This window comes from Saccostrea cucullata, unplaced genomic scaffold, assembly GCF_032062105.1.
Source record: "Saccostrea cucullata isolate Sc308-1 unplaced genomic scaffold, CSIRO_AGI_Scuc_v1 ctg574, whole genome shotgun sequence".
NCBI lineage: Eukaryota > Metazoa > Mollusca > Bivalvia > Ostreida > Ostreidae > Saccostrea > Saccostrea cuccullata.
Genome location: NW_026919739.1, coordinates 67,911 through 139,999, shown reverse-complemented (window position 1 = coordinate 139,999; position 72,089 = coordinate 67,911). Strand labels below are relative to the sequence as shown.

At 33.7% G+C, this 72,089-nt stretch overlaps 5 protein-coding genes, 1 long non-coding RNA gene, 1 other non-coding gene and 1 pseudogene across 10 annotated transcripts in view; 4 read left to right on the top strand and 4 right to left on the bottom strand.

The window, feature by feature from the left end:
* Positions 1–1,616, top strand: part of LOC134237258 (transmembrane 9 superfamily member 4-like) — a 22,904-nt gene extending 21,288 nt beyond the window's left edge. For both annotated transcript variants that reach the window (XM_062719370.1, XM_062719362.1), the window contains exon 21: positions 172–1,616. In XM_062719370.1, the coding sequence (XP_062575354.1) occupies positions 172–321 (150 nt within the window). In that variant the 3' untranslated portion in view covers positions 322–1,616. The remainder of the gene's footprint in view (positions 1–171) is intronic.
* An 802-nt stretch (positions 1,617–2,418) lies between these two features.
* On the top strand, positions 2,419–10,550 carry LOC134237247 (small ribosomal subunit protein uS10). Its single transcript, XM_062719354.1, has 4 exons — positions 2,419–2,571; positions 3,800–3,896; positions 9,644–9,843; positions 10,454–10,550. Exons 1-4 carry the CDS (start codon positions 2,569–2,571, stop codon positions 10,508–10,510), a joined length of 357 nt encoding a protein of 118 aa, XP_062575338.1. The 5' UTR covers positions 2,419–2,568; the 3' UTR covers positions 10,511–10,550.
* Positions 9,138–9,330, top strand: LOC134237278 (small nucleolar RNA SNORA53). The gene has a single exon (XR_009985798.1). It is a non-coding gene; the product is annotated as a small nucleolar RNA SNORA53 (small nucleolar RNA).
* A 2,456-nt stretch (positions 10,551–13,006) lies between the features above and the next one.
* LOC134237228 (serine/threonine-protein kinase PLK1-like) lies at positions 13,007–30,925 on the top strand. 3 transcript variants are annotated; one of them, XM_062719340.1, is made up of 14 exons: positions 13,007–13,150; positions 15,400–15,828; positions 20,758–20,865; positions 23,942–24,058; positions 25,282–25,499; positions 25,634–25,729; positions 25,825–26,100; positions 27,304–27,415; positions 27,541–27,691; positions 27,797–27,871; positions 27,979–28,141; positions 28,735–28,864; positions 29,027–29,146; positions 29,253–30,925. In XM_062719340.1, the coding sequence occupies exons 2-14, from the start codon at positions 15,598–15,600 to the stop codon at positions 29,460–29,462; spliced, it is 2,007 nt and encodes a 668-aa protein (XP_062575324.1). In that variant the 5' UTR covers positions 13,007–13,150; positions 15,400–15,597; the 3' UTR covers positions 29,463–30,925. The 3 variants fall into 3 exon arrangements, with proteins under 3 accessions (XP_062575324.1, XP_062575329.1, XP_062575316.1); XM_062719345.1 differs by lacking the exon at positions 13,007–13,150 and adding an exon at positions 14,763–14,780; XM_062719332.1 differs by lacking the exon at positions 13,007–13,150 and adding an exon at positions 14,849–15,071.
* A 1,963-nt stretch (positions 30,926–32,888) lies between these two features.
* LOC134237179 (cell division cycle-associated protein 7-like) lies at positions 32,889–42,441 on the bottom strand. The gene is made up of 10 exons (XM_062719282.1): positions 42,369–42,441; positions 40,633–40,715; positions 40,475–40,549; positions 37,275–37,421; positions 36,812–36,916; positions 36,036–36,167; positions 35,588–35,674; positions 35,414–35,476; positions 35,144–35,280; positions 32,889–33,261 (listed from the first exon to the last, which is right to left on the bottom strand). The coding sequence occupies exons 2-10, from the start codon at positions 40,684–40,686 to the stop codon at positions 33,243–33,245; spliced, it is 819 nt and encodes a 272-aa protein (XP_062575266.1). The 5' UTR covers positions 40,687–40,715; positions 42,369–42,441; the 3' UTR covers positions 32,889–33,242.
* Positions 42,442–43,547: 1,106 nt separating this feature from the next.
* On the bottom strand, positions 43,548–50,164 carry LOC134237168 (vacuolar protein sorting-associated protein 72 homolog). The gene is made up of 7 exons (XM_062719272.1): positions 50,103–50,164; positions 48,820–48,937; positions 47,474–47,623; positions 46,897–46,984; positions 46,598–46,792; positions 46,025–46,172; positions 43,548–43,838 (listed from the first exon to the last, which is right to left on the bottom strand). Exons 2-7 carry the CDS (start codon positions 48,928–48,930, stop codon positions 43,574–43,576), a joined length of 957 nt encoding a protein of 318 aa, XP_062575256.1. The 5' UTR covers positions 48,931–48,937; positions 50,103–50,164; the 3' UTR covers positions 43,548–43,573.
* A 9,169-nt stretch (positions 50,165–59,333) lies between these two features.
* On the bottom strand, positions 59,334–62,019 carry LOC134237165 (uncharacterized). The gene is made up of 3 exons (XR_009985774.1): positions 61,708–62,019; positions 60,392–60,479; positions 59,334–59,391 (listed from the first exon to the last, which is right to left on the bottom strand). It is a non-coding gene; the product is annotated as an uncharacterized LOC134237165 (long non-coding RNA).
* A 686-nt stretch (positions 62,020–62,705) lies between these two features.
* On the bottom strand, positions 62,706–63,848 carry LOC134237186 (uncharacterized; annotated as a pseudogene).
* Positions 63,849–72,089: the final 8,241 nt, after the last annotated feature.

The following is a 72,089-nucleotide window of genomic DNA, read 5'->3' as shown; positions in this document are numbered from 1 at the left end:
GGATAAATATTTGAAGGAATGGAAAAATCATGGAAATCTCAGAATCAAGGTTGACGTGATTTTCTTGCATGCTAAACTGTTCAAGAAAATTGTATTTTTTTGACGGGCGTATCATGCTGTGGCGCGGCACTTTATTGGGTATTTTTACAAGAAATTTTTTCTGTTTTTCAGTTGGAGATCACAGAATTCATTCCCACCCTATTGTATTTTGGCTACACTCTGTTGATGGTCTTCACCTTCTGGATACTAACGGGGACCATTGGATTCTACGCCGCCTATTTCTTCATCCGAAAAATTTACGGGGCTATCAAAATAGACTGATTTTTACTTGTGCTTAGTTTAAATTATTTTAAATTGTGGTATAAGTTGAATTGCTCTCACTTGGTATAGAAAATAAACACATACATGACAAGCTCCACAACTGTCTTGAACAAGAATTATGTAAGGACAGTAAGTAAAGACAGGAAATACTGCACAACACTATATAACAGAAACAACGGAAATGTGACATGTTTCATCATTAAAGATAAATAGAGAGTGTGATATCATATTACATATATGCCTATAAGCATGTTATTCTATTTGTTTATTTGTACACAAATAATTATTTTTGTTTATAAGTTTCTGGAACTTAGTTCAATTTTCATTGAGTTCGTGTGTGTATATAAATTCCAAACACATTATATGGGTTTGGATAAGAGGGAAAATATTTATCATTGTTGCATCTTAATACAATTTTTAAAGGTAACACATGATTCATTCAATCAGATGAAAGTTATTTTCATTTTATTGAGTGTTCATTTATTTGGGGAGATCAGCATTATTGCGAAGTATGAATGTGTTTCAAGTTTTCATATGTTGGAGAATGTGTGAGAAGTATTTGTTTCCATTGCAGAAATGACTTGAATAGTAAGACATGATATTTATTGTAAATCATTGTGATGATAGTGAGAATGGTATTTATATCAATGAACTCTTTCTTGTATGCAGTGATGTGATCTGTACATTATACTTTTTTAAAAAAATGTTAATCATAACCTCTTGAGTACAATCTGTAAAAAATAAATAAATAAATAAAAAAAATTTTTTTTTCTTTTCCCATAAATAAAATGAATTCATGTTCTTTCAATCCTTTGTTGATATTTCTTTTTAACTAGTTAATTTTTTTTTTTATTTTCCTTCAAATGCATGACATTGTAGTCACAATAAACAATATTTAAAATAAACCTTTAGGTTACAACTTATTTGTACATTCCATAATTTTAATTTAATCTCACATTAATCACATTAATTAATACAGTAATGGAGAAAGTCCTTTGCTCTATAACAGAATATTCACCATTGTGATTTTGAATAGGCACAGCTATTGAACTCTGTGAGAATTTATGGATTTTTGATATTCATGTATGAAAGAAAGATAAATTCTGTGAATGCTCTTTGTTGAAGTGCTGTACATAAAGTTTGACTGTATTACATGTAATGAGACCAGAATCTGACAAGTCAGTCTAACATAAATATATATATAATAGTAATTGTATTATTTACTTACCATGTTTAGTGAATGAGTGTTAATGCTTTCATTTATCATATGAAATAAATGATTGTAAATAAAAGATGGTATTTGTTTTGGGTTTTTTATAACAAGGTAGGCTATTGACTAAAAGGTTGATGATAGAAGGGTATCAACAATCTCATTTTTTTATCATATTGTAGTTGATGCAATGCCCTTGTATTTTAAACAAAGCAGGCTGGTGACAAAAATGTTGATACAAGTGTAAAAAAAATGAATCTTGTATAAAGTCTAGTTTAGGATATTGTCAGTCGATATAATGACCTTGTTGACAATTTTCAAACGGAGTGGTATGCGTTTATTTCACTAAATTTTCAAATCGACACATTCCACTGTTTTCCACATTATGATTAGTATGACTGGTATTCTTCTACCTTCATCAGAAGATGCAGAATGAATGACCTAAAATTTGTATTATAATAGAAAATTAAGGTGAGGCAAGGTTTTTCTGTCAGATTGTCAGATTAGCAATATTTGCGAAGTTTGTGATTTTGGTAGCATTGAGAGATTACCCCCCCCCCCCTTCTTTCAAAATGAGACAGATGCAACTGAATTAACCCCCCCCCCCCAAAAAAAATAAAATAATTTGGATTCCTATATTTTATTGCAGAACTTTTACTCTTTAAAAATCACATTGATATCCGGAATTATCCGAACAAAACTAATTCATTAATATTAGACTAGGACTGTTCCATTCAGAGGAGTTTGGTGAAAATACACTTGCATAAATGATCCATGGAACGCTTATTTCATAAAACATTGTTTATATCAGAGAATGTTAAGACCTATGAAGATAACTTCCATGTTAATAAGGCTGCCCAGATTTCCATAAAACCGTAATAAGGAGGATGCCTAACCTGTTCGCCCCGCACTTCTTCATGTGTTTTCCACTTCCGGATCCTTTTGCATCGACCACGCGTGTTGAAAAAAAGTGACTGGCTCACCTCTGTTCAGAGAACTTATTTTTTCTTTGATTAAGTCGGCCAGAATTGACAAAAATGGTATTTAATTATGTTTTCTTAAATTAATTTTCGAAATAATCAATTTTTAATTCTTCTGAAGTGAAGTAAAAAGACAACTATGCTATGACAAATGGGGGGGGGGGGGGGGGGGTAGATAGAATGTTCCATCGTTAAAATGATATTGTCCTACGGACCCGGTTTTTTAGCTCACCTGAGCCAAAGGCTCAAGTGAGCTTTTCTGATCAAAATTTGTCCGTTGTCTGTTGTTGTTGTTATCGTGGTCGTTGTTGTTGTCGTCGTTGTAAACTTTTCACATTTTCATCTTCTCAAGAACCACTGGGCCAATTTCAACCAAACTTGCTACAAAGTATCCATGGGTAAAGGGGATTCAAGTTTGTTCAAATGAAGGGCCACGCCCTTTTCCAAGGGGAGATAATTATGAATTAGAGAAAAATTAATGGCATTTTTAAAAAATCTTCTTCTCAAGAACCACTGGGCCAGGAAAGATGAAACTCATGTGGAATCATCCTCAGGTAGTGTAGATCTTCAAGTTTGTTCAAATCATGACCCCGAGGGTAGGGCGGGGCCAAAATGGCCGATCAAAGTTTTACATAGGAATATATAGGGAAACCTTTTAAAATCCTCTTTTCAAGTACTTCAAATTCATGCTCAGTGATATTTATATGGAATCATCCTCAGGTAGTGTAGATTCTAGTTTGTTCAAACCATGACCCCCTGGGGGGTTAAAATTCAAGCCCCCCCCCCCTCCCCCCCAAACTCAGTAAACTTTCAGTTCCGATCTGATATGTGCTTTCTTTTAGCAAATTGCTCAGGTGAGCGATGTGGCCCCTGGGCCTCTTGTTTTTTTTACCGAGACACAGTTAGATCATAGGCGCTCCCCATGTAATTCTGTAAATGACGTATGATAAGTATATATAGGTCTACCCCTCTATACTATAAAATATCTTATAGTATAGAGGGGTAGACCTATATATACTTATCATACTTCATTTACAGAATTACATGGGGAGCGCCTATGAGTTAGATCATTCTAACTGGGGGGGGGGGGGGTGAAGACGGGTCCATTTGATTACAATATTGGGTATCGTCTGCACCTTGCTCTTTCACACACTAGCTGATACACTGCTAAATTACAATGACGTGATTTAGTAAAAGTTTCACATCGTTGTATTTCTAGATAGGATGATGAAATTAAAAAACTTAACTTTTAAACAGAAAAAAACACTGATAAATTCTTTTTTTACAGTCCCACTTTAAAGACTCCAAAGCTCCACAGGAGGAGGCTCCCATCCACAGAATCCGTATCACACTGACAAGCAGGAATGTCAAAAGCTTGGAAAAGGGTAGGATACTAAAGGAATTTATTAAATAGCAACCCAAGTTATACTGGATAGCCTGGGTTGGGGCTTAAGCTTTACAAAATATGAAGGTCCAACCCAGGTTATACCAGAGTCAGTATTTACTGACCATTTGGAAGAGAATATGGCATGTGATCTGATGAAGCATAATTTTTATCTTGTTGAATAAAACAGAGATATTTATTGGTGCTCTGTGAAAAAATTCAAAAATCAATGGGGAATTTTTGTGCAGTGTCTTCCAGCAGATTGAATAGTTAAAAAGATTGTAAGAAAGTTACAGTAACTGCCATGCAACTAGAGTTGCAAAATTAGACCAGATTTACTATGTTGATTGATTATTGGTTTGAATTGGCAGCTTAAAATGAATGGTTTGATCGATAATATGAATTTTATTTTAAAGGTTAAATTAAACAAGTTAACTATGAAAATTTCTGATATTCTCAGAAATGAAAAGAACATTTGAATACACATTTGTGAGACCAATTTCGCAGTAGGAAAATATATCTTCCTTTTGCAAGAGAAATGAAGGAACATCATTGATAATGTTTTAAAATTGTTAAACGATACAAGTTTTAGTTTTGTTTTGACTATCAATTTTAAAATTGTTACTGTTGACATGCTGCCTTCAGTGTCAATGTTTCAATAGTTGGTAACTAATGTAACAACACTACATTTATCTAGTATCATTGTTATTAAACAGTATAACAACTTTACAGGGATCAATCAGCTGATGCAATTTACATCAAAACTTTTTACCGGTACTTCACGGTTATAAAAAGGTGGCAAAAGTATCATTAAATTATGTCAACTGGAGAACAGTATTAGATTATTTTTTCTTCAACATTTACCATATAATACTCTCTTAATAAAATTTTGACATTTTGATTGTTTAGTGATCCTGATAGACAATTTTCTCCTCTTTCTAATGATATATAACATGTTGTTGTTCAACTAATTATTAGTGAAAAATTTTTTTTCGTCAGTGCTTAAAAAGCCTTTTTTTTTATATTTTTTCATGGCTGTGTAGCCTGTGTTGTAAAATCTGCATAAGAAAAATCACCTCTGACAACAAATAACATTAAATAAGTGATTTTTATTTAATTACATTGTTATTATAACTTTTTATGATCGATACTTTTAGCATTTTAGAAGAAAAATCAGGTTTTTATTACCCCTCCCCCCTTTAAAAGAGACAGGAGATGTTTTGTTTCTTTATTTACAATCATTTTTGTCAGATTTTTTTCTTTTTAGGGGAGTTTATCGAAGGTGCTTGTAAAATCTCAGTTCAACTAATACCAGAGACTTTTATGTGTGACATTAATATACACAGTTCAGATCAGATTGATAGTTTGAATGCACTTTTGCTTTTTTTTTTTTCATTGAACACCTGATCATGGTATGCACATTTCCTAAATGTTATGAATTAATAATACATGTACGTTGTCGGTATCTATAGTACGAAAGCCTATTAGGATCAATCTGTAGGAAAAAAAATTAAAAGGCGTTATAACGCCTTTCTGCTCGTCACATGAAATTTTTCTTTCCATTCCAAAAGGCGTTATTACGCCTTTATTATTTTCCAAAAGGCGTTATTACGTATATGCTGAATTACGCCTTTCCAAAAACAATTTCCAAAAGGCGTTATAGCATTATAAAAGGCGTTATTAGCGGGGCTAAACATATTTAACCCAAAAAAGGCACATGAATTTCACAATTAGATTAGAAATTTAATAAAGGAATAATTTAAACATTTGTGTCATATTTTTAACTGATATATTTTCAGAGTTATCTCTCTTATACAAGGCACACCTTTCAATGTACCTTAATTATGATGCAAATAGCATGTTTTTTCCAACAGAGAAAAACATCTTCAAATGACATGGCAATTTTAAAACAGAAATTTGGAAAAATTCAATTGGATCTTCAAAATGTTTTTCTTTTCTTGTCAGTGTGTGCAGGAATTAGAGATTTGCAAAAAAAGATGGTTTTAATTAAATCTTTCATATATTTAAACATAAAATAACAACTTTCCATTTTCTTTTTCCAGAAGGTGAAGGGACCTGTCCGTATAAACACTTTTGGGGGAAGGTTCTTTCATAATTAACTACCAACATTTTGTTGCAGTATGTAAAACTGTGGCAAATTATTGTGGATAAAGTTCCAAGACCTGGGGCCATAGGTTCCATTAAAAGATGCCTGTTAAATGCAAAATAAAAGTTAATCAAAAAGCGTAATAACCCTTTTAGAAAGGCATAGTAACGCCTGCAAAGTCCAACGCCTTTTAGATCGTAATAACGCCAAATAATGTTTTATCCTTTTTTTTATAATGCAAATTATTTTTGAATTTTTGTTAGTTTAAAAAGCCTTAATTTTTTTTCATTTATTTGATGCAATCTTTCGTATAAAAAACATTTCTTTAAAATGAAAAAAATAAATTCAAGACAGCATTTTGTCTGCAACATTGATCCTGGCCCTGCAAAGAGAAAGAGATAAAGTCACTTCCATTTCACACAGGATTAACTCCACGCTTTCCAAACACACTTATATGATTGCATTACTATATCCCCTCTGCAAATCATTGCAAGGGGATCATAAGAGAGAGAGAGAGTACATTTCACACATCCCCAAGGCGTTCCCTTTCTAGTAAACGAATTTTTTCAAGTGTTTCTTTCATTGCATCTTACATGTCACACAAATGTATGCTTTATTAAAGTAATTTCCTCTCTGACCCTGCATTAAAGATGCATATAACTTATGCTGCAAAATAATTTATACCCATAAACTTTAAATATACGGTCTTCATAACCTGCAAATGTGCATTTGTCCATCGTGGTAACAAGCAAAATCGATTGTTCTCTCAGTCTGTATATTTTACTTAAATGGATTCCATCCACCACATTTTTTCAATGTACTAATAAATAAAGGTTAATTTCAAAATAATTGCTTGTTTTTCCTGCTTGATTGTAGATTTTCAGTGCTTTGTTAAATCCTTATACATGCGTTTTTGTTTCAACTTTGCATATAAAAATGCATTTCCAGGAGTGAATTCATAGTTTGCAGTGTGACTAGGGTCCATATTTTTTTAATAAAAAAATATTTATCATGATCAGGATGAAAATTTCCGCACGGGATATGATTTTAATACGTAAATTTAGAGGGAGAAATGGCTGCTTTCTCTTTTAAACACGCGTTACGTGCACCTGGCGTGACATTCCCTTTGATATTAAAAAGAAATGATATATGAAGGATTGTCATATGTACACTTTAAAATAACACCTGATTTCGCCTATAGAATCTAAGAAGTTTCCCTGAAATACACTTTCGGAAACAATGATCAAAATATATGATCCTCGCACATAAATTCTGGACATAATAAATGCGGTGAAGTTACATGAACAATTGTTATTGAAATAATTCCGAGAGAGAGAGAGGGAACATTATACTAATAGTATGTACATGTACTAAGTATACAATGCATGGCCAAATATTATATACTCCGAAAATACTGTCAGCTTGTCAACAAACATGCACGGCGGAATTGCTCATAAAAAAGTCAAATTGCACCTGTCGTACATATGTAATTCTGTTGAGAGGGGTGCAGCGGGTCGTAAAAACAGCCTTGAATATGGGTTAATCCCACTGCATGTCTTTTTCCTGCTGTTTTACCCCCCCCCCCCCCAAGAAATAGGATTTTCGAGTTTGGGCATTTTGTTTTGCTTGGCAACTTTTTTTTCAGGTAAGTTAATTATTTTCTCCGACTGCCCCCCCCCCCCTTCAAAAACGATGCTAGGTCACTGTGTAATTGTGGTTTTGATTGGTTGATTAAATGACACATTAGAATTAATAGCTTAATTGGAGTAATTAGCCACATGCTAAATATTTCATCAGCTTCAAGTTTTATTTGAATCAATTTAATTAATTTAATTTCTATAACCTAATCAAAATATAAGTTGCTTATACCCACTCCAAACCAGTAGACTGTAGTATTGGGATACAGCACAGAGATTAAATAATTTCATTTTCATGATAATTTCTCATCTTTTCATAAAACATGTAGGGTTCATTCGTCTTTGATTAACTGATCGAATGATTCATAATGTTGCATTATTATTCCAACAGATTAAAAAAAAAAAATATCAGTTTGTTTCTTAACTCTTTTTTTTAGCAAATATTTTAAAAAATGAACAATTGACAGTTCCTACTTTCCCCTCTAAATAGTAAAAAAAAACATGCAAATAAGATATACACAGATACATGTACCCAAATATCTTTGGAGGAAGTGGTGAATACTGAACGCTTCCTGTTGCCAGGTAACAATAAATAATTATAATGCAGGTTACTTCCCTTCTTTAGCGGTATTTATACATGTTGACATGTTAACAAACAAATGTATATTATTTCATACACATAGGAAGCGATTCATTTTTTATTTCTCTTTTTTTTTGGGGGGGGGGGGGGGGGGGGGGATTCTTGATACCGTAATCAATATAGCAATTGAAGCAAAACAAAACGAACTTTTTCAAAGTTTCAGTATTTTTTTTCATTGTAGAAATATATAAATTATATTTCTGTGACCCGCCTCCCCTGTTGGTTTCTTCAAGCTTGTTTTCGATTTTTGGTACATAACGCTGTTTAGTTCGCAATAAACTTACACACCTTTGTATGAAATCCAATGCCTCGACTGTACACTTAAATAAGGTTTTCTATGATTTTTATCATAAATATAGAAAAATATCAATAAATAGTGACACAAATAATGTTGAATAAGAGTAGATCGATGTCCATTTTGTTGCTGCCCTCAAAGATAATATGCGATTTCTCCCCCAAAGTTGTTATATAAAAAGAAATTGTTCCTCGATATAAGGCAAAGATCTGATATTCGCTACTTCAAAGGATTTTCACCTTCAGTTTGCTGTAAATCATGATTTTTTTCATTCTAGACAGTGGGCTGTGATAATTACACTTATGACTACTCATTATGTTGTTTAGTATAAGCATTTACTGTATGAAGAAATATTATAATTAATAATGATGCGTTTTCACACTGCATTTATTTGCGAAATGCGGCAAACATTTATGACGTCAACTTTAGCGCTCGTTTTCTCGATAACGTCATAATGCACATAAGGGTGGTTTTCGCTTGACGGTCATCATATAATGCTCTCTTAATATATGTAGTCTAAGAATTTGTGATAAATTTAAAGTGCTTAAAAAGCCTTTATTCTTGACACGCTCCTTAGATCCACCTTTGGGACTTCTGGCTCTGACAGATTTCCAGCAACTTTATCGGTTGTTTATCGAAGGTGCTTGAGTCATAAGCGTGTGACATTAATATACCTCAGTTTTACTTCAACTTTCAAACACCTAGGATGCACATTTCCTAATGCGTGGTTTGAAAAATCAAGTAATCTGGGACACCTTAAGGTTCATAAACCCTCTGCTCACTCACATGAAATTTTTCTTTAACTTTTATGATTTTCCAAAGGAAATGTATATGCTGAATGAAATACAAACAATTATAGCATGGCTAGCGGGGCAAAATTTGACAAAAAAGGCACCTCAACTTTACAAATTTATAAAGGAATAATAGACATTTGTGTCATTAACTGATTAAGAGTTATCTCTCTTATCAGAGTTTCAATGTACCTTAATTATTATGAAGCATGTTTATGGCATTGAAAAAGAAATTTGGAAAAATTCAAGTTGAGTCTAAAATGTTTTCTTTTCTGTAGTGTGTGCGGATTTAATCAAGGGAGCTAAAGAGAAAGCCCTGAAGGTGAAGGGACCTGTGCGTATGCCCACCAAGGTTCTGCGTATCACCACCAGGAAGACCCCCTGTGGAGAAGGTTCCAAGACCTGGGATAGGTTCCAGATGCGTATCCACAAGCGTCTCATCGATCTGCACAGTCCATCTGAGATCGTCAAGCAAATTGTATCCTTTTTAATGCAAATTATTTCTGAATTTTTTTTAGTTTAAAAAGTTAATTTGTTTTCATTTATTTGATGCAATCTGTATAAAAAACATTTCTTTAAAAAAAAAAAAACAAGACAGCATTCGACATTGATCCTGATGCAAATTAAAGTCACTTCCATTTCACACAGGATTAACTCACAAACACACTTAAATGATTGCATTACTATATCCCCTCCAAATCATTGCAAGGGGTCATAAAAACACAATCCCCAAGCCCCTGACTAGTAAAACTTTTTCAAGTGTTTCTTTCATACTTACATGTACATGTATGCTTTATTCTTTTCTTTTTGCATAACTTATGCTGTCTTATGATATCATACTTTAAATATGCGGTCTGCAATGACTTCCATATTAACAAGCAAAGTTGTTTGTATAAAAGGATCCATCTTAGCTAATAAATAAAGGTTAATTTCATTTGCTGTCTTAATTTTCAGTGTATGTTACATACTTTTTTCTATCTCTAAAGATTTCATAATCGGTAAATTGCACCAGAATGCACAATATAATTATTATATGATGAAGAGTTATTCCCCATTTATTGCTCACTGTTTTCCTTAATTACCTGTAGACATCCATCAGTATTGAACCTGGAGTTGAGGTCGAGGTCACAATTGCTGACGCTTAATTGTGTATGACCAAGAAAAAGCAAATAAAAATAGAATAATTTTTTGTTGTATTTTATTTTTATGGAAACTTCGTATTCTAAGGTAGTCATGAAAGTAGGACTGGTTTCATTGTACTCCCTAGTACTGCTTACTTAAATAGACACAATAATTAGAATCCAGCTTCCTTATTATACAGAAGGAAATAGGGTTTTTCGGCTAAGTAAATAATAATATGGACAAATTGTGTATTTTGTGGGAGAGAAGGGGGATGGAAATAAGTGGAAGCTTAGTTGTGTCCCTGATCTAAAGTTGCTCATGTAACGAGAAATATTCTGACAGGTGTTTTAATTACCAAGTGGTTTACTTTTCATTATCAACTTTATCCCGAGAAAGCATTAAACCAATTGTTGGCAGAGTCAACACTGTATGAGGGATCTGGATCCCTGTTGAAGGAGTTAAAAGCATTGAACAATGCGTGTGAACTTTCCAACAGTGTCCGACTATATGACACCATTGTAACACAGAAGTAATATTTACCGGGCAAGTGTGAATTGTCACAATTTACATTTTTGCGTCTGACCTTTTAATTGAAATGACTTAATCTGCTTCATAATCTTTTTTGTCAACCTGTCCGCAGGCGGTGTTGTCATTGGGTTATGGGATAATAGCAATTTGCTATGTTTGTTGTCTTTGTAATTAAGAGGGGTTTTCATACCGTTATTATGTTCCCGAAAATGGACCTAAATTAATTTACAACATATGAGGAAGTTGGATCAAATTGGGGATGATCAGATCATGTCCATGCAGGATGGACATGAAGGATTTTCAGTATTTAGGGATTCGGAATGAAGAGAGCACGAAATGAAATAGGTCGGCCAAATTTTTATATTGGTCTGGATGTCCCTTTGTCATGATAATGGGTGTCGGCAATGGACAATACACGTGGTTTCATTCTCACGAAAGAACCGTTACAGAATTCCCACTGGGATTCATGACATTCCCGCGGGTCATCCGCGATTATCGTTTCTTCACCCATTGCCTCCGAACACCAACATTGTATGAACGCATGGGGGATGTCCATGTCTTCATAAAAAACGAAGCTAATTGAGTATTTGTGTTAAGTCAGCAGGAAAACATGTTTCGTCTACCATTTTTAGATTTTTTCCCACATTGGGGATAATCTTGTGTGTCCCATTAAACTCCGAAATCTACAGCCAATTTTCTCGAAAGAGCAAAAGGTCTCGGGTGACATGCTTTAATCTAAAGTAGGTTCTAATGAAAAGGTAAATTATCATAATCACCTTTCAAATTGACTCTCGTTCTACTGGTGAATGACTTCTACAAACAGGGGTTAAAAATCATAAGATGATGAATATGATAGTTTTCGTCTAAGGACCCAAGTCATAAAAGCGAACATGAAATCGGATCCTATAATCTCAGTGCGTTTGACGTTGGATTATGGCCTCAAAACAGAAATAAATTGAAGGCAATTTCAATAAAATAAATCGACATCAGGTTTTGGTGTATGAATTATAAATACGATTGATTGATAAATGGAAGTGATATAGAAGAAGGTCCTTAGTATGGTCTTTTTTAATCGTCTTCCGGTCTGATCAAATGTCAGGAGAAAAGGGGATAAATATTTCTTCGAACTTTTTGTATTAAAAAAAAATAATGATTAATTTTCTTTTTAAAAATCATTAAATTTGGGGTTTTAAATGCGTGGTATATACATATTTGACATGTATTGAATGTCACAAAATATCAACATGAAATTTTGTAAAGGGAAAATGTAGTTGCCACTGAGGACATTACATAAGTAAACATCACGAAAAATGTGTTTGTTGATATACCAATTAATACATGTAATGTACTTTTCAGTGTATTGCTGTCCCGTTTTTGATGCACTTTTACTGAAACCGTACTCACGTATAAGAGTCACGAGACCACAAAATGTCGGAAATAACTGCCAAATCGAACACTTGCAATACAACCAATTCCGGAGAAACTAGTAAACATCAAATTAATCATTGTTGCCAAACTATTTTCCATTTTAGCAGAGTTTTAAACTTTCTTTGATTTAAAATGAAATAAAACAATTCTTTGTAATAGAGACATTGCATAATTTGATGACGATATGTTTAATAAGATTTATGAAATCTTTCTGAAAGAAGGGTATTTAGCATATATTTTTTTAGCCTTTCTGTGCGAAAATATTGCCAAGTCTTTGCACGGTCAGTTCAATTATGACTAACGTGAGAATAAAAATAATTGGCACATAGATCAAATGAGGCATTAGTACTTAGTAATTATCAATGGTGACTTTCTGATTTTAACTTGCGTATATATGCATAATAAAAGGGAAAAAAGTGCTTATTTCATACAAAGGCCTACACAGCTTTAAACTTGAAGTAATTCGACTTTAAGAGTTGATCCCTATTAATTTTCTTTGTGTGTCGTTTAGTGACTTTTCCTTGCAGGGATAGGAATAAGGATGTGAGATTTCTATGATTCAGAGGGGACCTAGGACTAGGACACGTGCTAAATCACGCGCGATCTACCGGACCTGCATGTTCTTATGCACTATTATTAACTTATTTTCCCCTGTCTTCTGGCCATGTCTGGTGGTAGTAATTTACAACGCTGAATTACATATAGCTGTAAGTATACACCACATATGTAAATTGGACAATGTTAGCTAGGCTCTACTTCCAAATACATGTATATAATTAACAGATTAAGATGTCTTTATGTATATAAATGTCAAGTTACTATAGTATCTTTTAAGTCATGTGATTGTCTTCATCAGCCCTTTTCTTTTCCCCGAAAATGTCTTCACAGATTTTATACTTTACAGCTTTTACTTAATTTTGCAATTCGTTTACCTGCATCTGCATTTTCAAAAAAAAAAAAAAAAAAATGTCGGTGTTAATAGTGGGAAATATTGAGGGTATAATATACTGTACGTGCAAACTATGGTAAAACACATACAAGTTTTTGGTCGATGCAAAAATTTATTATTTTTTAAATGACTTTTTTTTATTTGATAGTACATATCTCCTTTCGATGCACTTTTGACGGCTCAATTTTTTTTTTTTTTAGATTGTTTAGCATGTCTTTTCTTAAAAATACAGGCGCAAGTAAAATCTCTTCAAAGTATAAGGGTTGCAAATCAAAATCGATCGATGAAACTTGATTTCATGCAATGTTTATATCGGTAAGAGAGGTGAGGAATTTAATAAGAGACATCAATCAATCATAAAGAGGAGGTCGTATTGACAGGCACCAGGTGATCAAAGGGCTCAGACATAAAAATGTCGGCTCCTCACAAACGGGCCAACTCTAAGCAGGGCTACAACAGCTGTTCTCTCATAGATCAGTTATTCTTCCCATAAGAAAGCTCGAATATATGTAAAAATATCTTCAAGGAAATGAAATATTCCCAGAAGAAAATTATAGTAAAAGTTTTCGCTTTTGGGGGATGACATTGCATGTATAACGGGAAGTATAAGATAAAAAGAGAAATCCCCTGATTTCCTTCATGGAAATGGTTTTTGGGGAGTATTACTTTTTATTATAAAATATTTTGTTAATTAATTGATGACACAAGAGGAAAATGAAAGAAAGGGAAGAGTAAGTTTAAATTGAGGTAGATTGAATCTGTAAATTTAAAAAATAATAATTTTGTATGTCATTGTTTTATAGGATACATTGTATAATTAGATTTGACATTCCTTTAAATTATTTTGAATTTTCACACATATGAAGAAGAAAAGTAAGAAACGTGTCCAGAAAATGAAGTAATTATTGCTTGACCAGGGGCTATGTATCAATTATGTCGTTAACAAGATAAGCGACACGTAAATTTATGTCTGACATCTAAAATTATACTTGTAAACACAGAAAACATTTCTAAGATAGATTCTTACACAATAGATATGATATTTAGGGGGAAAACAAAGAAAGAAAGTTTCTATAAATGTTGTCAGCTTACAAAAATACTGGTCTAAATTTACACCTGTGTAATTTCCTGTATCTATAGATGCATAAACATGTAAATAAGGCGTGTATATTTTAACGTTCGGTGACGGAAACTTCCATATAAGGAACTATGTCTGGATACGGAAAGTTACGAACCTTTGTTGTTGTTAATACCAATGAATACAATGACAATATGCCGCTGCTAAATCAATATTTTATGCCGATCTTAAACATGATTGAAAATAGATACCGAAGGAAACATACTTTTACCAGGTGCAAATGTTGCAACAGGTAAAATGCAAAAGCTAGGTATGTGTACCTGAAAGGGGGCGTTTCCAGACAGGTAAGGCACTAATTTTAGACATCATTGCATTTGCTCGCATGACGGCGCACAAGTGGACTATAGTAATGTGAAACACAAAACCCAGATGACCTGTTTCGCAAATCCGATTGTTATTTAGGAAACGAAAGTCAAAGAAGACAGTCGTGTGTGGTGTATGTAGTCCTGGGTTGTGTGATATGAAAGTATACTGTTTAATTATTAAAGCGGGATTACTATAAAGACTAATAGTGATTATCTGGCGAGTTGTGACGATACAGGTAAGACAAGAATACACCCTATTCCTGATAAAGAGCGGCCTATTACACCTCTACAAGGTAAATGATTCATGCCATAAAGGTTTTGCTCTTTGTAGGGCACGTTTCTCTCGTGGGTTTCCCACAGAGTTACAAATACACAGTTATATTACCCTCAAGAACCGTTCTATATGTTGTATGTATTACTTGTTTCTAATCACAGTTGAACTAGGGAAGATTTAAGATAACTCCATCAAAGTTCAAATCTCACCGAGGAGCTGCAATTGAAGAGCCGTGTGGCTAGAAAGAAACATATGTGGGTACTGATATTAGGTTTTAATTTTTTTTTCAGTTGCTTGGTGTGAATTGTCACAGCTAGTTCGAAAACAAAGTTGGAATTCTAGAATGAGAAATTGGATTGAACTTTGAAAGTGTGAACATAGTGACAATTCGGTCGATACTGAGCAATTCTTCTTCACGTTGTGTTTAGACGTTTTGTGTTGATGTCCAGATAATGAACTTCTGGTGGTCATAGGATAGAGCAGAGCCAATGTCGGTGGACATTTTACCTCCAAAGTTTTCACAAATTCACACGGCGTTCAGCTACCCTCATCTACAGCAGATGAAGGAGGCACGACCCCCGTCCCCTTTTGTGGTCCAGGGGAGGATTCAGGTTGACGATGCCAACACCAAAGTCAACATCAACAACTTCGATCCCAACTACATTGTGTACGACCCCACATCTGATACTACCTACATCCGAGGCCGTCTGCTAGGAAAGGTGAGACTTCTGAACATATTGATTGAGATACAGTGTGCTTACATTTAATGAGAACTGTACACTTAGCAATTGATCAACTTGTTTCGACAAAATCTAAATAACATATTGAAGAGAGCTAGAGAGAGAAAGAGAGAATGAGCATTATTGACAGTTTCAAAACTGACTTTATTTTAAATTTAGCTAGGAGTTCCGTAAAAAGTCATAATTTTTAATATTTAAATAAAGATTTTTATAACCTCACAAATTATCAATTAAGGAATAGTATATACTACTGCCAAAATAAACCATGCTAAAGTAGAAAAATATCCATCCCCAAAATTTGAAAAATCAATTGACAATTGTTACTGTAAAATTAATTTTTAAAACATTATATATAATATTCCTTTTGATTTGTAAGGAGAACAAAAGAAGCAGAATTAGCCATGTTAATGCTCTAGAAATAAGGGATCTGCAAGGTTGTATAATATCTTGTTCAAGACAAAGATTACGTCTTATCTGGACTACAGGAGTAAGTTGTGCCGAACTTTCGCCCTCTGTATAACAGACACTTCACGGTTTTTGCTATCGTTGTGATCAGAATGCCATACACCGACATGCATATCTGTTAAATTACTTTCCTACTCAAAAAACCTTATGTGAATGGAAGATTAGAAATCTGGGAAGAAATGATATATTTTTTCTCTACAGTTTATCAATAGCACGAGACTTTTTTTGACAAATATCGATAAAACGCTGCAAACTGCAGGCGAAGTTTTATTTAAATTCATTTTTCACTTCTCAGGGTGCCCTTATAGTGTTTGTTTTAAACCGGATATGAGGCTTTAAAAGTTTTTGAAAATTTTGCTCTGCCTGTTGATAAGGATCTTACAGAATATGATTGATTTTGACACAAGGTCTAGAGCAAAATGTGTTTTTTCACCATTGTCAGCAAAAGTTTACATGAACCCAGGGCGCGCTAATATGATTATAAGTGTATTTAAAAATAATGAAAAAATACTTTGAACAGGCCAAGAATTCAATAAAGTTGGCCAGTGGCAGCATAGATATTAAAGTCTTCAAAGGATAAAGAAAGCCAAAGAATATTTCAAGGGGGACAAAGGAGAAGGCTGAAATTCTTCCAAACAAAGAAGAAAATATGCAAAAGTAAAGAAGTAATATAAGTAAATGCCATTGTTAAGACGACTTAAATGCTATATTGAGCAGATATTTTGTCCATTCTTCACCCCAGGCAGGGATCAACTTTATAAGAAGTGATCGGGTCATTTCATTACACGCGACTTTTTTCTTTGTTTAGTGGCACCTCCAAAATTTATTATTTATGTATGGGTTCAGGTTAAGGTGTATTTTTATTCTCTTTTGTGACATAAGATTCCGATTTCTATCCATACCAAATCTGAAGATTTTGCCACCTTTGCTTGTGTTTGTTCGCGTAAGAAGTCATTAGTCCTCATCATGGCCCGAAGACACCTTAAAAAAAACTGACTATGTCCGCAAGATATACACTGAAGCCTAGGGTGATATTCACAAAATACATCTAACTAAAAAGCTGTTAGCATATATACTCAGAAGATTAATTTGACAATTTATTTTATTCGCTGTAAGATTTGTTGAGTTCATTCAGAAGTCGCGAATCTCTTTGATACTGCTATTAGACACAGAAATCTGTCGAGAAGACATTTATGAAAAACCCCTCATAGCCGTGCCATAAAACACACACAATCTCTGCCTCCCTCTCTCACATCTTTGGTCCGCGAAGTGTTTCAAGCTATTTAGCCCGCTGATGAGAAATAATTTTTTTTTTTAAATTAACTGATGGCGTTGCTCATAGTTTCCATAAGAAACTTATGGGGGAAGTATTAGCTGTTCTGGGTTATCGATTAAACAGGTGCATGAAAGAAAGTCTGTCCATCCGTATAAAAACCAAGTTATTAACTAAAAAGCTTACACCCATTAAAGTGAAATGAAACAACAAGTATACGTCTCGAATTATGAATTTGATATTAATGCTACTTTATATGACACGCAAGTATAGGAAACGTTGAGTCAGAGAAATTTTTATTGAGCTGGTGGTTGACCCCGAAACCTAAATCACGTCATTGGACCCCTCATTCATAAAGTCATCAAAGAGAGTATCAAAATTATAGTTATAATTGGCCAAGCTCCACTTCCGAGTTTTTTCGGGGTTAGTGTCATCTAAAAGCCTATGTCATTCAATTTAATGCAACTTAAAAATGAAGGTAAACGCTCACTTGTGAAAAAAAAACTGCAATAGAAATGTCAAAAAATTGAATTAAAGGAATTGTCAGAAAAGACGGGTCGCTATCGACATTGATGTTACACTGTGCACAAGACCTTCAGACATACGTGATTTTCTTTTTTACAACGAATATCGTGTTTTATGTCTAACACAGGCAGGGGTCGTGAGAATGTTTTTTAATATAATTCTAAATGAATCTCAGCTGTTCATAATTTATTTCACTCACGAAATCAAAGGAGGGTTCCTCAAGGACACTCGAAAGAAACAGAGCTAGCTGTGCTGAGTAACTCGAATTCATAATAAAATTCAAACTGAAGGTCATAATTTTTTTAGAATATTTGAATAAAATATCTAAACTTTTTAAAAAATATCTAAGTTTACAAGCACCGCATTTCTTGAAACTCATCAAGGATAGAACTACGATGTCATTTATTATGGAAAGTAAACAATTCGTACCATGTTTGTAATATACACAGACAAGACAAGCGTGAACAAGAGGTTCATTCATGAAACGACTGTATATCCACTCCTTGTTATTACTGAGTCGTAACGTGTAGGCCTTTTTGCATAAAAAAGACATAAATGCATATGGCCATCTTTAGCATCAAAGATCTATTTCTTTTTTTCAAAAAAATGCTATAGATCAATCGCAGTTTAATATATATTGCCTCTTTGAGTCATTTTTAGTATATTTTGTATTAGATCCTTGGATTTTGACGAAGTAGATTTTAACACCCACGGAAAAGACCCCGTGAGATTAAAATCTCGGTGGTAGACGGTTTTGTTTGAAATTTGAGTCACACATTCTTGGCATATCTTCATAATGGACTACAGTTAATAAATACAAAGATCTACATGTATAATATAGACATTAATCCAAAGTATAAGTCCGTACCTGGTCATGGGAAACTGATCAGAAAAGTACACGTGTTTAAAAAAATAAACCTCTTAACCATTCGAAAGTTTCATTTACATTTGAGGCTTGTTTATCAAGGGAAATCGAAACCTTTTCAGATTATATACCCATATTAATGCATTTGCGTGCTGTTGCTTTCTGCTTCATTTGTTTGATGTATCAATTTTTTGTTGCTGGAAGGTGCGAATTTCATCAGTACTATAAATAGTATCAAACAGCTCGATACCTGTGGAGAAAGCCTTGACTGAAATGTCACCTCAACATTCCTGCATAAATAATTGACAAATACAGTATTTTATCTTTCTTTGACCCACCTTGTTCTTTGTGAATAAAAAATGCGAATATCAGAGTTAGAGTTTGCATAGAGTTCTACTTATTTTAAAATAAGCAACTTTTTGAGATGCTATCTCGAAATGGGCACTCCATCTACTCTGCCACTGCCTTATCTAGTGCTGTATATCAAATATATAGTGTATGTTTGATCTTTCTCTTAAAATATTTTTGTTTATAATTTGTTTGATAACCCTCTTCAAATTTCACCATATTTTACGAGTCACACGCTTGCAACAGCATGTACGCATGCAGTCCTGGGGAAGCAAAATTTGCCGATCTAAGCAGATGACTTATCAAATAATTATAATCACAGGTCCCCGAGTTTTAATTATAGTGCTGACAAAATCAGCTGATTCTTGCAGTCCTCTCTTAATCACTAGTATGTTACTTCAATGCATTGTTGTGGGGTTATCCCAGGGGTTTGTTTATTGCTAATGGGTGGCCCATCCGATTTGATACCCCTATTGTATTTTCGAATATCGTTAGAGAACGTCACGCGAACATAATCAAGTGGAAAAACAAAGAAAAACGAAGATTACAAACATTTTACATGGCCATTAAGTTTATTAGGTTTAAAATACTCCATACCCGAGGAGATCGGTTTCCGATACAGTACATTCCATGCATCTGAGGTATTTTTCACCATTTCTGGTGAATAAGCAACAAAGTTATTCCCTTCTCCGGAAAACAATAGCGTTCGTCTGAGCGTTCAGTGCGATTCATAGGACGATATAAGTAAAAATCGCCGGTGTGTATCGCGATTCAGATCGTATCCTGTTCCCCTCACTTAATCATTTTACCTACGACTGCACAAGGAGCCGTCGATCACGCAGCTAAGACAACCAATACGCGTTCTTTGTCTTTGTGTTGGACTGTATATGATATACGTATTTTATACAGAATGCAAAACTGTGTTCATTTGAGTAGGGACACCTGCAATTTATGACGAAGACTGACTCGCCATTGTATGGAGAAAGAATGTCCTGAATGTTACATCTGTTGTATATGATTGATTTTGTTTAGAGATGAGATTTGTTAGGTTTTGAGCGATCAATAATAAAAATGGTCTGAAATTAGATTAATGCTTACACATGACAAAAAAAATCTCCTGTCGTTGGTTAATTATAAGCAAAACGAAAAAAATGTCATAAATTAAATGAAAACTATCTGGATAATTATTTTATCACCTGTTTAAAAATATCCTGACTAAACAGTTTTAGTTTATCACTTACATTTTCATAAATCCATAAAAAAACGTCAGAGATATCTCAAAAATATTTTTTATATCTAAAATCTTATCTTTTATGTCTTTATCTTTTTTTGTGGGTGATGTGCGCATGAGAGAGAGAGAGAGAGAGATTCCGAGTTTCCGGCAAGTTTCTTTTATCCCAATTTCAAGTATATTTTCTTTTTATCTCTACAGGGTGGTTTTGCAAGATGTTACGAGCTTCTGGATTTAAATACAAATAAAGTGTATGCTGGAAAGATAATATCAAAGCAACGGCTCACAAAACCACATCAGAAACAAAAGGTAGGGGCTTGTCATACATACACTAAAATGTTAGAAAAATTAAAAAAAAAATTAGAAAGGAAGGGGGAAATCGGTTAAATATTAAATGCATGAAGACAAAACAGCCATAAAAGAAGTTTTGCTAATAATAATAAATGAATCTAAATGCAAAACACCCAGTTGAATGTATTTGTAGCCAAGAGCAAGAGATCAAGTTATAAGAAAAAAAAATTAAAAAAATATTTTGAAAAATGATACAGATACAGATGAAATACAATGATACAAAGTGATCTGATGGAAGATTTCAGTAGGCACAATTAGTTACATTGGCCAGTTCCTTCACATAGTGACGCGTTTGATTGGCAGAGTTTTCTATGTATCTCAATTGACTTATCCGAAGACCAACTTTTCATTTTCTCCATCTGCCGTCCTAATCAGTATAGTTCATTTCCTGGAGGATTTTACGAGAGAGTAAGACACAAGATACGTAACAACTTAATCAGAGAGATCTCGAGAAGTGGGATAGCGAAAGACAGCTGTCCGAGTTGCACTATACTTTTTGATAAGACTTCGTTAAAGAAGAAAAAAATGCTTCCTCTGCAAAACCAAATGTTCCAGATTTTTTTTTCAGAAAAAAAAATTATTCAGTAATTAACAAACGAATTGACATTTTTTAGTAAAAAGGTTTTATGCTTTATCCTCTTGCAACCAGACCATTTTGTAATTGGATAAAAAGGAATAAAATGCAGGCTTTATTAAAAATGTCAAAGGGATTGCATTTGTGTGCATGTTTTGTGCAGCATAAAATGGAGAGGAGAAATGCCTGAAATGAATGCGTGCTTAAGATCTTCAGAGAATCCCAAAACTTTAGTGAAGTAACGAATTTAATCAAATAAACTGAATGAAACAGAAAGGGTCCTTGAGAACGTCGCGAAATGTAGGACGAGGATTTCATTGAAATCCGAAAATCAACCTGAATGAAATGGACAAATAAAGGACGACTCTTTTGAAAATATTGATTGAAAGTTTTAGAATGAGTCACCCTCTTTAGCCCGGAAGTCCAACCCACCCCTAAGTGATTAGGTTCGTATTGTGCTGTGTACCCCTATTCTTATTTTATCCCGTCTGCTGTTGGGAAGAATCTTTTCTTTTTACACTCATGCTGTATGATATTTGTACAGTAGAAATCCATTATCAATCTTCCTTGGAGCTCGAGGTGGCCGTTGTAAAGCAAACAGCGGGGTGTCGACCACCTCGGGTCACCCCGATAATTCATCAGTTTAAAAGTAACAGACGACAAGTTGATTTCTAGGCTACCTGGTCGATGTCAACAAAGAAATGACAGACGTAAACACTCTAGAGAGAAAAGTTAGAAGAGATTTTTATTTTGCTTTAAAGAAAAATAAGTAAAGCCGTCGCATTTCACAGAAAGCTCGGTAAAGCAACATAACACTTGAAAGAGATGGATTTAATGGAAAATCACTATGAAGCAAATGGGGTTTCCAGTCACGAGTAGCAAGGAATTGTCAAAAAACACAGTTATCTATATTTTATGCTACATGCTATTTTCAATTCCGAATTCGATGTTTTGTCGGCCATGGCCATTTACCTTTTTCGCATATGGCATCAAACGTAAATATGTTAGATCTGAATTTGAATAACTGATAACTTTCGGATGTAGTGTAGTTGCCCATTTTCCTTTGATGCTACTCAAATGCAGACTTACTGGAATGCGGTTTTATGTTCCCGAAGACTTTTGTTCTGTTGACGAACGTAACTTTTGACCAATTTTCAAATTAAAAAAAAATTACATATATAGGATTAGTATAACAATCTCGAGAACAAAAGATAGGCATGTGGAAGCTTTCACTTGTGTAATCTTATAATCTTTATAAAAGTATTATATTTTCACCGCCCATTTGATATCAGAAATGGACTTATTTCCCTACATATTGATGAATAGCTAGAATGAAGTTCGAAATGTGTATGAAAGCAAAGCCTATTTGGAATGTCTGAGAAGGCCTGCGCGGCTTTTATTTGTACGTTGTCCCTGCTTAATTGTTTGACATAAGAATATTATTTGGTCTGGTGTAAGCCATCCATTATTATTCAATAATAACTACATATAAAACTGTAACAACGATTTGTATATGCAATGAACATTGTAACACTAATGCCATTACCATAAAATTTTGTCCCATTTCTTTGACGTTATATACGAAAGCTCTGTGAAGAAAAACACAGTGGGATTATGGCAAATTAATTCCCAACTGTAAAGCTTGTTTATTAGCTAGTTTAAGTTGTATTTTATGGACAAATGTCTTCATTTACTTAAAAAGTCCCATGTATTAGCCATTAGTACAGAGAATTGGAGAAAGGAAGGAGAATTTGATAGCCTCGTATTTCAAATAATTCCCGTGTATTGGCTTCCTCTTTTAACACATGCTCTCAAATTTCTTTATTGTGGTCCTATCACTTTTTGATCTTTGTACTTAACATGTTGGTAGTAATGGATGTCATACGATACCAATAAGGGTACTTTGACAATCTCTCTGTATGAGACTTTAAAACAATTTTTTTAGGAAAAAAAAAACTATGAGGGTTTGATTTATACGCCAGTCTTTTTTTCTGTTGTATTTAACTTCAGTATTATGTCGTCTGCAATGGTGTATTACAATGGTGTAGCGAAAAGACAAATAAATGACTACCTCCCCGAAGAATCGACATTATTTACAATGGCGAAAAAAAAACTCTTTGTAGGCAATAGAGTTTTTGACAAATGAACAACAAGATATATGATTCATTTCTGTTTCCAGACAAAAAAAATGATGGATGAAAAAAAGTATTTATGCAAAAAATTAATGTATTTCTCCAAGATTAATTTGTTCACTGAAAAAATTGATTTTCTCATCATATTGCTCAAAAGCAGCAGATTCATAATATCTCACATATTTGACTAATATGTTTGTATACATATTATTTTCTTTGACAACGTAAACAAATTCATATTGTTATGGAAGAGGTCACAAAAATTGTATTTTTTAAATTCATTTGTGACATTATATTTCATGAAAACCTTTAATCTTTGTTTTTGCAGATTGCCAGAGAAGTGGACTTACAGAGGGATCTATCACACGAGCATGTAGTGGGCTTCCATAGTTACTTCGAGGACGAAGACAATGTCTACATTGTTCTTGAAAACTGCAGCAGAAAGGTAAAGACTACAAACTCCACACCGAACTCTGCCTTCAGAATCGAGTCTTTTATTTCCTGAACTAATAACATACCCACGTAGCTAACAGCTAATTATGCAACTGGATTTTGTTTAATTAAGGAAGGGCATTTTGATAAAACCTAATATTTCACCCACAAAATACAAGCTTGGGTCGAAGTAAGGAGTAATAATTTAACAAGGATGAATTATAAAGAAGACACGGGATCATTTATCTCTATACGACAAAGACGTTCTTTATCCTTTATAATTATATGCCCTTCATTTTACTCAAGACCTTCAAAATATATATCACTCTCTATTTCTAAGCCCCCGGTTGTATAAGCCCATATAAAGATCATATCTTTATTGTAATGATAGGTAAACGACGCATTAACTTTTCCGAGTTATAAAAGTTTGGTGTTTTATATAAGGAGACATATCAAGTTAAGAGAAAAATGTTTTCAATAAGACCTTAAAGACAAGATGGGTGTATGAATTAGAGGACTGAAAAACCCAAGTTTTGATCAGTTAAGGGGCAAACATCTTACGCAGTCTCTAAAACTTCAATTCAATCAAAGTACTGAGAAAACAATGACACAGGCAACAATGCAATATGGCTGTATGTTTTTGTTCTTTTTTTATGGAGCCATGAGATAAGGTTTTAAATATCATCCGAATAAAATACCAGCATTGTCATCGTTTGTGTTCCATTCTAAATGCGGTAGAACACTTGTGACCAAGGATTTAAGATTACATAGCTTGTTGAAACAAATACTCAACACTATATTGCTGATATCAGTGCATAGTTTAGATATTGAATATTTCAAATACTGAGGAGGTTAACCAATAGGTTAAATTGATATTGAACAAATTTAAAAAAATCAGATTCCTGTTTCTGGTTTTGCGTTGGATTGTTCTTTGTAAGACATCGCAGACTTAGTCACGTATTCGTGTGAACACAATTTTGAAACCTACTTTAATTTTCATTACATTTAAAGAGATTTATTTATGATATATAATGAAGTAGGAAGTAGTAACATTAACTTTGTAAATTCACTAAGTTATATCATTACTTCAGAGGTTCAAAACTCTTAAAAAATCAAATAATAGATATTGCAGGACCTCATTAAAACTAACCAACATTTGTAAAATGCATAATTTTATGCATATCCCAGTTTATTCCTATTGTGTATAGCATTCCTAAATGGTGCATTTTATTTCAGTCTTTGGTTCACATGTTGAAACAGAGGAAAACGCTGACAGAACCGGAAGTGCGGTACTACCTCCGTCAGTTGGTGGAAGGCGTCAAATATGTCCACAACAACAATATCATACATCGTGATCTCAAACTGGGCAACATGCTCTTGAACGAGAAAATGCAACTCAAAATCGCAGACTTTGGCCTGGCCACGAAAATGACCTACGAAGGCGAAAAGAAGATGTAGGTTAATTTGCAAATAGTTTTGATGCCCGTCTGATAACTTATCTGTTTCCTGTGTGTAGAGACTGATAACTAATAGTATAAACGTGTTTCATTCAAATGTATAAACAAATATCATCATTTTTTTTCTCCAGGACCGTTTGTGGAACTCCAAATTACATAGCACCAGAAGTTCTGCAAAAAAGAGGTCATAGCTATGAAGCAGACGTTTGGGCAATTGGATGTGTAACGTAAGAATACCCTATGCTTGACTTTTGATAAAATAAAATGTGGCTTTATGTTAAAAATGAATTTGTAGTATAATGATTTCCAATTATCTTTTCAGTTATGCCTTGTTGGTTGGACGGCCCCCATTTGAAACTTCAACTCTCAAAGAGACATATGTCAGAATTGCAAACAATAACTATGTTCTTCCACAAACCATGTCATTGCCTGCGCAGAACTTTATTCGACAGTGCCTGAATCACGAACCCGAACTCAGACCGAGTTTGAATGAGCTATATAACCACGAATTCTTCAGCTCAGGTTTTCTGCCCAAGTCCCTTTCCTCCTCTTGCTGTACCAACGTGCCAAAATTCCCCGTGTACACCAAGTTCAACAGGTTGTTATGCTTATTTAAAAATTCATGAACATTCATCAATACCAATGTACATTTATTGCAAGGAGGGGCTTTAATATTAAACATTAAGCTTTTTTATATTGAACATATTTGACTGCAAGCATGACATTAAAAAAATTACAAGTAGGTGAAATTTAAATGACTCTCTTTGCTAGCAATTGATGTTTTTTTTTCTTTCTTCCTCTTACTTAAAAAATTAATGGTGGGCAATTGATCAAGAACGTTAATAAGATAAATGTTTTTGCACAGACAGAGTGCAAAAATACCTTGTTGAAAAAAAAGAAGAAATAATTAAAGCATTTAAAAGTATGCAGACAATTTTAACAAGCGCTGATACTGCATTTATTTCAAAGCATGTTTATACACATGCTAGAATCCGATTAGGAAGATCTGAGATAGATAGGTGAAATTTATCCACAAGTTGTCCTTAAACCACAGAAAATTTTTCCCAGGACCATCGTTTCTTTTATTTCAATATAATGAAAGCCGAGCAAAAATCTCTTGTCAACCGTATGACTTTCAACTGTCAGTTATTTAGCGTGATAAATAGAGAAAGGTATCCTGTATCACTATAGCCCTGACTCAATGGTTCTACCCGAGTGATTCTGGTCGTAGATTGTGGCAATGATATCCTTAAGAAAGTTTTGTACGTAAAAAAAGCATTTTGACAGTCTATTGTTTCTTGATTTCGCGAGACCTACATCTTAAATCAAATGTGAAGTTAACAAGTTCACGGCAGATTAGACCCTCATTGTTTCACAAAGTACATGAATGAGATTGTCAATATTTACCAGGTGAAGATAAAACCATCATTTGGTCGTCAGTGATGAACCTTGAACATAAAAATATCTGATAATTTCTGGAGCTGCAATTGTACGCTCGCAGCTGTTGTTTGATCGTAAAACAGCTTTAGCAAACTACTCATTTTTATAGGCGAGCGGTATTATCTTGTATTCTTCTACCCAAAGTAAACTTGACCGTTTTGGTGACCCTAGAATAAATACACATCTGTTTAAAGTGCAGACTTTTCATACGACTTTTGAAATGACAAATTATTTGATTGAATATTCTTGAGTTAATAAATTGATGTGTCTTTTACTGAAAAAAAAAATCCATATCAAATTAAAACAAGTCATTAAATTACTAACTTATGAAATTAAGACTCACTGGTAACTTAATTTATAGACCCAAGTCGTATGCCGTACCAGACAAGCCTGATGCAGTAGAACGTATGACGTCACCAATCAGGAACATCGAAATCCAGACAGACACCAGACCGGAACGACAGGCGAATGAGGTCAGATCACCGAATCCATCAGACGTCAATACGTCAAAAACGTTTCGATCTTATCAAATTCTCATTTGTTTTCAATGTCTTTTTTTATTCCTTTGATTGTAACTTTTTGAATTTCTTTTTAACAGTTAGCAGAACGTATCTCTTCACCTCCACCTTTTCCTTCGGTCAAATCCCCCATCACTGTCTCTCCCCCAACCTCCTTCCCGACCGTCAAGCCCCTGGTCAGGGAGAGTGTCAGTGAGAGGAACAACCGGTCTGAATCACCCCCAAGCAGAGGTTAATATATGAACAGTGTTTAATAAAAGAGTTTGGTGACTTTAATCATTGTTGTATTGAGTTTTCATAAATCTTACTAATTCATTTAACTTTTTGGTTAACTAGAATCTTCACCCAAACCACGTTTAGCAGTGACGTTACTGGATGTTCTACACACTTGCTTAGAACACATGCCGAAAGGTTTGTAGAACTACATGTTCATGTATAGTACCTTCATGCTTTTTCATCTTTTTAATTCCATGAAATCTTTCAATGAAGGTCTAAAATATTTGAATTTAAAATTTTAGATGTCAGAGAAAACCCACTATCCATATCTGACTCAAACATTGTCTGGGTGACAAAATGGGTGGATTATTCCAACAAATACGGCTTCGGTTTCCAACTCTCCAATGACGTCATTGGCGTTCTATTTAACGACACTTCAAGAATCGTGATGTCACCGGATGGAAGGTAATTAACTTATGTCCACTATTTGTGTATCAGGCCACTATGGCTACTGCGTTTAGAATGTCTATTTCCTGGTGTCAATGTTTGTTTATTAACTCTTTCATAATACGGTTATACGATAGATACCCTTTGTTGTTCTAATAATAGATTTCCTGTGGTTTGATGACCAATGTAAATTCTTAAATTCTATCTAATCCACTATTCAAATGATATTGTTGGAATGTTATTCCAAATATTTATCATTTAGATTTTGGGAGGAAATTTAAACTTGAATTCTTCCGGTAATCCAATAATATAAAGAGAGAAAAAAGGAAACATTTAAGAATGAAATAATTTATAGATAATAAAAATAATGAAATAATAACTCGATTAAGGAAATTTTTCTGCAAATAAAAAAGATGAAATTGTTATCCGACACTTAAGTATGTATGACATGTATACCCAAGCGCACGTGTTAAAGTTTGAGCTATTGTATTCGAAATAGAAGAATTTAGTGAAATTACTTCGAAATAACACCACATTATGTTTTACAAAAGGAAGTAAAAATTTGAAGATTTCATTTATTTTTCATCACATATTATTTGTGTTATTTTTAGGGCTGTGCAGTATTTTGACGTCACCAATAAGTCGTCATCATACACGGTTGAGTGTGTGCCTGAGGAGTTAGAGAAGAAAACTACTCTCCTGCTTTACTTCGCCCGCTATATGGACGAACATCTCATCCAGGTCAGTATCACCACAGTATCCCCCCCATTCATAGTAAGGAAAAAAAATTCTCTGGGCAATTTTTTAGTATATGTGTTTTTGGAGTTAAAATATTTTTTTGGGCTTCTGGTGATAGTGGTTTCGTCAGCTTGTCCTTATTTATGTGTTTATGGTTCCTTGTAGGGAGGTCAAGTGGAATTGTCCAAAGACTCCGATGATTCTTGGTATGGAAATGTCTACTTGAAGAAGTGGTTCAGAACATCAAAAGCAATCGTTCTTTACCTCAGTGATGGAACTCTTCAGGTATTGTTTTCCCGTCACGTGACGTACTTGTCAACTCTTGGAAATTACATTATCCCAAAATCCAATGGAAGTACTTTTTAAAACATATATATGTACCTTTTTATAGGTGAACTTCTTTGATGACCATACCAAGATCATAATGAGTTACATGAAGAATGACTACTATGTAACCTACATCGATGAAGAAAGAACAGCAAACACGTATTGCATGATGCAAATAATCCAAGATGGCTGCCGCAGGGATATTGTTCAGCGTATGAACTTTGCGAAAAAGATGCTCAAAAACTTAGTTGATATCGAGGGAGCTGATATTTGAATTTGTGTCCAATATCAGATGACTTTCTGATAACAAAATATCACGTCCCATTTGTCTTTCAAAGAAAATATGTTATTATCAAACCTCCTTAAGCGGATTTACAAGAAAGATATCAGTTACTGTAGCCATGCGGTTTATAGGAATATATCTTTGACAAGAGAACACTCTCTAAGTGCCTGAATTGTGCATACTATAGTATTTATGCGAATATACTTCAGATCTCGGATAGCTTACCGATTTCCATAATAAATTGGTGCATAATAATTATTAGCTAATAATAAATTAGCGTTTAGTGATAATAGGTCTAACCTTAGAGAAGTATTTATAGCTGTAATGGAGAGATTATTGCTGCAATATATATCAAAGGACTTATGTCTCTCAACTGCATGTCGCCCGTCCTCCCCCGAAAACTTGCAAGGTGCTATGATAATACGGGGGGAATCTTGTATGGGCCGTGAATAATTGAATTGGTCCCATATATATTTTGTAATAAAAATGTTGAGAGAAAAAAACATTCCTGCCAAACATTGAATTCGTGTATAAACTAGTCTCGCCTCATTTTTTTGTCCCGATATAGATGGATGATATATTCGGACCGAAAACATTTGCATTTAATTGAAAACATTTTTGGGCGTTGGACGCCAAAATTGACTAGATACTTGATAACTGATAACATGTGATAATAAAATTGTGGACCAATATGTTGATCTCATGTTAAAGAATAACATTGAAAATAATGTGCACATGTATATAATGCCATTCTTTTTCATTCTATGAACACCTGTGATGATTTTTTTGTATATTGTTGATTTTTTTTTAATTTCGCGGTTAAATGAACATTTGGTATATGTTCTGGGTGTCTTAAGCAATGGTTTTTAAATTGCTTTTAAATAAAGCAGTTCGAGGTTTTTGTTTCGAACCGGTATGAATGAACCTCAGATTTCGGATATAGATTTGTTCTTGTGTTGCTATAATTTGAAGCCACAAAAGCAAAATAGTAGGTATACATGATGTGTGACAATGTATGGCATTACGGCTTTTTACAATCGGGGATCTCAGTGGGAAATTGTAATGTGTAATTGTTGATAAATGTATCAGTGTAATAAATGTTACATATGTATGTAATAATATTACATTAAGGTCGATTTGTTTTAATTTCGTCTTTCGGAATGTACATTTTTCAGACATGAAGAAATGTTATTTTTTTCCCCTTTCACTAACAATGTAATCAGGCAACTGTAATAATTTATGCAATATTTTTTCATGCAATACGATTTTTGTTGAACCCACATTACACCATGAAAATGTGTATAAATATATACATTTGTATGCATGCCAATGAGGCTACTTGTGAACTGCATTTATTTGTAAGATAGTGTGTGCTGGTTGACTGAATGTGAAAACTTGGTGTGATTTTTGGATTTGAAAGTTTTACTCTTTTCAATAAATGTCTTGCAATAACATTTTCTTGGTTACTTTTTATTTCCAGAAGAAAACACATCTTTGTCCAAAAATTAAGATATCCAAAACAGAAACTTGTGATAAATCTGTATACTACGACGGCGTATTCGTGCCATTTTAACAATGTAGAAAATTTTTTTTAAATCGTTTGAACGATTTAAGAAAACGTTTGTACGATTTAATAAATCGTTTGTACAATTTAATAAATCGTTTGTACAATTTAATAAATGGTTTACAATTTAATAAATCGTTTGTACAATTTAATAAATCGTTTGTACAATTTGATAAATTGTTTGTACAATTTAGTAAATCGTTTGTACAATTTATTAAATCGTACAAACGTTTGTACAATTTATTAAATCATTTGTACGATTTATTAAATCGTACAAACGTTTTCTTAAATCGTAAAAACAGTTTCCTAAATTGTTCAAACGATTTATAAAAATCGTACAAACTATTAAAAAATCGTATAAAGGATTTAATAAATTGTACAAACGATTTAACAAACGAATTGTACAAACGATTTATTAAATCGTACAAACGATTTATTAAATCGTACAAACGATTTAATAAATCGTACAAACGATTTGAAAAAAAAATTCTACATTGTTAAAATGGCACGAATACGCCGTCGTAGTATACTCTGTATGATACCAAATTTCATTTCAGTTAGTTCAAGCTCTGGAAAGAAAATGAACGGAAACTGCAAATAATTGGAAATTTTCCCAGTCCAGGGGGCTTAACTCTGTCCAAAATGGCTTGATCGTACCCAAAATTGAACCTGGGGCCCGTTTTACAAAAGGACTTATAGATAATTGACTGAAACCATAAACTTAAGCTGACTGTAATATTTTGCAAAATTAATTATTCTGTCTGAAATTCCTAGCAAAAATATATATTAAAATCTTTTTAAAACGAATAAATTCCTTTTCAAATCAATGTAAATTAGCAAAAAATCAGCAAATTTCAATTTTGTTTAGTTATAAGTTCTTTTGTAAAATGAGCCCCTTGACCAAGATATTCATATGATAAATATATATACAAACCAAATTTCATTTCAGCATTTTCAAGAAAATGTTGGAAACTGTTGGTGGACCGACAGATCGACCAACAACAGCAGCACAGCAATATGCCCTCCCTTATTTTTTTAAAAAAAGTGCTATTTCAGCTAAATTTTTGATTTTTATTTTAATGAATGCATTCAGGCATAGCTAGAAAAAAAACAAAACACACCTGACACCATGTCCCTATGGACATTAAATTAGCATGAGAAAAGGGAACTAACTCTAAACAAACATTCGGGAAAATATCGCATCGATAAAAGTATGACATATATATATACTCAAGTATATCCCTTTGCTCAATATTGACATCTTAGTCATTTGAAAGGCCTGTCTGCTTTGAAAAGTATACAAGCTCCCTTTTAATGATAAGGGCTAAGAAACATCACAAAATCACTCTTAAATTTACCTGCAGTAAAATAATTAAACGATAATGGGAAACGTGGGATAATTTGCATACATGTAACGGGCTTCGCACAAGAATTGCATGCATATTAGGCCTCCTTAGCTCCTGACCTATCGACCTGCTTAATTTACATTCCGGAAGGATCATCAACAAATCAACTCCGCTAACTTTCAAAAAGTTACCACAGAAAAAAAATTAAATAGAAATTGAAATATATTTTAACTAAGTGGGCAGCTTTATGTATAGGCCCTCAGACATTGGGAGTGAATAAAACAATATGGCAGACAAAATCCTCCTGAAAATCATGTTCAGCTTTAAGTTCAACCTTTAAGGAATTTTTCGGCCTATATATACCGATGAAACTACACCTACACTTTAATTTCTAAAAAGGCTGTAAAGCATTATAGGAACAAAATCAAAATCCTTAAAAAAATCATCAGAGACTCCACTAGACTCGAATCGATTTTAAAAAAAAGAAAAACGATCTCAAACAGAATATTCAAGTTCTAAAATTATTTAATCACATTAATCTGAATCATTTTAATACATTATTCATTTTAGGATATAAAAATTTAAAGTAATGACTAAAACAATATAAGAGGATCATGATTCATTTGCACAGGGTAATACAAGTAGTACAACTTAGCACTAAAGATATTCTTTTAAAATCCTTTACATGCATATATACATCTCATCTAGGTAAAAAAAAGTTTCTGTATAACTGCCAATGATCAAACAAACACAACATGCAACAATACAAGAACTGCAATAAAACATTTATAAAACTTAACTTCTGGTGCTGCCAATAAAGTATTGATAAACTTGTCAATTTGTAACACAACATTTTGTTCTTCATATCTTCTTAGAAAAACTGAAAGAGAAAATTAAACAGGCATTACAAAACATACTATAAACATTACATTTGGTGGTGTATTCTTTTCAGCACTTTTGGTGGAAATATATTTCAGCTAATTCAAGTACATCACTAAATGCCTTTAACATTGATACATGAATAAGAACATCAAATCAATGCTAACTTGTTTGAAAATCATTCATCGCCAAATATGGTACACACTGAATACATTCACAACTAGAAAACTGACCAGTCAGCAAGGGCCCCGCCATGGGGTAAAATTAAAAGGGTGCAGCCTACGGAATGATTAAAAAATGTACGAAGAATAAGCAACAGCAACTGTATTCTTAAAATTTCAAGATAATTCCTGTGTTCAAAAATCTGAAAATAATATTCTTGTACTTACATTAGGCAGTAAAGAACGACTTAACATTGAATGTATATTTAAACAATTATGAAGCTTGTGTTATATAAAATCCAGCCTTCAATGAATGCAAATATCATGAAGGCTTGACCTTAACTTTGAACAAACAGCAGTTGCAGACAAAGGTTTTCATTAATCTTAAAGTGACAGATAAAAAAAGCCTACTCAATTTTCTGCAGCAGGCTAATACTTAATCCCAAGGGATTAATTCCTCTCTCATCATTTTCTTTTAAAGTTACAATTTTTTCAGTTTAATGATTTTTTTATTTCTACCTTAAAAATTAATAATATTGTTGAATTAACATAAAGTGAAAAAAAGTAAATCAAAAAATCTTCTTTAATCTATATATCTTGTTTTTAGAATTCAATGAAATCATAACTATTAAGCAAAAATAAATTATGAAAATTTATATTTAAATCCACATTTCAGAGTGTTCATAGCATTCCAAATTGACTTAACTTCAAAACAAACTTCATTTGCAGACAGAGGTGGTAATTCATCACAATGTGACAGATAAAGATAATGCTCTGGATTTTCTTCAGGAGGAAAGCTAATTTATCTTTAAGGGACTCATAGCAGCATTCAGTTTACAATGGGAACATCTTCAGCAGTTATCTCTCTTTGCCAATGCATTCTTATATAAAGTTAAGGAATTTACCCCACCACCCCAGCTCTTAACCAGGTGACATAAAGAAACAAACTTAGCTCCAAAATATGTATTTCTGCCTATCTGAACTACCATACCAAATTTGAACAATTGGGCAACCAAAATAAAAAATAAAACCATTAAAATGCAAAAAAATTAACAAAAACCCCAGCTCCAAACCAGAAGACATAGAGAATAAACTTAGCATCAAAATATGTATTTTTGCCTACTGCAACTACCATTCCAAATTTGAACTTGATTGGGCAACCATAAAAAAAGTTACCACAAAAAAAAAGAAAATTTGTGGAAAATTCAAAATAATAATCCAGACAGAGTGATTATATCAGGGCACAACTTCATATGGGGGCCCTAATAATATACAGGGGAAAATATATTCTTAAAGTCCCTCTACCAGTACAGTTCTGATATTGTGATATTTTCAGGAAGTTAAAGTGATCTGCCTTTTTTAAATAACTTAAAATACTCAGTGTGTTATAATCGACAATTTATTATCAATGCAAACAATTTTAAACATTTTCATTTTACATATATATTCACACTTGATTTGCATGTTTTTCCCCCGTTTCAATTTGTTTATCAATATATTTTTGAAATTTTGATGGGTTATACAACACGTGGGTATACAACAGGTGCATATCCTATGCCAAGAATACAAATATATAAACTCAATATAACATTTTTCAATGTCCAGAAAACTTTTTTTCACTACTAGTGTATAGAAAGGATTAACAGCATGCCATGGAAAGGTCCAAAGCCATGAATTTTCCCAAATAAAACGTTAAATAATATTTGAAACTGTAACTCTTACTTCTGAAGGTAATCCTTGACACTCTCAAATCCACTTTGTCTTGCCAGATGAATCATGATGCCGGTGCAGGACTTTCCCTGCTTCTTACGACAGAAACTACAATTACATATTCCTCTGCATGGAGGACATGCCCAATTCTGTAAGACCAAAAAATAAATAAATCATACGTTGATATTATCTTATTTAAATGTAATTTCCTTACAAGTATTCCATTCCAAACAATTTCGACAAAGATAGTTTTATATATTCATATAACTCTTAAGAACACACCTCATTCTTCAGAGCTTCCTTTGCATCTTCTCCATACCTATTTCTTAGGCAAGGACCACAAAACTGAAATTTAAAACAAAAATTTTCTAGTTGCTTTAATATCTTTAACCAGTGTTTGAAATAACCATATGCCTGCCTACCCACCAGACTGACAATTAATTTTTCTTCACTTACTTGACCTCTGACACCAAAACAGGTCCCTGACCTACAGATAGTTTTCATGTCTGCTGTTTTCTGTCTGCACTGGTGACATGAAGTTCCCTGTAAAACACAAACCTATACTGTATAATTAATTAAAAACAGCAAACATAGGGTCAATCTTACAGTTCTTACTACTAAAAGCAACAATTTCAGCTATTTCTAACAGCTATTCTTAAACTTTATACTGATAAAAGAATGGATGATGCTTTAAAAATATGACATGTATTTCCAAAAACATACAAGTGATTATTCCTTTTTCAGACTAAGGTACAAAAGAATATATTTTGCAATAATATATTCTAATCCTGGTCTATGCTCTTCTGTTAAAAAAAAAGCGGGCTGGTATTCATCAATGCTTAAACTTATTTTTTGATAATTCCTGATCCATGCACTATTAGATAGACTTTAAGTTCATACTTACATAAAAGCTGTCGTAACGTTTCTCACTGACAAAGACAGCAACGAGAGCCAGATCATCCTCTGTTATTTCATCAGCAGTCCTGGTGTCAATCTGAAAGCTCTTGGTATGGTTGGACTTTGGCAGTTTTTCAACCTGAAAATTAATACAGCAAAACTTGGTTATAACGAAGTCGCTGGGACCTTTGAAATTACTTCACTATATCCGTAATTCGTTATATCCGTATAAGAAATTTACAAATTTATATAGCTGGGGAAACAAAATGACTTCGCTATATCCGTGAATTCGCAATATCCGTGTTCGTACTAAACGAGTTTTACTGTTTATTTACATATACATAGGGTCTTCAGATATCCGGACACCAGATATCCAGATGCTTCAGTATCCGGACAATTTTTCATTGGAACAGAATTTTTTAAATGTTATTTTGTCTTGTTTAACTGGTAATTCAGGCATCCAGACATTTCGTATATCCAGACAAATTTACCAGGAACCAAAGCGTCCGGATAAACAAGTCTCCACTGTACATGAACCTATAAACAGTAGCTCTTATTCTAAAATATGACATTGCCCTAATCAACCTCAATTTTAGCTGAATCAAAGGAAGCAAAAGAAACGTTTGTTACATGTATATGTTTTGGACATCAGTTACTGATTTCAGTCATTTTTAAGCATATAAAAATTACAAAGTATTTAATTTTTTGGCACATCTTGGTGTTAAACAACACAAGACCTCCAGAATCAAGAGTTCAATGCTTTCATGAAATTGTCAAACTTACACATTCCTCCTCAATGTCCTCATTCTCTTCTTCATCCTCACTACCATCATGTTTTACACTTGTCAATGAGGACTTGTTAAAAAATCCAAAGCGAACTTGTAGCTTCTGCAAAAGAATCACAAGAGTGTGATACATAATCAGTAAATACTATAAACAAGGCCAGGATATATGCATTATATTTATATACCAATTTACTGTAAAATCAACAATAACAAAGCATGTCCCAACAGTCTTGATTAATTTAATAGATTATCTAAAGCAAAAACAAAAGAAATATAAAAAAATTTCACTTTTTTTTTGACCAAACATTATATAAATTATGGTTCAAAAAGCTGCCATTTGACTAACATTTCGCTATAGTTAAATCTTTTAAAAGCAATATTCCCATCTGCAAGACGTTACAGAAATTAAAATCACCCAATAAACTATTCCAAAATTTACTATTTTAGAACAAGTGTTTTACATTAGTTGGAGAAGTATCAGAGTCTAGGACAGGATCACTATGGCGTCGTTTATCTGAATGAGTGGATTTTCCACTGATACGAGCTTTTCTGGAGGGATTGCGTCTAATTGGACCAAGTGGTTCTGACTTTCTGGGTTTTCGTGGTGCCTGAAAAAAAAATTGACAATAAGGCACATCCTCAAAAAAATGCAAATAAGGAAATCATTTAACCATTTAATCCTAAGGTAAATTAATTTAAACACTACTCTTTCACTCTTTAAAATTTTTTATAAGTTTTAAATTTTCTTCGTTACATTTATGAAATTATGCATTTAAGAGGTAGTCCACTGAAAAACCAGGCAGTATTGTATTAATAGGCGGCACATCGAATGTGACGAATATTTGATATTTTATTGAAAACAATATCAATGTAGTCCAAATGGAATAATGTAATCGAAGATTTGTTTTAAAATTGCTTATTTAGTAAAATATCCTTTTGTTTCGTGTTCTTGAATTCCCCTATATAAACCATTGAATTTAGATCAGAAACAACGAACTGTAATTTCCAATACTTATTTAACAGGACTATAATTCATGCTGAACTAAATCTAGAAATATTTCGTCTTTCAGTTTCAAAAATAAAATTGGTGGGCAAAACACTTTTGATAGTAGTTTTCTGTCAAAATATATCGACGTTTTTATGAAATTTTGCGATGTAAGAGTTATCTCCCGTGGCATCGGTAAATCTGCTAAACACCTTACTATCGAAATCCTAGTAAAATATTTAGAATATATACACAAAATAAAATTATTTAACAAAAAATTACTACTTTATTTTCAAAATAGAATTCATTTTCGCCTCCAAACGTAATATTTAGATTAAGATTGGCAGTATTATTCAGGTTGAATCCACGTTTCCATTGATGTATCAGTGACGTCATATACCTGACTAATATTGCGTCACAATTAAATAGTTACAAGTTTTCCAAAGAAGTTTGTAAATTCTTTGCATAAAAGCGCAAATAAAACGATTAAAAATAAATAATTTCTCTTTTTCTGTTCAATTACTTTTCAGAGTGCATCATCCTACTTGTTAAATAATCATATATTTTTATATAAAATGTATTTTTTTCACGGGCGACGTCTCAGCTAGAAGTCCCTTTTGAAAAGTAATTTTGTACATGTCCGAGAACAAATTTTTAAAACTGATTTACTAGGCTATGCGTACAAATAATTAATTGTTTATATTGAATATTTCTTATAAAATTAGGATGTGAAGAGATTTTATTTTCTTCTGATTATCAAGGAAAGATGAATATTTTAGATTTACGCAACATTTAATTCAAGTCAACGGAGTTGAGATGTTTATTTCATGATATTTGTACACACACACACACACACACACACACGCACAAAAAAAAAAACAACAAACAAACAAACAAAAAAAAACTTTTGATTATATTTATCTATGCAGTCAAACCAAAGTAAACGATCCACGGTACGATTAAAAATATTTTATTAAAAAAGTGAAAAATAAGATTTAAAAAATATTTATTGAGGAAAATTACTGTTGAACTCCCCACTTCAATTTGCCGCTAAAACGGAGAATTTCGTGGGCGTATTTTTTGTTTTGTATTGTTTTTGTTTGTTTGTTTGTTTGTTTGTTTGTTTTTTTTTTTTTTTTTTTTTTTTTTGGTTAAATTTGGTGATTGAAAAAATCACATACTCACATTCAATATGAAGTTAAAAAATGTGACCATGTTGGCCAATTCTAAAATGTTTTCCCATTGATGAAAGTTTTTTTTTTAATATGCCGCCTTGCCCCTCCCCCCACCCCACCCCGTCCCGGCTTTTTGCTTGCGATTTCTAGGCTCTTAAATAATGATACTATATATATGAAATAACTTATTTTCTTATTAATATAAAATTAAATTTTATAAGATGAAAATATAGGGGAAACGGCTTTTATAGATGACAGGTTTAAAAAATTTGGATAAAGCCGAGACTGTGCACATTTAAAATATTTTCTGCATTTAGGTACGTGCAAGTATATTTTCGCCAATGATAGAATTGAACTCTTTAATTCACAAGAGAATTTAAAAAAAATTAAGTTGGAAATAAGATATTTAATAAAGATAAGCTGTTTACTCTCAGTTGTTGCATAATGCATGTACAAAAACTTGTTTTTTTAATACCGAGTATCAAGAAATCAAACAGATGTTATACATGATTGTAATCTTCATGTACGTAAAAGGCATTAGTATTTGAAATAAAATGTATAAACATTTGAATCCATGGATAAAATAATTTTAAAACAGTTGACTAACTGAACAGAAATAAAAGACAAGCATATTTTTTTCTGATACATTAAATGCAGAATATTTCTAGTTTTACGGTAAAAACCGATCCCGATTGAAATAAAACCGATCCCGATTGAAAATAATGCAAAATGTGTAAAGTTATAAAACTAAAGACAACTGCCACCCATAAGACATGTACAAAAATAAATCAAGTAATTTTTTGGCCATATTACAACAAAAGAGCCAAATTTAACATAACAATTATAGTATTTCCTTCTTAATATAATTCCGGTCGGGATCGGTTTAATTGTGAAAAATTGTAAAACATAGGTAAATTTGACTCCTTTTAATTCTCTCAATATAAGGGTGCCCACTGATTTTATTGAGTGACTCAATAGTTTGTACTTTGTATTCATAATAACATGAGAAAAAAAATCTGTCATTGAAATGTATTGGGTTTTATAACGTAATGAAAATTGGGTAAAGAATTCAAAAAGTTACTTGCTAAACTCAATTTTGGACCACATATTTTTTTCTAAAGAAATATAAATTGGGGTCTTATTCATTTCTAAAATTAAAGATAAGAGTCTATGGTATAAATAATATTGATAGACACATCCAGGTTTTGCGTATCTGGTACATATAAAACAAAATAAAAACGTAGTATTTTTTTTACCCCCATGTTGACCTTTTTGCACTTAAAATTGAACACTTACCAAAAATAGGACTAGTGGAGCACTAAAATTTTTTTTGATGTTGTCATGTGTAAACACTTGCTTTAATAAGTCTACATGCAAAAAATAATAAAAATCCATGACATGCGATGTGCCACCCATTGCCTGATTTTCAGTGGACTACCTCTTAATCACAACAAATCACATACAGATGGACAGGACTTTCCAGGTAAATTATTCTATGTACCTTAATAACCTTGTCTCTTGGGACAATTTTCTTTGTCTCTGGAAGCCATTTTACATCTGCCATCAACTTCTCCAACTACAAATTAATTGTTCAAGATTAATGTGAAATAAAATTTCATTTACATGTTCAAGAGGAAAAATATGGTACCATTTACTTACAATGACTTTGTTGTCTGCCAAATTTTTGGCTCGAAGTTCTTCATAGTTAATCATGGTAATTGATTCTGCCTCTACTATTCACTCTGAAATGAAGTACTGAAATAAATTCTTTCATCTCTTTGTCCAATCCTTGCTTGAGATTATTTCTGTTTAATGACACAACACTTAGAGTGACAGGTCTTTCCAGTCAATTCGAACAAGAGATGTTTGTCCACTAATTAATATAAAGAGGCAGTCTTACACCTAGGAAATTGAAAATGGATTAAGATAAGATGTGATTAAGATAATATGTTGCCCGAGGGTTCTCTATGAATGGAAAACAATTTATCTGGAAATTTTTACTTCCTGTCATTGTTTTTTTTAAAGTGTGAATTATTTCCATTTGTTGGAATAAATATGATACATAGTTCAATTAAAATGAGATTCCTGGGAAAATCTTGGTCAACAATTCAGGCAACCTTGAGAGAGGGAGGAAGAGAAAGGGATGTCTTTAAAAATATCAATTCAGTGCAAACAACTGACTTAATACAGCCTCATGCTTTATTGTGTTTCTTCATAGCTACAAACCAAAAAGGGACTTACAATTATCTGTCACTATCAAATAAGCAAAATTGCTGTACATAGCCTCCTTTCCACAGTTTAAAGGTACTATGACACAGATTTGAAGTTAATATTTTCTCATTTTTTCTGTATAATATCACGAATTATATATTTTAATAGCATTTCACACAAAAATTGATTAAAAAATTTATTTCATTTAAAAGTTATTAAAACTTTAAATTTTTTGGCGGGTTTGATTGACACATCCTTGCACTTTCACAAATTTTTACTTTATTCTTAATCCTTAGGAAAATTGGCAATTTTGATGTGTTTTAATGAGAAATATTAAAACTTTTATCCAAAAAAAAAAATATATTATTCAGAGTAGAAATGTTAGAAAGCAAAACACCTTCACAAGCATCGTCATTCCGAACTAAGAGATGCGTACAGAGTTTAGCAAATCGAGCACACTCGTGTTATGTACACAGTTTTTGTAAACAGGGCTCGAGTTCTGTTATTGTTTATATTTAGAATTCCCCGGGTGCGTTCAATCGTCACAGTCTGCTTACCACAACTGCACGGACTGACAATATATTGTGCGTTTGTTTTGCTTTCGAACTATCAATTTTCTGGATTATAGTATTAATATTTTTCATTTATACAAAACGAGATTGCCACTTTTCCTAAGGATTAAGAATAAAATTAAATTTGTGAGAGTGCAAGGATATGTCAATCAAACCCGCCGAAAAATTTGAAATTTCAATATCTTTTAAACGAAATAAGATTTTTACTTAATTTTTGTGAAATGCTATTAAAATATATAAGTCGTAATATTATAGAGAAAATAATAACTTCAAATCTGTGTCCGAGTACCTTTAATATAAAGATGGATTTATTTATCGCTTTATTTGCAAATGTATATTTCAGCTATGATCACAAATAATATGTATCAAATGGTGATGCATATCCAATTTCACACCATGCATTGTATGAATGCTGCAGACATTTTGATTTAATAAAAGCCATATCTGACATAGATCTAGGCCTATATAACTTCGATCAAGAAACAGAATCTGTTCACCATTTTCCATGTCAACTAGCGATTGATTTTCTGTCCGAACGCAAAACTAACACTGTTAAGAAAAGTTATTTTAATACTAACTTTAATTATTCATCTAAAATTCAGTTATACTTACACTGACAACTACAAACACCGGTACGCTAGAACATGTGCTTCTTTAGATTTTCCCGCCACCAGCAGAGGGCGCTCCGCCGTTTAATTTTTTTAAACAACTTGTACGTCAAATTAGTCGTGCTTCTGTTAATGTTTCAGCTGTAACGTTATATCAGGGACGTATATACTAAGTATAAAGTATATAGGTCCCTGGTTATATGTACAGTAAATGTTCAGGTACTCAAACTGTTTAATATCCTGTATAATAGGCCTATTTACAATAAATACTTCTCGGGGGGGGGGGGGTCCGTATTACCCTAGAAATTTGCATTTATTTTTAGATAAAACTTAGTAAGTGACCTGGAGCCACCTACAAAATGGCTGATCCTCTCCTCATTGCTCTTAGAAACCCGTGGATCTGTGTTGAGTTGTTATGAAAATTCATATCTTTACTCATTTCGGAAAGTAGTATTTTGGTGGGGGGGCTTCTGGGTCGGATATTTTTTTTATTTTGACAGGAATGGACCCCCCATCCCAACCCCCTGGAAAAAATTTCTAAATCAATCAATTAATTATCTTTCAAATAGAAGCAGTCAGAGGAGAGGTATTCAGTAATAATGCCTACTGTCAAGTGTTTGATTTATCAATGCAAACTACTCTGCAACAGATAGATAATTCAAGGTTCAAGTATACAAGTTCAGGGTCACCAAATTACTATATTATCAATCATTTTGTCAACAATTGCTAATAATGCAATGAAGAGCTAATTACACTTGTTTGAAAATTCTATTGTAGCCACTGCTGATGCGCATCTTAAACAGCTGGCAAAGTAACAAAATCATCACTTTTAATTGAAAATTATTAATATTGACTGCAATAATACCAGAATTCTTTTCTCTTGTATTTTGATAAAGACAGACACTCCAGTCTTTGGCCCATTTTATAAAAGAACTTATGAATGAAACCAAAAATTCTTCTTATAACTTTCTTTTTTCTGTTAAATTTAAGATGGTTTTAAACTTTTTAAAAGGAATGTATCAAGATATTACTAGTATCATGATAGAAATTTTAAACTCTTTAATTTTGCAAACTTTATGATCAACTAAAAGTTTTGGTCTAAGTCGTAAGTTCTTTAATAAAAAAGATTCCTGATGTAGAGATGCACATTATCATTGTGCCAAATAACAAAATAAAGCAAATGTACATGAAAGAAAAACTTTATTGATATCATTTTCTACGTTGGTCAGATTCCTCTGCTAACTGCTGAGCATAAGCTTCCCTGATACATTTGAATGCTTGTAAATTAGCAAAGGGTGTCTGTGTCACTGGATCAAAGTATTTGGCAGGTAACTTAGTAACTGGGCAGAATTGTTTATGAGGAATTTTCGCCTTTCGCTGCGAGAAATATTCACGGTAGTTTCTCTCATCCGTGAATGTAATAAATGTTCTTGAACACTTTTCATTTTCATCCAATTTTCTCTGTGGTTCAGCACTGAAATTACAAGATGATAAATTGAGACATTTTTTTATTTGTAACAAATATTAATGCATAAAACTTCAATCCTATCGGGTATTTTATGGGTTAAAATAAATAACTGAGGCCACCCTTAAAAAATTGTTTGTTTGGAATTGCTGCCTGAAGGGTTTCAGACACAGTAGGGAGGAAGGGAAATTATTTTTTTTTTATAAATTTTAAATTTTTGATAAATTTCTCAGTATAAAACAGTAATTACATTTTCTGACTTTTAAAAAAGTATCTACCATCAACAAAGAAACATAATTTTGCATAGATCTGACACTACATTTCAGTGTTTTGTATTGTGCATGTGATAACGGGCAAAAAAATTAAATAAAAAAAATCTTCCTACTTTTGGTCAATAATTTTTTTTCAGGAGGGGGCATTTCAATGAGGCGAGAGGCAATTCCAAACAAACTATAATTTTATTTTGGCCTGACCAGGTTTTTTTATGGAGTACATATTTTAGCAACAACCATTCTAAAATTTAGATCCAATATCACCAAATATTATCATTTGCAATTATTTATGTACAGTACAAAAATATACTGGTTTAATAACAACCAAAATGGAAAAATGCTCATTGATGACTATTGTGCATGCCACATGTTTGCTAAATTTATATTCAATATTCCAAAAAGATTCAACATTTAAACTCTGCAAAATGAGAATTAAAAAAAAAACAATTAAAAATGGAAATACAAATGTAACATAGAAATTGCTCCAAGAATTGAAATTTCTGAGTCCAGGGCATCTTTAAAATAATGTTTGTTTGCCCACTCTCAAATCAGGGGAAAATTATTGGGTAGGTGGGAAAATCTTTTTTTCCAGAAAATTTCAACATACATGTATTTGTTGTTTTGAACATATTTTATTGTATAATTTATACAAAGGGATTGGTTACAAGTTCTTGCAACTTAAAAAAACCTTTGTATTTGTTGTCAGACAGGATGAGAGGAATAAAAAGAAAAAAAATTGTCCTGGAGTGTAAAAGAAAAGTTTTTAGCTGGGCCATTTTCAGTCAGTCGGCCAGGAGGGGGCAACTAAACAATGTTTTAATTGTGGCCAGACATTCTTTTTTTTTCAATTTGGTATTTGTTTGATTTCAGCAGACAGTAAATTATCATAAGAATATCATAAGTTCAAAAAAAAAATTGTAACTATCATCTTCGCTAGCCAAGGGTTTCTGATACGCTCCTCTCCTCATAAACCCTTGTCATACGGTGAAGTCAAAAGACGGGAATGTTTTCCGTAACGTGATCTCGAATCTATCAGGTATGCACAGATTGCGTCATCGCCAGAAATAAAGACACGTGTTAAAAAAAATTAAATCAAAGTTTTTTCAAGAATAATTAAGAAGCAATAATTGAGTTATGTTTATTCATTATTTAAAGAACAAATCTGAAGCTTCAATATAGATTCTTAATTACATATTTAGAAGATATTGGAATCTATAATCACATATTTAGAAGATATTGGATGACACCATGGCTATTTTTAGAATTGAATGTTACGGATCGTTGTTTTCTTGCGTTTTTCATTTCCGAGATTAAAGAGTGAAGATGTATCCCGAACGCAAATATCGTCATTTACAAAAAACAATTGCTGATTGGTCGACCTGGGTGTACTGAAATCCAATCAGAACTCTGGTAAAAATCCCGATTTCTATGAACACCGTATGCCAAGGGTTTATGAGGAGAGTAGCGTATCAGAAATCCTTGGCTAGCGAAGATGCGTAACTATATGATAGTGCTATTTTTTTTTATTTTCTGAGAGAACATGATTCATGAATAATGATGCTATCCTACTTTTACCATTTTTTTTTTTATTTTTCCATGGAGTGCAACATGCCTATTGGATAAGAAGTGGTAAATATATGAAAAGCTAACAAACGAATAAATGACAGATAAACAGGCAAGTGTCAGTTCAGAGAAGCTCACTTCAGCCATTGGCTCAGGTGAACAAAAACAATACATTCCTTCACTTTTATTAAAACTTATTACAACCAACCAATCCCTGTGAAGAAGACACATAATTCTTACTTTCATATCTCCCAAAATATTGAGGTTGATCAATGAGAGATAGGGTATTTTTTTTCTAACTATAAGTCTAGTCTACTTTGCTTGAGACAAATATAAAACATCAGAGTCAATCACATTTACCTGTCCTCATCCACACTGATTTCTGGCTCTGGGGGAAGCTCCTCAATCAGAGGCATGGTCATGGAATGATAGCGGATGATTGGACCTCGATGCATTTGTTTCTGAATGCGGTTCTTCTTTTTCTCTAGTTCCATTCTTTGATAATTTTCTGCAAATAACATCATTAACATTAATCTCACTGAAACAATATTCTTTTCAATGATTTATTTTTGTGAATGCTTTTTGTTTAATTTAAAATTCAGTATTTCGCTTTTGTTCTAAAAAAAAAAAATCTTCATCACCTTCACTCCTTTTATTCTAAGTACGAGTTTGACTCATTCAGAGATTTACTGTAAACCAATTATTATTTGTGTCATCTTTTATAAATTTGCAATTTATCAGTTTTAAATCATTCCACGATCATTCCACAATTAATTTTCGCAATTGAGGAATTATTCTCTACAAATACAAAGCAAAAGAAAGGGTCTGCAGTGATTAATATTCACAAGTCCAAGTAGTCATGAAACTCGTGAATATTTCTTGCACGTGAATAAAAGCTGGTTTACAGTATTCTTTAGACTCGCTCACACTTACCCAGAGATGTCAGATTCTCCTCTTCTGTGATTTTTGCCTCCTCCAGTAGCTCCTCCTGAGTTAACCTCCTGACCTCTGACACTCGCTTCTGAGCCGCCATTTCCTTCAGCATTTTGGCTCTGGCCTCTCGCTGCTTGTCTCTCTGTTCTCTGGCTTTGGACTTTTCTGATGTTGTGTTTCTAAGTTTCTTCTTTTCTGTTCACATATAATAAATATTATAAAAAGAAAGTGTCAAGAAATATTCCTCCCTCTAGTTATGAACATAAAATACTTAGTACCACCCAAGATATCTTCCGTACCTGGTGTGTGATAAATTTGTACTTTGGAAACTTTCTCTGTTTTAGGTTTCGGTTTTTTATCTTCTGTTTTCTTCTTTGCAGGTGGTTCCTATAATAAGAATTAGATGTATGTACATGTGAATCCTAAAATTATACGTAAGTATACCTATATGCCACAAAAATTTTATAATGTTTGCATGGTATTAATAGCAAACTTAAGAATATGTACCGTATAAGAAGAATTTTTAGCGAGGATTTAATTTTGGCATTATTAGCGAGGAGGCCAAGATTGCTAAAATTGAATATCGCTAAAAATTAGTTGTGTTTTATTTGTAACAGCTTCTTTAATATGCATTTTAAAATCACTAAAATAACATCTCGTTAAAAATAAATGATCAGTTTTTAAGGACAAATCGCTAAATTTGTGTCTCGCTAAAATTTCCACTTGTACGGTAATTCTACATGCTATATATACTGGCAAAAAGAATCATTTGTTATATCTTGTTTTGTACATGCAAATCAATTTACCATTTGTCAGTATTGTCTACATGCAAACAAGAGAAACAACAGTCCCTGCAGTAATCAGGAAACTCTGTACCTTATAAGCTTTAGTAACGACTCTTCTCTTTTTCTTCGGACCTTCATCTTCATCGTCACTTTTAGGCTCATCATTTTCATCAATACTTATATCAGAGTCTGTTTCATCTTCTTCTGACTCCTCTGACTCGTACACTACATCGCCTTCTTCCTAAACATCCAATCAATGAAACCATCATTATAGACCTTTTTTTTCAAATTACATGAACATGTAGTCAAGTAAGTCAACCGTGAAAGAATTTCCAAAGCTACTTCAGCAGATATACAGATTTAAAATGTGGTCTTCACATGTACAGTATAATTTGTCCAAACCGGCTACCGCCGGTTCCATAAAATTTGGCCGGTTTAGACAGAATCCGTAGTGCAGGAAAAATGCAGGAAAATGTCAATTTCGAAAATTTCGTTGTTTATTTACAAGTACATCATATACATATTATAAATAAAATTAAATGATGAAATAAATTAATATTTTGGAGTCTGAAATTATAGAATAGTCTCACATGACTTAAATTTATTTTCTTATTTGTTCAATCACGAAGTATGAAAGTCGGGTGAAATGTTACCTCAATCAAAATATACAGGACAGGCACGCATAATATAGGCTTACTATGTATCAAGCGGACCGGGTTTCGCTTGTCAAAGATCTCATTCAATGTATTAACAATGCGCAATTATTTACGATGTGCTAATTATTAGATTGAACTTTTAATTTTTATGTAAAAAAAACTACGTCTTCCCCCACAGTGTTATGGCGCCATTTTGAAATACGTTCGATTTTCGATCCCGATTTATATATTGATTTGTAAATCGCGTACATATATTTTTGTGTTTATGTTTTAATGTAGTAAAAGGAGTTAAAACAAAGTTAATTTTTTTAAATTGTAATTTAATCATATAATATATTTTTCAAGTGGGCTGCGTCACCGCCGCATTTCACAGATTACGTCTTATGGCACTAATCATGCTAATGTAAACACGGATTATAACATCCACCACGAAAGGTGTTAATTGCTCTGAAGTAACTCAGTTGTGGCCGGATTAGAGGGAATAATTACCGTTAATTATGAGCAGTTGGGACTAGTATGGCCGTTCGGAATACAGAATAGACAGTATCCGGACTACACAGAATTTTTTTTATTGAATTTGTTAAAGAAGTGCATGGGACTAAAATTTGTAGACGGAATGGACAAAAGTCCGGAGTACTCAGAGTCCGGATTAGACAAATTTTACTGTAATTTAAACTAAATTATAAATATTTTTCATGTGGTTCTTTTGTTTGGCATTTCTAATGAAACAACTGATTAAAACAATAAAAAAGATCCACACAGTTTTCTTGACAAACCTTACCTCGTCGAATCCTCCGTATGTGGTTTTGTAAAATTCATCTTCATCCTCTGCTTCAAGCAGGCGAGCCATTCTGTTTCCTGCATTGCCTCTCTTTTCCCTGCTAGCAGCCATTGTGTTGCTTTAAAAAATATGAAAGGTGGTTTAGCCGCTAATTCCATTGGAACTAACAACCTACCAGTATCCCTATAGGGTATTTAATTATATCCTTTACATGTCTTGGGAATCTGGCACATGTAACACATCTAACTTAAATTCATTGACATAAAGTTCATCAGTCCAAAAATTTAAATACTTGACAAACAAGTCATGTTTACAGTGTTCTTCATTAAATTTAATTTCCCAAAGAAAAGAACTGAATACTGTTACGATAAGATAAACCTATACACATGATACGTGCATCTATAGACAGATATAGAATCGTTTGGTAAACAGGTCCGGTACAATCTCTTGATTAAGCTATATTGCTTGATTTAGCTATGTAGCTTTATTAAGCTTTTCAATATAGCTTGATTAAACTATTTTATCCGACTTTTTTCTCAAATGTGTTATTTTTTGAACATGTGCAAAAAGTCGTACCTTGGTGCATTAGAAATATTAAACTTTAATTTGAACTCTTCTGAATACAATGCATGTAAAAATCACTCACCAAATGGTGTCTCCTTGAGAGACTTTGTATTCAAATTTTTGAAAGTTTTGGGGCTATTGATGAGTGGACACACAGTTATTTCTTGAATGAAATTATAATGGAGGTCAGTTATGGCCAACAGGATAATTGATTGGTAACAGTTCAGCACAATGAAAAGCAATCATTCTTACCCACGCCTCACTGCACCCAAAGTAGTGGACAGTTACTCAAACAATGGAAATTTACATTTTGATTAAAAGTATTCAACAGCAGCAATGTTAGAATTTTCTATGATTTAGGCTGTATAAAAAGTGTATTTTTGATACTAATCCATAGTACATAGTGAATAGTAAAATACTTGCGACTTTTTGTTTATTTCTTGCTAAAAACGTTTTTGTGAAAAACTGCACATAAACAGCTTTATCAAGCTACTTTGAATAGCTTAATAAAGCTATACAGCTTAATCAAGAGATTGTGCTGGTCCTGGTAAATGTTAATCTCAGCGAGATGGGTAGAGACTGAAAATTTAGTCTGACGTCTACTACCCGTCAGACCAAATTTTCAGTCTCTACCCAGGTAAATGTATGGCATAATTTCACTCATTGGAAAAAAACTACAAGTATCCTCGTGTAACTCTTCTTAAAAGATAGACCCTCACCTTTATTTTTACTGAGAATAGTGCTTTAAGTCGTTTAAATTTAACTCCTTTCCTTCGATCCTTGTTAATTAATTTTTTTAATTTTTGGTACCGCTTTGCTCGAGGCAGCAATTTTATGAAGATCGAACCCGATGCTATTTCACAGAAAACTGATGCTTTTAAAATTAGTTTGTACAGTAAGAATTAAACAAGCAAATTCAAAGAATTGTGGTCTCCCGCTTTCGGTGTCTTCGTGGGCGAAGTGTCATTTTTATGACACATTGTGTCAAATATGAACGGCCCTTCCACAGGGATGTTTCTAAAACGCGGAACGGTTAGATTTAAATAAATCACTAAAAATATACAAATTTTATTACAAACGATACATCTGATATATACTAGTATTCAATCCTCCATTGTTAAATACAAGCTGATTTAGTTATGTTCAGTCTCTTACTCATGAAAATCTCTGACATAGCAGTGACTTACAATTGTATTTGAAAGTGTGTGTGTGTAAGGGGTGGGTGGGTTCAAATTTACTTGAAAAGAATCTGACAAGCAAAAAATAAAAAGACAGACTTTGTTTGATTCAGGAGCAGGGATAAGTTCCAATTCCAACATCATTCAGTACTATTTTTTACACTAAATGACTACATTAATTACACTAACAAAAGGGATGGGGTTTCAATGAACATTTCTAACTTCTATAGTTGAAAGGTTACGTCTCGGAAAAGCGGGGGGGGGGGGGGGGGGGCAAATGTTAGATGAACCATGGTAGAGATGATTATGTAAAAAAAAATTCTTGCCATTATGGTTAGAGCAAACCTATCCTGCATATAAACACCGCTCAGGTACATGTAACACTCGTTAAAATTTTATACAAAATATAGTCGCATCCTATTCATTGAAATTCTATAGATAGATAAATATGGAAAGCTTTTTTGTGGTAAATTTAATGTGGCATCTTTACATTCAGTGAAGTTAAAGTTTGTTTGTATGTGGTACATGTGTGTGTGTGTGGGGGGGGGGGTATATGTACGACCCGTAAATCATTTGATTTGACTTTGTTTTTCCGCTCATCGGAAAGGTATGAGGAGTTGCTAAAGGTATGCCCTTCCCCTTTTTAGTCCAAAATTTACATAAGATTTAATAGTCATTTCTTGGTGTGACTGGGGGGGGGGGGGGGTCGCACTTCTTTCCGTACCAATTTCCCAACAAGCTACCACTAACCTTCTTTTGACCTAAACTGTTACCTGCCTGTTGAAAGTGAGGGGGTAAACTTACGTCCATATTTTCAATACTATATTATGTCTATCTTTGCAACAACAAAAAAAAAATGGAAGGCTAAGACCCCCCTCCCCCGGTTCCGACACCTATGATAACTCTTATTTGACAAGACCTTTTCTTTAAGAAGATTTGGACTATTATTTTTATAGATGATGTAGTTAATGTCTTTAGTAACCAGGGTTCACATTTCTAAGGATGACATTACAAGGCAGTATATTGATTTGACCCGAAAGCATACAAACGCTTTTTTGTATCGATTTATCCGAGTTTGTTATAGTCCGACATTGCAATGGTCCGACTTATCTGTCAGCGGCCCCTACCCAGACCCAAAACTGCCCCCCTCCCCTTACAGATTTCTGGATTCGCCACTGCTTGCATAATCTGAATGTCAAAAACTAGTTATTTTATCTTTACAAATATTTTTATGTATACATTCTAGTAGTTTTTTTCCTTCTACATGTACCTATATCAAGACAATACATGTATGTTTTTTCATGAATGAGCTTTCTTTCAAAAGAAAAAAAAATACTTTGAAATAAACGTTTAGATGGATACGCAGGATCTGAGTCTAGTTATAATGTATTTTAAAGACCATCACATGAACACGTGTCAGTTCTGAGGGTATGCACGATTCATGAATATATAATAGCTTACGATAATTTTTTATTTAATACGACTTTTATACGTAAAAAAATTGCTTTTATATCTGATTTATGCCGAATTTATGTCATTTGTTTGACAAAAAAATTTCCGTTTTCCGTTCCGCGTTTTAGCAACACCCCTTCCACAGGCACCTGACGTTACTTTTTTAATTTTCTCTCAATATAAAAAAAATGAACCCCTACCTAGTGTATTATTAGGTAGGGGTACATTTTTCATGCCCCGGTAATCGAAGATCCGGGGGCATATAGTTTTTGTTGTGTGACTGTCTGTCAATCTGTTTGTCCGCAAAAACTTAAACCTCGCCCTTAACTTTTGATTAAGTGGAACCATGACTTTCTTTCACATGTGTATTCCTTGTGATAAGACCTTTCTTTGCATACCACTAAATTTGACCTTTTGACCTTAACCTTGGAGTTTTACATAAACATTCTGAACTTTTACTTTAGCATAACTTTTGAGAGTAGTTACTGGGACTTCCATACTTCACATATGTAATTTCTGTGACAAGACCTTTCATTTTAAAATACCAATATCTTTGACCTTGACCTTGGAGATGTATATACCAAAAAAGAAACTTTAGCCTTGGCCATAACTTTTGAAAGGTAAGAGGTAGGGCTTTATTCATACTTTACATATGTCATCCTTGTGAGACCTTTCATTGGATACCGACATCTTTGACTTTTTTGACCTTGGAGTTTGACCTACTATCTAAAACGAACCTTGACAATAACTTTTGAAGGGTTAAGGCTAGGGCTTTCATACTTTTCACATTTAATCCATGTGACAAGACCTTTCATTGAATACCAAAGTTTGAATGGTTAGAACTATGGCTTTCATACTTCATATATATATAATCCTTTTGACAAGACCTTTCTTTAAAAACCAACAACTTTGATCCTTTGACCTTGACCCTGGAGTTTGATCTACCTTTCAAAAACTTATCCTTGGCCATAACCGTTGAACAGGAGGTGCATAGGCTTTCATATTTCACAATTGTATTTCTTGTAAGAAGATCTTATTTTCTAACCAACGTATTTAAGACCGCAGAACATTAACTGGCAAAATTGGAAATAAACAGCTTACGTCTATGGCACGCCAAATTCACAAAAATGAGCTAAACATAGTTTCACAGTCGATAAACTAGGTTTATTGGTTGTAAACTATAGTTTACGGACTGTAAACTATAGTTAACAACGTTAATCTATATTTTACATCCGTAAACCATAGTTAACGCGATAATCTATGTTTCACAACCGTAAACTATATTTAACACTGAAAACAATCATTTGCGATTGCAAAACATAGATTATCTGATAAATACAGTTTCACGATTTGTAAACTATAGTTTACAAACCGTTAACTATAGTTAACGATCTGATAAATATAGTTTCACGATTTGTGAAACTATGATTAACAACTCTTAACCATAGTTTACGATTGTAAACTATATTTTACAAACGTGAATCTATGTTTATCAACAAAATCTATTGTCAACGCTTATTAAAGACAGATAAACTTAGATTATCATTCGTAAACTATAGTTAACAACAGTTAAATATAGTTTTACAGATGAAAACTATACTTAACGAATCGTTAACTATAGTGAACGAATCGTTAACTATAGTTTACGGTTTGTAAACTATAGTTTACAGTCGAGAAACCTAGTTTATCAAATGTGAAACTAGGTTTATCTCATTTTTGTGAATTTGGCGTGCCATATACGTCATTTCTATCTGTTACAATGAAAACATTCAGTGATAGACAGTGTAATGGGCGGGTACAATTCGACGCGGACGTGGGGAAAACATCGGATTGAAATTGCAGATAGAAATTCATTTTTAATCCACCTGAACTGTTTTCAAAGCTAAGAGTGAATATATGATCCAAAAATCAACTAATTTCAACTCCCGAATACATACTGTTTGAAGTTCACATTAAAACGAGTTTTAGCTTATAGTTTTAAGGATGCGAAAGATCAGAGAAGACAAAGATTATTTTTCAGGAGATATTTGATTCTAGAAGGGTAAAAATTGTCGAGTCAGGTCATGACTTAACATGACAATATATTTTATTTCTAGGATTATAAGAGTGCATGAGTTTAATACTTATTCTCACTGAAAAATGTTGGACAACTTTATTTAAAATTGTTAAGCCCCCCCCCCTCCCCAACACAAACATATATTTACCAAACAGAAATCAAATACTTGTCCCTTCATACATTTCTTTGAAACACTTTACAGAAAATTCTGATTTATATTAACTATCTTCAAACTGACCAAAATTGAAATTATTTGTCTTTTGGGTCAATCAGTAATGTGCCTTCTAGCGTAGCTGAGGTGGATTGAAAATGAATTTCGATCTGCAATTTCAATCCCATGTTTTTCCCACGTCCGCGTCGAATTGTACCCGCCCATTTCATTGTCTATCACTGATTGTTTTGATTGTAACAGATAGAAATGACGTAAGCTGTTTATTTCCAATTTTGCCAGTTAATGTTCCGCGGTCTTAGTTTGCATATGGGAACATCAATATTTCACAAATATACCTTGTTTTATTAAGAGAAAAATAAGTAACTTCAGGTGTCTGTGGCCCCTTCATATGTCATTCACAAGTTATCCCTGAAGATGAATTTTTTAAAAATAAGGTCAATCATGAAGGTCAAGGTTAAGGAGTCAGAAATCATCGCATGCTCGGAAATATAATGTCAAAGGTTATGCACTTGTTAAATATGAAATCCCTATCTCTTCAATCAAAAGTTATAAGGAAAAATTAACATTTTCGAAAAGTAGGTCAAACATCAAGGTTAAGGGGTAAAAAATCATAGCAATAGTGTATTTTAGAAAGGCCTCGTCACGGGCAATACACATATTCAAAAGTTATGACCAAGGTTAAAGTATTTAAAAGTAGGACAAACTTCCAAGGTCAAGGTCACGATGTAAAAAATTACAGTGTATATAGAAAGTTCTTATCACAGATAATATACATGTATAATATGAAAGTCCATCTCTTCTCATTCAAAAAGTTATGGCCAATTTTAAGTAATGTTTAATTTTTTTGAAAGTATGTTTAACTTCAAAATCAAAGTGTATTTAAAAAGGACTTGCCACAGGCATTATACAGCTTTAATATGAAAGCCCTATATCTCCAAGGTTGAAGTGTTTGAAAAAGTAGGTCAAACATCAAGGTCCGGAGGTCAAAATCATAGCGTATTTAATAAATGAAAGGTTTTGTCACAAAGAATACTAATGTGAAGTATGAAAGTCTTAGCCATTACTAAAGGGGATTAACAACTTTGACCCTTTAACCTTGCAGTTTGACCTACTTTTTAAAAACAAACCTTGGTTAAAACTTTTGAAGAGTTAGGGCGAGAGCTTTCATACTTCACATATCTAATCCTTGTGACAAGACCTTTAATTGGATACCAACACCTTCGACCCGTCGGCCTTTGAGTTTGACCTACTTTTTAAAAACTTATCTTTGGCCATAATTTTTGAACAGGTGGTGTTAGAGCTTTAGTAGTTAACAAATGCAATTGTACATATATTTCTTGTGAGAAGACCTTACTTTGAGTACCAACATATTTCATTTGCATTTAAGACAAGAGGCCCATGGGCCACATTGCTCACCTGAGAAGCTTTAACCATGCTATTCTTAACCCATTTTCCCCTTTGTAACACTTGTTGTGACCCCATCATACCCCACGGGTCATACTTTGGACAATTTAAAATCTACACTACCCCAGGATGCTTCCACATAAGTTTCAGCTTTTCTGGCCTAGTAGTTCTTGAGAAGAAGATTTTAAAAGTTTTTTCCAATATACATATTTCAATGTAAAACTTGGATTCCCTATTGTGGCTCCGCCCAACCCTCTTGGGGTCATGATTTGAACAATTTGGAATCTACACCACTACCCCAGGATGCTTCCACATAAGTTTCAGCTTTTCTGGCCCAGTGGTTCTTGAGAAGATTTTTAAAGATTTTTCCTATATATTTCTATGTAAAACTTTGATTCCCTATTGTGGCTCCGCCCTACCACCGGGGGTCATGATTTGAATAATTTAGAATCTACACTACCCCAGGATGCTTCCACATAAGTTTCAGCTTTTCTGGCCCAGTGGTTCTTGAGAAGATTTTTAAAGATTTTTCCTATATATTTCTATGTAAAGCTTTGATTCCCTCTTATTGTGGCCCTGCCCGACCTCCGGGGGTCATGATTTGAATAATTTAATATCTACACTACCCCAGGATGCTTCCACATAAGTTTCAGCTTTTCTGACCCATTGGTTCTTGAGAAGAAGATTTTTAAAGATTTTTCCTATATATTTCTATGTAAAACTTTGATTCCCTATTATTGTGGCCCTACCCACCACCGGGGTCATGTTTTGACAATTTAGAATCTACACTACCCCAAGATGCTTCCACATAAGTTTTAGCTTTTCTGGCCCAGTGGCTCTTGAGAGGAAGATTTTTAATGACCCCACCCTATTTTGTTTCTTTTCTTGATTACCTCCCCTTTTTTATGGGTCTTGGCCGTTCATTTTAATAATTGAAACTCCCCTTTACCTTAGGATGCTATGTACTAAGTTTGGTTAAAATTGGCTTAGTGGTTCTTGAGAAGAAGTCAAAAATGTGAAAAATTAACAGACGGACAGACAGCTAGACAGACGACGGACAAAATGTGATCAGAAAAGCTCACTTGAGTCTTCGGCTCAGGTGAGCTAAAAATGCTGCACAAAGTCATGCGCACTCGAATTAGACTGGTGCTTGTTAAAAAATTTTTAAAAATTAATAAATTAAGACAATTATTACATATCTCAGTGTAGTCTACTTGCATGCCACATACTATTACAAGAGGCCCATGGGCCATATCGCTCACCTGAGTAACTTGGGTAATGCAGCTCTTTACCAGATTTCCCCTCTTGTTATACCTATTGTGGCCCTTACCCCCTCCTCTGTCATGGTTTTTAACAATCTAGATTCTACATTACCCCAGGATGCTTCCACATAACTTTCAGCTCCACTGGCACGTGGTTCTTGAAAAGATCTTTAAAGATTTTTCCTATATATTTCTATGTAAAACTTGGATTCCCTATTGTGGCCCTGCCTACCCCCAAGGATCATGGTTTTAAGAATTTAGAATTTACACTACTCCATCAAAGTTTCAGCTCCACTGGCCCAGTGGTTCTTGAGAAGAAGATTTGTAAAGATTTTTCCTATATAATCCTATGTAAAACTTGGATTCCCTATTGTGACCCCTGCCCTATCCCCGGGGGTCATGATTTTAATAATTCAGAACTTTAACTACCCCAGGATGCTTTGATCAATATCAGCTTCATGGTTCTTGAGAAGATTCTTAAAGATTTTTCCTATATATTTCTATGTAAAACTTGGAATCCCTATTGCGGCCCTGCCTACCCCCAAGGGTCATGATTTTAAGAATTTAGAATTTACACTATCCCTTCAAGATTTCAGCTCCATTGGCCCAGTGGTTCTTGAGAAGAATTAAGATTAAATGTGAAGATTTTTCCTATATAATTCTATGTAAAACTTGGATTCCCTATTGTGGCCCCGCCCTATCCCCGGGGGTCATGATTTTAATAATTCAAAATTTACACTTATCCAGGATGCTTCCATAAAAGTTTCAGCATTCCTGGCCTAGGGGTTCTTTAAAAGATTTTTAAAGACTTTAATTCCAATATATTTCTATATGTAAAACTTGGATTCTCTATTGTGGCCTCGCCCTACCCCCAGGGTCATGTTTTTAACAATTTAGATTCTACACTAACCAAGGATGCTTCCACATAAGTTTCAGCTTTCCTGGCCCAGTGGTTATTGAGAAGAAGATTTTAAAAGTTTTTTCCTATATATTTCTATGTAAAACAAATTCGGTATTGTGGCCCCGCCCTACCCTCGGGGGTCATGATATCAACAATTTAAAATTTACACTACCCCAGAATATATGAACTCCAAATCTATGTCCCCATTTTAAAATTACTGTGGACAAGAAATATGAGAATTAATTTTTTTTTTAACTTGTAGGCATCAGCTAAAAAGTGTTAATATTCATTTAAAGAGAGTAACAAAGTTGCATATGGAAATACATGTAATGATTTTGCACTGATCATTTCAGCAAAACACTGCAAGGTTATAGAAGATACCAGTGCTAGAAATTATTTGATAATTGATTTTTAAAAAGTTTGATCAGCTTTGTCTAAATTAAATTGGCCACACTCAATACATTCAGTAATGTACTTATTTTTAAAACACCAAAACTTCTCCTCTGCTTTTAAGGGCTTGGAACCTTCTGCTTGAAATAACATGCAAATATGTTACTTCAGGCAGGCAGCATTAAAAGTTTTGTGCCCTTTTCCAGTTTTTTTTTCTGTCTCTCTCTCTATTTTTTTTTTGTTTTAATTGTTTGCTTTTTTTTTGTTTTTCTTTCATTTTCTTATTTCATCTTTATTTCTTTTTTTTGTTTTATTTTTTTCCTTTTTTCCTTTTTTTGTTTTTTTTGTTTTGATTTCTTTTCTTCTTTTTTTCCCTTTTTTTTTCTGCTTTTGTTTTTTAAATTTTTTGTTTTTGTTTTTTTTGTTTTTTTTTATTGGGCACAAAACTTGCCAATGAGATTAAATAATTTCACATTTACAATTCACAATTTTTACATTAACAATTCACAATTTCACATCAACAATTCACAAATGCATTAAAAAAATCACATTTTAACATTTCTAAATCATGATTAAATTAATTAACATTCACAAATCACAATTTAACATTTTTAGAGGCAAATCACTATTTTACATTTTTATATGCAATTCACAATTTTATATCCATTTCTTTCACTGTACATTCGTAGTCACATCAGCATATTATGCATTCAATTTCACGATAAGCTATAATTTAACCAAGAGTTGACTATACAAATTATTACTGCTACACTAGCTGTAGGATTTACACGTTCTAGGAATACTTATGTCACATTTAACAAATATTACATCTGAAACATAATTAACTTAAATTCATCTAAACAATTACAATAGCAATTATCTCATTGGCATAATAATAAAAAGATAATTAAAGACATGTATAGGTAATGAAGAAAAAAGAGAAAAGCGGGGGGTCAGTGTGGGAGGAAGACGGAGTACCCGTAGAGAACCCACTTGTCCGAATGGGCGACCCCATACCCTAACATAATTCGGACACCCTTTACAAAAATATGTTTAAAATAGTCTTTGAAAAAAACATTGTTACTAGAATGCATTCTCATCAGTGATTTTAAAGATTTGGATTTATCCTGCATTAATTAATTAAGTCCTGCTTCTTCATCCACATATGTTGTTTCTAAAATTTCTTTTTTTTTCTGTAAATAAAAAAGGCAAAAGGTAATTGTAAGGTTAATTTTGAATTAAAAAAAACTAACAAGAGACATATGTGTTACATTGGTCACCTAAGCACTAGGGCTAGGAAAAAGCAGAAATCAGTTCAGTATTGAAAACTTAAACTTGAATCTACACTCACTATGATTTGAACACACACTGGAATCTTCACTATCTGAAGATGCTTCTGAATTAATATGACTTATTATAGCGTTGCTCATACAGAGAAGAAAACTATATTTATTGAAATATTCTTTATATTAATTTCTTTGCATAACTTTGGCCTCTCTCTACACCTGAGGGATAATGGTTTGAACAAATTTGAATCTATGTACACTAACTGAGGATATGACCAATCATTGCTGATCTGCCCCTAAGAAGAAGATTTTTCAAGATTTTCCTGACGTACAAGGTCCATTCAATATAAGTTAAATTTCATTTTGTTTTTACTTGTTAAAAGTTCTATTGAAGAGCTCCTAAACAACGAAAGCAACATGAATTAAAATTCACTTTTAAAGTAAGAATGGTCACTGGCTACTCTGTGCTGAAAACTTCACATAAATGATCTCTGCCAATAAGATGAAAATAAGAGTGCATGTGTATGTGAAAACTGCTTTTTAAATAAATTGCAGATTAGAATTCATATCTATTTATAAAGATCTGACCCATTTGTTCCGAGAAAATGATTTTTGAATAACACCCGACTTAATTTTCACTACTTTTTAATTATCCCCCCCCCACCTCGAGAAGAGAGCATGGCCCTTCAAATGTACAAACTGAATCCCCTTTACCCAAGGACACTCTGTGCCAATTTTGGTTGAAATTGGCTTAATGGTTCATTTATCACATGCACTCAGAAAAGAAGGTAAAAATGTGAAAAAATTATGACAACAGCAGACATTGAACAAATTTTGATCAGAAAAGCTCACTTGCTAAGGTGAGCAAAAAAGATACAATATAGCAAACAAGGTCAGTTTTCCATACCTGAAAGATTCTCATCCTTGAAATAGTCAAGAAAATCCACATGAATCCAGTTTAATTTCCTCCTTAGTCTGTTCTCCAAATCTTCAACCTTAAAATAAGTCAGGAATCCAATGTTACTGCATTTTCTAAAACGTTAAACAGAAAAATGCAAAAACTACATATTCTATATTTATACCAAGTAAAATAGCTCTATTTTTTTCACATCTGCATTGAGTGTCAGAAGTACTTGTACAAATGATACAGATCTGCGAGTCATTTACAACTTTTCATCAAAGTATACTCAGATGTATATACATACATTAATTGTTATGAAAAATGGATAACAAGTTTCTGAGAAACTGGAAGACTAAAATAAATAACACAGAATTGGTTGTTTCTATGGCATAGTAGATTTAAAAATGATTAACACAAAATTTGTTTGATTACTTGTCTGTTTCTTGTTTAAAGTCCCTCTTGAGAATTTTTCACTTAAATGGCAATGCGGCATTTTTCCAAATATAGACCTATACTTGGTGCTAATTAGGGTCATAGAGCAGCGAGGGATCTTTATTGTGCCAGCACCTACAGCGATATGGCACCTAAGTATATATGATATCATCTGAAGGATCAGTCTGCTTGTCTCATATTGGGATTCAAACCCACGTTAGGATCAATTCCTTACTTTGCTACTTTATAGCAGATGCTCTTATATACCACTGTGTCATGCTGGCAACAACACAAAAAATGAAATTGAGAATTTCTCAACATAAATAAATTATATTAGATGTATCATTCTGTTTTATACCACTTCCAGAGATAAACAAACAGTAGGAAGGTCAAACATATCAATGTGCACAGATGAGGTCTTGGTGGGGACTTTTGCAGCAAGGTGTGCATCTGGTCACATACTGCATCAGTTTTATCACGATAACACAACCTCTGTAGAATGTGACACAGCCAGGCTAATAGGAGGATCAAATGAATATTATTATTAAGAAATTTCGAGTCAAAAATCAGAAGAAGATGGGAGAAAAACATATTTATCGATTTTTTATAAAAATCTACACTTTATTTAACTTTGTTTGAACAAGTGTTTGAGAAAAATGTATAAGGGGTGGTTTAGAGTATACATTATATATAACATTTCTAGGCAAAATTTTAATATTGGTATGAATTAAGAGTCGGCATGTTTGGTTGAACACCATTACAAAAGCCAGCTATATACATTGCCGACTACAAAAAAAGAGAGTCCTGGACTAAAAATTTGGTCTACTAATTAACTTGGCCTTCTTTATTATAAACAATATGATGATTTGGAATATGATAATGTCATATACCTGATCAGTGTCAGCTATCCACTGTGGTATGTCTGGGTGGAAAAGTCAACATCCATCAGGCATTGTCCTCCAGGTGTTTCCACCAAGTCTTGTTGGGGGCATCTGATGTTTCCACATTTTAAAGATTATTGTCCATCAGGTTTGTTTGTTTTAGTTGTTTCCACCAATTCCTTTTGGGTGTAGTTGGTGTTTTCACATATTGGAAAATCATTGTCCATAAAGTTTGCCTCAAGATTCATTGGCCTTGCCTCCTCCAGATTTTTTCACTAAGTCCTTTTGGGTGCATTTGATGTTCATCAAGCTTGTCTATTCCAGTTGTTTGCACAAAGTAATGTTGGCTGCATCTGCGTCAAAAGAAGAACAAGTGAAAAAATATATCATTGAAGTTTGTTTAGGAAAATCCACATTTAACTGTTTTTGAACAAGTGTTCAAGTTGTCCATACAGTAATTTAAGGTATGCTTTATAATTCTAAGCAAAACTTTAATATTGGTGTAAAGAGTTAGTTTATCTGGTTGAACACCATAACAAAAGTCAGCTATTGGTGACTATAAGAAATAAGACCAGCTAAAATTTTAGCCAGCTAGTTAACTTGAATTTGTTAATAAAGTGATCTTGGATAAATATCACATACCTGATAAATGTCAGATCAGCATCCATTATCTATAATTCATCCTCCAGTTGTTTTTATCAGGTCCTTTTGGTCTAATGTGTCCTGTTGGGTCCATCTGCTGTTTTCACCATATCTTGGTTGGGTGCATCTGCTGTTTCCACCATATCTTGGTTGGGTGCATCTACTGTTTCCACCATTTCTTGGTTGGGTGCATCTGCTGTTTCCACCATATCTTGGTTGGGTGCATCTGCTGTTTCCACAATATCTTGGTTGGGTGCATCTGCTGTTTCCACTATATCTTGGTTGGGTGCATCTGCTGTTTTCACCATGTATTGGTTGGGTCCATCTGCTGTTTTCACCGTATCTTGGTTGGGTGCATCTGCTGTTTACACCATATCTTGGTTGGGTGCATCTACTGTTTCCACCATTTCTTGGTTGGGTGCATCTGCTGTTTCCACCATATATTGGTTGGGTGCATCTGCTGTTTCCACAATATCTTGGTTGGGTGCATCTGCTGTTTCCACTATATCTTGGTTGGGTGCATCTGCTGTTTTCACCATGTATTGGTTGGGTGCATCTGCTGTTTTCACCGTATCTTGGTTGGGTGCATCTGCTGTTTACACCATATCTTGGTTGGGTGCATCTACTGTTTCCACCATTTCTTGGTTGGGTGCATCTGCTGTTTCCACCATATATTGGTTGGGTGCATCTGCTGTTTCCACAATATCTTGGTTGGGTGCATCTGCTGTTTCCACTATATCTTGGTTGGGTGCATCTGCTGTTTTCACCATGTATTGGTTGAGTGCATCTGCTGTTTTCACCATATCTTGGTTAGGTGCATCTGCTGTTTCCACCATGTCCTCTTGGGTGTATTTGCTGTTTCCACCATGTCTTCTTGGGTGTATTTGCTGTTCCACCATGTACATGCTCTTGGGTGTATTTGCTGTTCCACCATGTCCTTTTGGGTGTTTTTGCTGTTCCACCATGTCCTTTTGGGTGCATATGCTGTTTCCATCATGTCCTGTTGAGAGCATCTGCTGTTTCCACATCTTGGAAGATCAGCATCCATGGGGCCTGCCTCCTCCAGTTCCTTCCACCAAGTCCTATTGAGTCCATCTGGTATAATTCCACCATGTCCATATTTACCCTCACATAAGCTTTTTTGTGTCTGACCAGTAGAGCTAAAAATAATCCAGGCTTAAAATAAAATGTCAGCTAGTTAATTTGACATGGTTAATTAGATGATCTTGGATCACCATTATGTCATTTACATGTACCTGATCATTATCAGTTATCTCCTTTGATATGTCTTGTTGGGAAGGTCAACATCATCAGGCAACTCTCCTCCAGTTGTATCCACCATGCCGGGTCCATCTGCAGTTTTCACATCTTGGAAGATCTGCATTCATTGGCCCCGCATCCTCCAGTTGTCTCCATCTGTTGGGTGCATCTGGTGTTTCCACCAAGTCCTGTTGGGTGCAAAATTCTGCTGTTTCCACCAAGTCCAAGTAGATACATCTGCTGTTTCCACCAAGTCCTGTTGAGAGCATTTGCTGCTTTAAGATTCTTGAGAGTTAAAATCTATAAGCCTTGCCTTTTCAGGATGGATCTTACATTAGACAAAAGGAACAACTTTTATCTTTGAAAAGTTTATATAAATTGTTGCATAATTGATATGCACTGTACATTTGGAATATCTAAGAAGTGCACAATACCAGTTGATATTAATTAACAGGACCTTTTAAAAGAGTTTCTAATTGTCATGTTCATCTTCTCTGATAAACCCATGTTTACAAGATGTATTTTGGTTTTCTACATGGAAAACTTATTTCCTATAATTGTGGGAAAATGTCATTCGCAAGAGTTACAGAAGTTGGGCATTTGAAATTGTAAGCTAATTATTGAGTGAATGAAATATTTGAAGATAATAAGAACAGTTTAAAAAAGGTCAGAGGCCTAATAAAAAACAATTAAAGTCAATAGGAGAGCAAAAACACACTTCTCTAAAACATCAGGTGGGACAGGTGTCATGGAATATCTATAATTATCAAATTCATGGAATGACTACATGTATTAAGTAGGGTTGCAATGTTTTTAATATTAGGATTTACAGTCAAACATATAACGAGGTCCCAGGGATGGACAATTTGGCTTCGTTTAAAGTGTTCTTCATTACATCCGTTACTTGTAAAATATATTATAAAGTCCAGTGAAATAAAATCACTAAGCATCCATTCACAACCTGTATAATTGTACTGGCTATAAGTGAGTAATTAAGGGAGTCGAATGGGGTATTCCTGAGTAAAATTAACATAATATACATAGGAAAACATTCAATTTTACATCAAATTGTATAATGATTACATCCATTGAATTAAGTGTAGATGCCAAATTTTGGCCAAATTTTGGGGAAATCTATCATCTGAATATTTTTAAGTACATGTACCATCAAAATATATAGGTACATTTACTTTAGGATTACCATGGGGTATATGGGATAGAGTTTTGCACTTCAAAGCAAGTTTACAAATACCACAATAGATTCTTTGCTCAAATTCTAAAGTGTACTTCTATAGTGTACATATTATACATAAGAAATACAGGAGGTATCTAAGATGATAAAATTTAAAGTCTCCCTTTCTATGGAGTGTCACAAAAAAGACTATGAAAGATACTAAGGATTTACATTTTAAAAAAAGTATCAGAAAAATATTAATTCAAAATTTATTTTTAATTTCCTGCATTTAACACATCAATTAATAGCATATTTTATACATTTTTTATAACCCTTCTTTAAGAACTGATGTTCATCATGCCATTCATAAACAAAAAATATCAAGGTGTCCACTTACCTATCATTCTAAGAACAATCATTAAAAAATGTGTTTTTTAAACATGGAATTAGATTTTTTTCAATGTTTTAAAAATATTAAAAGTTTTATTTCACTGCAGGCATTTTACAATTAATACCCCAGTCAGTCCCTTTCAATTAAGATTAAAATTCCTTAATTTCTGCTATTCTTAAGTTTTTTATTGCTCCTCAATTTTTTGGTCTTTAACTTGAATGTTTAAAAAATGATCGCATAATAACGGTGACACTTCATAGAATAAAATTTTATAGGATATTCCATTGGGATAAAATAAAATGGCCATCTACGAAAGATGACTGCTACTGTATACAGGGTTATTTTCGCCCCGTGTTATTTTCGCCCTTTCGAACTTGCAAACCATTTTGCCCCATTTTAAACTCGCCCAGTCATAGTTTTGTTTAAGAAATTATGCTGTGTAATTTGAATTCGCACCGTTTTAAATTCGCCCAATCAGGAAGAGGGCGAAAGGGGCAAAAATAAAACGGGGGCAAAAATTTCCCTGTATACAGCATATAAAGGTGATTACTATGAAGTTTGACTGTATATTTTTTTGATTTGAAATGAACATTATAAATCTATAATCTAACAATTATATTTCATTTCAGTTTTCTATATATTTTTCAATTCTTATCAATTCAATATTTTCTGTCTTACCTTATCGATGATGGTATAGAATTTGGCTTAATTCATCTTCATCTTTAGTGAATTGTCCAACTATAAATACTAACAAAATTTTAAAATAGAGCTGAAATAATACATAATAAGGTCCTAAATCAGACCAGATGTTTTTGGCTGAAACACAATGTTTCCTCATTATCCAACATGTCTAATGTTGAGGGTACTAATGCACAACGCAACAATAAACATTAGACACATTCTTAAGAATAACAATAACAAATAAACCTCATAACAATAACAATTAACAAAAACTCATAACAATAATAAATTGATAAAAATCTCAACCAAAGCAAATAACTAAAACTCATAACAACTGTCACAATAATAAATAACTAAAACTCATAACAACTAACGTAAACTCATAACAACTGTCACAATAATAAAAAACTAAAACTCATAACAATAACAAATAACTAAAACTCTTAACAACTGTCACAATAACAAATAAATAAAACTCATAACAATAACAACTACCTAAAACAAATAACAACAAATACTCATAACTGTCACAATAACAAATAACTGAAACTCATAACAATAACAACTAATAAAAATTCATACAAATAACTAAAACTCATAACTATATAACATTATAAATAAATAATATCCTCCCATGTAGATATAACAAAGGACTGATCCTCATACCAATAACAAAGAACAATATTCAAAACAATAGCCAATAACTGATATACTCATAGATACAAATATCTATCAATCATAACGATAACATATTATGACTCATAACAATAAAAAACAACATACATTTAACAACACTAATAAAAAACCATTAAAAACATAATGTAACAAATAAAACATGAAAATTAACAACTTTTACAACCCTCATAAACAAAAAATTATTATAACAACCTAATAAGCAAATAACAATAATAACAACCTAATAAACAAATAACAACAAAAACTAACAAACTAAACAAAATAAAAAACAATAAATATTAACTAAAATAACAAAGAAACCTAACATCAAAGAAATACAAAGAAAAACTTCCATTCTAGCGTTGTTGGAATGCTGTTCCAATCCACGATGAAGAGCCAGCCGCCTCCAAGTTCACCATCTCCAACGATGTAGTCCCGGCAAAGAGAGAACAGAGAAGATTAGACAGAGAAACAAAAACACAACAAAAACCAAATTGAAAGAAACATTACAAAAAATGTGATGAGAGTGGGGGAGGGGAGGGAAATGCTAGTACTTAGTAGGAGTGCCAAAATAATAATGAGACGATCTCACCTCTGCTTTTCCTTCACAATGTCGAAATACCTCCATTCCAGCGTTGTTGGCATGCTGTTCCAATCCAATATGCCCAGCCTCCTCTAAGTCCTCCAACGATGAAGAGCCAGCCAACTCCAAATCCTTATTCCACCATCTTCAACGACGAAGTGCCAGCGACCTCCAAGTTCACCATCTCCAACGATGAAGTTAAAGAGAGAACAGAGAAGATTAGACGAAGAAACAAAAACACAACAAAAACCAAACTGAAAGAAACATTACAAAAAATGTGATGAGAGTGGGGGAGGGGAGGGAAATGTTAGTACTTAGTAGGAGTGCCAAAATAATAATGAAACGATCTCACCTCTGCTTTTCCTTCACAACGTCGAAATACCTCCATTCCAGCGTTGTTGGCATGCTGTTCCAATCCAATATGCCCAGCCTCCTCTAAGTCCTCCAAAGATGAAGAGCCAGCCAACTCCAAATCCTTATTCCACCATCTCCAACGACGAAGTGCCAGCCACCTCCAAGTTCACCACCTCCAACGATGAAGTCCCGGCAAAGAGAGAACAGAGAAGATTAGACAGAGAAACAAAAACACAACAAAAACCAAATTGAAAGAAACATTACAAAAAATGTGATGAGAGTGGGGGAGGGGAGGGAAATGTTAGTACTTAGTAGGAGTGCCAAAATAATAATGAAACGATCTCACCTCTGCTTTTCCTTCACAACGTCGAAATACCTCCATTCCAGCGTTGTTGGCATGCTCTTCCAATCCAATATGCCCAGCCTCCTCTAAGTCCTCCAAAGATGAAGAGCCAGCCAACTCCAAATCCTTATTCCACCATCTCCAACGACGAAGTGCCAGCCACCTCCAAGTTCACCACCTCCAACGATGAAGTCCCGGCAAAGAGAGAACAGAGAAGATTAGACAGAGAAACAAAAACACAACAAAAACCAAATTGAAAGAAACATTACAAAAATGTGATTAGAGTGGGGGAGGGGAGGGAAATGCTAGTACTTAGTAGGAGTGCCAAAATAATAATGAAACGATCTCACCTCTGCTTTTCCTTCACAACGTCGAAATACCTCCATTCCAGCGTTGTTGGCATGCTGTTCCAATCCAATATGCCCAGCCTCCTCTAAGTCCTCCAAAGATGAAGAGCCAGCCAACTCCAAATCCTTATTCCACCATCTCCAACGACGAAGTGCCAGCCACCTCCAAGTTCACCATCTCCAACGATGAAGTCCCGGCAAAGAGAGAACAGAGAAGATTAGACAGAGAAACAAAAACACAACAAAACCAAACTGAAAGAAACATTACAAAAAATGTGATGAGAGTGGGGGAGGGGAGGGAAATGTTAGTACTTAGTAGGAGTGCCAAAATAATAATGAAACGATCTCACCTCTGCTTTTCCTTCACAATGTCGAAATACCTCCATTCCAGCGTTGTTGGCATGCTGTTCCAATCCAATATGCCCAGCCTCCTCTAAGTCCTCCAACGATGAAGAGCCAGCCAACTCCAAATCCTTATTCCACCATCTCCAACGACGAAGTGCCAGCCACCTCCAAGTTCACCACCTCCAACGATGAAGTCCCGGCAAAGAAAGAACAGAGAAGATTAGACAGAGAAACAAAAACACAACAAAAACCAAACTGAAAGAAACATTACAAAAAATGTGATGAGAGTGGGGGAGGGGAGGGAAATGTTAGTACTTAGTAGGAGTGCCAAAATAATAATGAAACGATCTCACCTCTGCTTTTCCTTCACAACGTCGAAATACCTCCATTCCAGCGTTGTTGGCATGCTGTTCCAATCCAATATGCCCAGCCTCCTCTAAGTCCTCCAACGATGAAGAGCCAGCCAACTCCAAATCTTTATTCCACCATCTTCAACGACGAAGTGCCAGCCACCTCCAAGTTCACCATCTCCAACGATGAAGTTAAAGAGAGAACAGAGAAGATTAGACGAAGAAACAAAAACACAACAAAAACCAAACTGAAAGAAACATTACAAAAAATGTGATGAGAGTGGGGGAGGGGAGGGAAATGTTAGTACTTAGTAGGAGTGCCAAAATAATAATGAAACGATCTCACCTCTGCTTTTCCTTCACAACGTCGAAATACCTCCATTCCAGCGTTGTTGGCATGCTGTTCCAATCCAATATGCCCAGCCTCCTCTAAGTCCTCCAACGATGAAGAGCCAGCCAACTCCAAATCTTTATTCCACCATCTTCAACGACGAAGTGCCAGCCACCTCCAAGTTCACCATCTCCAACGATGAAGATAAAGAGAGAACAGAGAAGATTAGACGAAGAAACAAAAACACAACAAAAACCAAACTGAAAGAAACATTACAAAAAATGTGATGAGAGTGGGGGAGGGGAGGGAAATGTTAGTACTTAGTAGGAGTGCCAAAATAATAATGAAACGATCTCACCTCTGCTTTTCCTTCACAACGTCGAAATACCTCCATTCCAGCGTTGTTGGCATGCTGTTCCAATCCAATATGCCCAGCCTCCTCTAAGTCCTCCAACGATGAAGAGCCAGCCAACTCCAAATCCTTATTCCACCATCTCCAACGACGAAGTGCCAGCCACCTCCAAGTTCACCATCTCCAACGATGAAGTCCCGGCAAAGAGAGAACAGAGAAGATTAGACAGAGAAACAAAAACACAACAAAAACACAACAAAAACCAAACTGAAAGAAACATTACAAAAAATGTGATGAGAGTGGGGGGGGGGGGGGGGGGGGGAGGGAAATGTTAGTACTTAGTAGGAGTGCCAAAATAATAATGAAACGATCTCACTTCTGCTTTTCCTTCACAACGTCGAAATACCTCCATTCCAGCGTTGTTGGCATGCTGTTCCAATCCAATATGCCTAGCCTCCTCTAAGTCCTCCAAAGATGAAGAGCCAGCCAACTCCAAATCCTAAATCCATCATCTCCAACGACGAAGTGCCAACCACCTCCAGGTTCACCATCTCCAACGATGAAGTCCCGGCAAAGAGAGAACAGAGAAGATTAGACAAAGAAACAAAAAATAAACTGAAAGAACCACTACAAAAAATGTGATGAGAGTCGGGGAGGGGAGGGAAATGTTAGTACTTAGTAGGAGTGCCAAAATAATTTAGAATCTACTCTAACCAAGGATGCTTCCACATAAGCTCCAGCTTCTCTGGCCCAGTTGGTCTTGAGAAGTAGATTTTCCCAACTTCAGAATTTACACTACCCCAGGATGCTTCCAAAGAAGGTTCAGCTTTTCTGGTCCAGTGGTTCTTGAGAAAGAGATTTGAAAAGATTTTTCCTATATATTTTAATGTAAAACATAGACTCCCTATTGTGGCCCTGCCCTACCCCCGGGGGTCATGATTTTAACAAGTTAGAATGTACCCTACCCCAGGATGCTCAAATAAGTATCAGCTTTTCATAGGGCTGGGTATTGGCCATAGATTTCGTATTGCAATATATTGCGAGTTTTTTAACTGTATAGATTGAGATATAAAACACTGTATGTATTGCAATATTTTCAATGAAAATAAAAGGGCATTTTCTTATTATATTAACTTTAATATACATGCAGAATGTACATAACTATGATAAGTAACCAAAAGAAGAAAAAAAAATGTTGATTTATTAAATTATGCTCTGATAACACAGCTTCTGTCTTATTGTTTGGCTTAATTCATATATAACAAACCTTTCTTACATTTATTTTTATATTTAAGGATAAAATTCCTTTTGTTTAAGCATTTTGCCGATTTATCATTATTACAGAAATGTATTGCAATTAGGGAATAACTATCTTCTAATTTGGTATTTGCGACCGTTAATGCTGATTTAACGGTCGCAAACTGAGTTTTACCGGCGACGCGTAAGTGGAGCTGGTAAAACGGATGTTTGCGACCGTTAAATCGGCATTAACGGTCGCAAATACCAAATTAGAAGATTAGTTATTCCCATTCTAATGCAATCCATGCATTTTGTTTGTTGATTACGTCTTATTTTGTTGAATTTGTTACATGGAAATACGTCACGGAGCATTGTGTTTTTGCGTCGCTCTATTATGACGTCACGATGAAAAAGCTTTCACGCTCGTCAATGCTCGCAAGCCTGATAGTGCACATCCCCAAATGCGTCATCCATTAGCAAGTTCTTTTTTGCAAACATCCATTAGAAACAAGAGACCCAGGGGCCACTTCGCTCCCCTGAGCACTGGCTAGGAAAAAGACAAAAATCTATTGTTTAAAAAGCTTAAATGCATAGGTGGTCCCGACCTGCTCCTAAAAAGGTGGGTGGGTGGGTGGTTATGATCTGAACAAAACTGAATGTTTACTAACTAAGCATTACTAAGTATATGTCGCCTGTCTGCATGCATGATGACAGAGGACTGAAGGAGCTTAAGGGGTCAACAAATAAACCATCACATAAAAGCTATAGTTTTTTTTTTTAGATGTGATATCTTTAGCTGTCAACCATCATTTGGCAAAGAAAAATTTCATAAATTTTAGTTTTAAAATTTCATCACTTTAGTATATCTTTATATGGAGCTCGACATTTAAAGGAGAGATCAACAGAGCTTAAAAATGGACACAACCACCCAGCCCTCTTTACGAATTTTAGATTTTGAAAAGTTTTTGAGTCTTGTCCCCCTTTTGATTTTAACTATAGTCACTTATCATGTGAAATACAGGTATCAATGTTTAATTAAGGAATAACTGTCTAATTTTTGGTTTTTATGATGTGATAATCGATTGGCTTGCATAAAATTATCTGACATTCCTTTAATTTACAATATGCGCTTGATTTCGCAAATCCATGTGCTGAAACCCCCGCTTCTTTTTGCATTTGTCCGCTTGGTTCCTGATTTTTTAAACCTCGTCTATCGATGAACCAGTAGTTTTATGTAGATTGAAATAAAGTGTTTTTACTATTTGAAATATTATCTCGGACAAAGACTTTGGAAATGTAAACATTATAATGACATAAAGAAAAT

Coding starts and splice junctions, on each gene's coding strand:
- LOC134237168 (XM_062719272.1), bottom strand. CDS start 48,930: ATGGCTGCTAGCAGGGAAAAGAGAGGCAATGCAGGAAACAGAATGGCT. Junction 46,985..47,473: donor TCGTTACTAAAGCTTATAAG/GTACAGAGTTTC, acceptor TTCTTATTATAG/GAACCACCTGCAAAGAAGAA. Junction 46,173..46,597: donor GGAGAATCTGACATCTCTGG/GTAAGTGTGAGC, acceptor TGTTATTTGCAG/AAAATTATCAAAGAATGGAA.
- LOC134237247 (XM_062719354.1), top strand. Junction 3,897..9,643: donor TGTCAAAAGCTTGGAAAAGG/GTAGGATACTAA, acceptor TCTTTTCTGTAG/TGTGTGCGGATTTAATCAAG. Junction 9,844..10,453: donor CTGAGATCGTCAAGCAAATT/GTATCCTTTTTA, acceptor AATTACCTGTAG/ACATCCATCAGTATTGAACC.
- LOC134237228 (XM_062719340.1), top strand. CDS start 15,598: ATGTCGGTGGACATTTTACCTCCAAAGTTTTCACAAATTCACACGGCG. Junction 15,829..20,757: donor GAGGCCGTCTGCTAGGAAAG/GTGAGACTTCTG, acceptor TTATCTCTACAG/GGTGGTTTTGCAAGATGTTA. Junction 27,692..27,796: donor TGAATCACCCCCAAGCAGAG/GTTAATATATGA, acceptor TTGGTTAACTAG/AATCTTCACCCAAACCACGT.
- LOC134237179 (XM_062719282.1), bottom strand. CDS start 40,686: ATGATTAACTATGAAGAACTTCGAGCCAAAAATTTGGCAGACAACAAA. Junction 36,917..37,274: donor CTGATACTTCTCCAACTAAT/GTAAAACACTTG, acceptor ATTCTTTTGCAG/AAGCTACAAGTTCGCTTTGG. Junction 36,168..36,811: donor AGGACATTGAGGAGGAATGT/GTAAGTTTGACA, acceptor ATTAATTTTCAG/GTTGAAAAACTGCCAAAGTC.